Genomic DNA, 72,089 nt, shown 5'->3' on the forward strand with positions numbered 1-72,089 from the left:
GTACCTGAGATATTCTTGGAGCAGGAAAGCTTCATGATCTTGGCAGCTTGAAGTATCTGTGACGAGACTGCGCTGCCGTATCCCTCCTCTAAATTTCTATCTACATAGGTCTGGTTTGGCGCTATCTTCCATCTGCGCATTTTGCCGTGAGCCTGAATCACGCATCGATCATTTTTGACTGTATTGCCGCCGTTTCACCTCTTTGAGAAGAAGGTTGCTGGAGAAGCCCTTGCAGTATCTTGGCCTTAGTTATAGCAGCCCGCTGTTGCTGTCATTTGGCGCCACCGCATTTGGGATCAGCCACAGATCTGTTTGTACCGCTGTTAAAAATTTCTTGCTAGAATCTCATCGACTGCTTTGCTAAGTGCTACAAAATTTTCTTTTCTTTGTATTATTACATTGTTGCTAAATTAAATATATATTTGTATCCCTCTCTTTTCCTTTTTTTCATCCAAACTCTTATCCTTTTCAGTCCATGTCTTTCTTGAGGTAGAATCCATCGGTGTTGCTTTCCTGCGTGCTTTTCTTTTGCCTTTACTGAGTACACCGCTGAGTACTGAGAACGCCGTCTCTTCGCCTCTTCAGTTTTTTCCTGATTTACGACATTATAATGGAGCCACTGTTTCTTTTTTGGTGACGGTGATGGAAGTGGACGCCGTTGGACTTCAGTCCGGTGGGTCAGCCGCTGCCGTCCAGAGGAAACGTCTTGGCCTCCCGAATGACGCAAGCAGCCAGACCACCGTGGTGTACTCGGCCAACATTGATGACTCTTCGGCTTCATCAGAGTCGGAAGCAAGAAGGTCAAACGGAGACTGCGCAAAGGTGAGGACTCGTCGTCGTCGAGTACGCCCACGATCAATGCGGAGCGAGGATCATCGGCACATACTGTCCTATTTCTGCCAGAGACTCCCACCGACAATCTGAAACACATCAATAGGCAAGCCACATCTGCGTTCCTGGAGGCTCGCGTCCCGGGAGCAATTAAATATGTGAGGGTGAATCATTTTAGGACTGTCGTCGCCATTGATGTCATGGACCGGAACGTGCTTGAGAGTTTGAGGCACATCAGAACGCTCGGCGGCATCAGCATTCGTTCCCAGGTCCTTCTAGGCAGCGGCACTACGGCAAGCGTCATTTACGACGTCGACGTAGGCATCCGCGACTTTGATCTGCCCACTTTGATTCAACCAGCTACCGACGGTGAAGCCATACTGCAAGCTCAGCGTCTTGGGAGGACAAAGTGCATCAAGTTGCCCTTCCAAGGGGACTGCATTCCAACGTACGTGAAGGTTGGGCACATTCGGCATGCAGTTAGGCCTTTCGTCCCGAAGCCTCTCCAGTGCCCTAAATGCATGAAAATAGGACACGTGAGTAGTGTGTGCAATTTCCCCATCGTGTGCCCATGGTGTACTCAGCCATACAGCGGCGATTCTTGCCGGCAACAGTCCTTACGTGTGCCAATTGCCGCGGCCCTCATGACGCTGTCTCAAAAAATTGTCCTCGCCCGAAAAGGGAAAGGGTGATACTCAAACAAATGACAAGAGACAATTCCACACAGAGAATCTGCCGCTAAGGTGCGACGACGTCGTAGACCTCGTCATAGACCTTCTAAAAGTGTAGCGAGCATTGGAAAGACTCGTCCAAGAATTTCCGCAACTTGTCCTCCCCCTCCGCATATTACATTAAGGATTGGGAGCCATATGACTGGCGAGGCACTGACGGTTGTCGCAGACAGGCCTTGGCCATCCCTGCCTAAGGTACACACACCCGCAGTGACCAAGCAGGTAATGCGTTCTCAGAGTCCATTGCTAATCAAGCACAAGTCCTAACTCTTGTCCAAAACCGGGACCGGCAAGTGACTTGGCCATTGCTCCCTAAGCACTGCACACCATCAGTGATAGAACAGTCACCACGCACCCAGTGTGTTGAGCCTACTGCTGGTTCAGTAGCAGGTCAGAAACCGGCCCAGGTCGCAGACGAGCACGTGATTGCAATGCTGAAGGCAAACGTGAATGCCATGCGTATGCTGCTTTCTAGCTTGCTTTCCAGACGGCAGCGCTCAAGGTTCAAGAGAAAAGGAGCGCGAAAATGAGACGACGGACGAAGATAGAACACACAGCACGGGCGCTACTGTTCTGTCTTCGTCGTCTAGTTTTCGCGCTCCTTTTCTCATGGATCAATACCGACTCGCACAACTTTCCACCCTTCTCAAGGTTTGCAGGCTACAGCTGCCGCGGCCTGTGACTTACAGTGCGTGTGTCATTGCCTGTCGTGCTTGGCACGGACCGCATTGCTCTACTTCTTATTCTTTTAAGCCCCCCTCATCCCTCTCCCCCAGTGCAGGGTAGCCAACCAGAACATTTTACTGGTTAACCTCCCGGCCTTTCCTCTACCACTTCTCTCTCTCTCTCTACTGAGTACAGGTGAACAGAAACCTCTGCCTCCCGATTCTTGACCGATCCCCCAGTGTGGGTATGTGCCATCCTTTGGAAGGCTAACAACAACAACAACAACAACAACAACAACAACAACAACAACAACAACAACAACAACAACAACAACAACAACAACAACAACAACAACAACAACAACAACAACAACAACAACAACAACAACAACAACAACAACAACAACAACAACAACAACAACAACAACAACAACGTGCCCATCCCTTGAACAGACACTTTGCAAAGTTCGTTGGGTGACCAGCCGACGGACAAGGTCCACAGCGGCTTGGTCACCTCGTCGAAGCGATATACGTACTCAAGGCGTCAAGTTCTGCAGGTGATCTTAAGTAAAAGTAGTGCAGCGCAAATAACAGGGACAGAAGAGGACGACAAAAACAAGACTGGCGCTGACTAACGACTGAAATTTTATTGATAACGACAGAGCTTTAAATAAAAACAGGACATCACATTGCCAAGTACATGATGAATCCGCACAAGATTGCTATAACCAGCATCAAACACACCGAAACGTTTATCACAGAAGGCGTGAACAAACGTACAGCCCGAAAATCACGGGAAGGCTTGTGCGGCTACCCAAAAAGCGGATGACTCTTGAAAAACAACAGAACAAGCAGTCATATCATGGCAAAAGCTGAGTCAAGAAAAAAGGTCATATAACAACAAAGGAACAGAACCCCAGCAACAACAATAACAACAGAGGAAGTCATTAAGTGTGGCGAAAACAGAGTAAAACGAGCAAAAAGCAAAACAACCAAAGAACACCCGAAGAGAACCCCAGCAAAAACAGAAGGAATAAAAAACGTAGCAAAAGCAGTGTCAAAGAAAACGGTAAGAAAAAACAGGGCAACGAGCGAAGGGAGACCTTAAAGCACAGAAAGGGGGCTAGCCAGTGCTACCGTTCAGAAACCCAATTCCTTTCTTGGATAAGGCAATCAATGGTTTGCTTACGCACCAGTCACCTCCCCTGGATATCTGTCCCCTTCTGTCCCTGTTTTTTGCGCTGCACTATTTTTACTTAAGATGTATCACCTACTAGCCCACACCAAGATTTTGGTAGTTTGCAGGTGAGCCCCGCATTTTTGTCCAGTGCATGTAAGGAGGAGGAACAACTTTATTTTAAGAAAAGAACAAAAAGTGCTCAAGGGTGGGTTCCTACTTGTCCAAGAGTCCACGAATACTCAGGGCTTCAGTGAGAGCTCTGTCCACTAGCCATGATTGGCCAGCTGGTTGAGCAGTTCGCAGAGCGGCCTCCCATGAGGAGGGGGATGGGTTCGGTATAGGGAGAAGTAACATTGGTTGGGGTCATTACCCCAGGCACTGTATGAGGTTGGCCTTGGCCGCCCCACATGTTAAAAGAGTGGGAGGGTCAAGGTAGGGTGGTAGTGATGAAGGCGGTAAGGTGAGATGCAGCAGTTTGCTTGCACTTGCCGCCAGACCGCACTGCATTTTGAATTTAGTGTATTGTGATGCGGCTGTTTTTTTAATGAGTGGCGATTGGGTGGTATGTGAGAGGAGCCCAGAGGTTTCCTGCGTGGGCTTGGGTGTCCGATGCTCGGGGGCCAGGAGGGATAGTTCCCGAGTTAGCGCATGAACGCTCTGATTACCGGGGATCGAGGCACGTCCAGGAACCCAACCCACGGGAGGGTTATCTCTTGGGTAATGCTTTGCTGACAGTGACAGTACGCAGCTTTGGAGTCGGTGGACATTTCTTGTGTAGCGTGTATGAGCACCAAGGCGATTGCCGCACCCTCAGCCTCAGTAGGGTTGTTGGCGTGAAAGTTGGCTGCGGCACATAAGGTGCCATCTTCGTAGGGAGCGACAGCGGTATAATAGCCTGGTAGGGTGTGTTGAGCCGCGTCCTCGAAGAGGATGTCGGGTCTGCTTCTGTAGTGTTTGGTGCAATATTCAGCTCGGTACTGGCGTCTGCCCCTGTGTAGCTCGGGGTTCATATTTCTGGGTAGAGGTTTGATGCGCAGTTAGCCCTGGATATCAGGTACGATGATTTGATAGTTAGGGGCAGGTGAACAGTTGTTGGGGATCAAGTGAAGATGACGTTGGAGGTGTTGGCCGGTTTCTGTGCTGGTTAGTCAGTCGAAGTATTTTATTGCTTCGCTGGGCTGCCCACAATGCTGTCCAAAGAGAGCATCACTAGCGCAATTCGTATCATTCAGCGCGAAGCTCAACGGCACCGAGCAGCTACAATTCAATTTATGGTACATCGAGCCGAAAAAATTGGCTATGGTTTAAACTTTGGCTAACCCTGATCGGAAGCAAAAGCTTCCTTTGCATGGCACACTGCCGATGGGGCAGTCCAATAAGCGTTTGCCACCTGCCGCAGTGGGAAGATTGTGATCAAGTCAGTAGGTCGCATGACCTGCCACGGGACACCACGTGACATATGTAACGTGACTGCACTGACGCTGCCCTCTTGAAAACCTAGCGTAGTGAAGCTTTCGCTTCAAAACCCTTCGTGAGCAGGAGTGGTTTGGATCACTTCTGGAATTCCTTGCAGAGCGGTCGTATTCGCTGTTCCTCCCTCATGGTGAAGTATAGCGGTCTTGCCAATGAACAGATAACGGTTTATATTACTGCATAATTACGGAGCACAAAAAGGCTCCTGCATGCATCCTTTATCGTCAGCAGACTGCGCGCTAATAAGTAAGTCATGCCTTTGTTACGTGCAAGAAAAAAATTGCTACTTTTTGAGAATAAAATCAAGGGGGTGCTAAGTAAGGTGGAAGATGGGGCCAGGTTGCAAGAGGCTACGAAACACTGCGTACAAAAAGATAGAACACTAGGAATAGATAGGACGAACAGGAGCGCATTAACAATGGAAGCGCAATTGGAATACACTTTCCACGGTGAGGGATGCCCGCACACTATTGCGCTCATATTTCACTGGGGTTACCAATACGTTTTCAAACTTTTTTTTTTATTGTGGTAGACCTTCAGCAAGGGCTGTGATATATATGTCTCTGAGCATGTGCACTGATAAATCTCACCTCACCGATCTGTCTACGTGTAGAGAAAAGCAATTTTGTACTTTGTGTGTCGGGGCTTGGTTGGTTTTAGGGGGTTTAACGTTCCAAAGCAAATCAGGCTATCAAGGATGCCGTAGAGAAGGGCTAATAAAATTTCGACCACCTGGCACTAACAAAGATTTCCTTGGACAGTCTATATTTGGTCTATAGAAAAAGGCTACAGAACAGTCTATAGGCAATACAAATCATATAGACAGTCTGTAGACAATCTATATATTTATGGCCATACACTTTTAGTAGACTTTTGTCTACAGAATATGCATAGACAAAAAGAAATATTTATAGGAAGGGAATAGAGTCTATAAGAAGTCTCCAGACTCTTTATGGACCATTTTTGTAAGGGGTGTTCTTTAACGTGCGCTGACATCACACAGTATTCGGGCCTGCAGCATTTCGCCTCCATCGAAGTCAAATTGCCGCGGCAGGGATAGAACCTGGGCCTTTCGGGTCAGCAGCCGAGCTCCATAACCGCTGAGCCACCGCGGCAACTCGTTTGCGTGTGTGGCCATGACTTGTATAAAGCAGACCGCGACACGGAGACGCCAAATCCCTTTGGACTAGCTTAGAAGGGGATGGACAAAATTATAGTATCGCTTTTGTGGGCCTTGACATGTATGTCTAGCTTATCTGATCGATATCTTGAGGACAAATTGCAAACGAGAAACTGGATTAAACCACTTCGCGAAAGCTCAAATATGAAGCTCAGGGACTTGGAGCAGCCCACTTACCCGATCATAACTGCACCAGCAACAGAGTTCCTCGATTTCTCGTCGATATTGAGAAACAGAAGAAAGTCCTCTATGTATCTGCGCACATTAACTACTTCCACATCTGCCGAGCTGAATACCTGCTCCAGCCTTCTATCCAATTGCACTAAGTGTATTTCAGAGAGAACTGGTGCTCTGCGGGAGGCTATGCACGTTTCCTGTTTTTGCAAATACAAGTTCTGGCTGATACTGACGACAGCGGATTTCAAGTAACACTTTGGCAGCTTAAGGAAATAACCCGCAGATGCATCATAGACAATCTAGAAACTTCTGCACCCCATGCTCTCTATATGCTCACGTAAAGCAGAAAAGTGTTATTCATATGGGATCCAATAAAACAGTTTGACAGCTCTTCCACTTCCACTGATATCGCGTCGTTCGCTACTGGTATTACTGCCTGCTAGGCGCTGGCACAACAACCCCGAGCTGACGACTTTGTGCGGGTTTTCGGGGGTGGGACCTTTAAGACGATGCTTTAGGCAGCTGCTGACTGCAGAAATTAAAGTACAGAAAAAAAAGGAAGTTGGACCCTCAAGAGAAAAGTATACACCGGCACTCACCTATGGGGCAGAAACGTGGAGGCTAACGAAAAGGGTTCAGCTCAAGTTAAGGGCAACGCAGCAAGCTGTGGAAAAGAAAATGATAGGTGCAACATTAAGAGAGTGGAAGCGGGCCGAGTGGGTGAGGGCACAAACGCGGTTTAATGACATCCTAGTCGAAATCAAGAGGAAGGAATGGGCTTGGGCAACGCAGGTAATGCGAAGGCAAGATGACCGCTGCTCCTTCAGAGTAACGAAGTGAATTCCAAAACAAGGCAAGCGAAGGAGGGGGTTTAGGAGGGGGGAAAGATATTGCAGAGGCCTTTGTCCTGCAGTGGGCCTAGCCAGGCTGATGATGACGATGATGACTAAGTCGGATACAACTGAAGCACAAAGCGATAGATGCCCCCCAAAGGAGACCCCCCGCCCTCATGGTTTATGGTATCGACTGATTTATATGACACCGCGGTTAATCCAATTAAGCCGTGGTTATTTCCCATTCATCTGTCACCTCCTGCGATTTTACAATAGCAATGCCAAGGGGATCGGTGAAGGGAGAATGGGCCAACGCCATTCGCTGGAGGGGCTCCTTTGGTGGGCGTTTGCTGCTACGTTCTTGAGTTGTATCCGAATAGAGCGCTGGCCTACTACTCTGTTTCATAAATATGGTCGAAAGGGGCACAGCTCCTTGGGAATTTTCGCAGAAAAGAACATACGCGAGGCGTGCGCTTTGCAGTGCTTAACTTCATGCGCCAGCTTCTCTGATTGTAACTTCTTCAGCAGGGCAACCGCCCGGGACATTGCCTTGACAGGTTAACGGCTAGTTCTTACAAACAGCTTCAATAGCTTTCGTCTTGGCAGGGTGGTTTTATAGTGCTTTTAGTTTGCAATATTCATAATCTTTACTTAATGCATCTCAGCATCTGGTGTAAAGCTCTGCTCTGTAGGCTTTGCAAATTTTGTTAAATTATTAATGAAGTCCAGATTTCAGTACGCGGCAGATTTCCAGAGCACGTGTTGTGTGTTGCGGTGATGTCAAGCTGATGTCGAGCTTAGTTGGCTAACGAAGCACAGTATATGAAATTTTTATTTAAAAGTCCGCAGCGCCACTAGTGGTTGCCGCGATTGTTTAGAGCTACTGTTTTCAAGAATTGAACGGTGCAAACGGCGTACTGCGCACGCTTAGTCACCTACTGAGTTTGTATTCATGTGCAGCAACGGAAACTTATCGCGGAAACGTCAATGGCGCCAAGCAGCGTCTGGCTGCCACCATACGTACCGATCTCGTTTCGCCGGTGGTTTGCACTGTCCGGCCAAAGTGTGAGCGGCTCGAGAAATGATTTGTTGCTCAATTTCTCTCCTGACGGCGGAAGTGATACTTTCCGCAGTTATTGTTTCTATTACACACACACAACATACGCCGCCAAGCACTCATTGGCCCTTCTCCATGCAAAAATGTGCTGCCTTCAAACGTTGCAGTTTTAATATTCAGTTGTAGATATTGTGGGCACAGTTACCGTATCGGCGGTGGAGGAGTAATCGAACACCCACACGGTAATCGCCAGTCTTCTAGCTCCTGGCATGTATTGACGAAGCGACGCTGTAGATAAAGTGCACAGGGAGCAACTGACCGCCGCTATCGCTAGGCTGCAGAACATGCCGGCCATCACCGGCTCACAATCACAAGATAACGCCAGTACTCTCCTCCGGCGGCAACACAATCGGATCAACTGTGCGCCGCCAGAGAGCAACAGGGTGGCTATCGGTGCAAGCGCTCAAAATAATATCCGGTTGGTTGCAGCAGTCGACCTCCCAGGTTGTTTCTGAATAAGCGCCTCCATAGCACTGGCGAACATTGCGCAATTCTGGCTAGAATTTGTGGGGACCTGCCCTGCAGCCCCCTGAGTTTGCTTTCCCGCGAGGCACCGTGCAGCGGCGGTCTCCCCTCGAGGCTGAGCGGGTTCCCTTGTCAGTTACATTAACTGGCAAGAGAGGGCGCCAGCGTCGCCGCGGGGGAGACTGCTGAAGCCTGCCCGCGGGAGATGGGCTCTCTTCGGCCGGGATAATGAGCCTGGGCGGACGCGTCGCTCGGGGGCTCCGCTCTTCGCCGACGGGGCGGAGAAGCGACGGGGAGACAGGCTCCCGTACTCGTCCCGTCCGGCCTGCGGAGTTTATATCCCTTGCCCTAGCGCGGGCGAACATTCGCTCGGAACCTTGCTGGTGAGTCGGACGCCCTCGATTCATTAGCGTACCTTGTTGCTAGCTGGCGTTATTGTTTCTGTAGCAATAAATGCCTGTTTGTGTCAGCCAATGTGTCGTTCCTTTGTTCCCCCAGAGCAAGGCCCGCCGTGGTCGGCGTGCGCTCGGTAGCGTACGCGATCACGGGGTGGGGTCCGGGCGGCTTTGAACCGTGTCAGCCGCGATTGAGTGGGGAGAAAGTACTTATCTCCCCATATCAACCCCACATCTGGCGCCCAACGTGGGGCCTGCTCTTGGAACATTGGACGACTGTCGGTTCGGTTCGAGGAACGCTCTTTGTCCGGACTTGACAAGTGCTAGGCCTAGAGTGAATTTTGATCGCTAGGACCTGCGGCATGCTTTCTTGAGTGCGAGGTGTATTGCGCTGCAGCATGTTTGAACTTTTCGACATGCTCAGCACATTTTTTTTTCCCTGGAGTTTCTTCGTGAGAATCACTTGGTCCGCATCGAGGGAGCGCGAGGCCTAGCGCCCGCGGAGTCGCCGAGCCCGAAGCGAGTGAGTACGGAAGCCGCGTGGGTGGTCCGAGTTTCTGTATATATTTTCTCTACTATCTCTTTTTCGACTCTGGGAGTCGCGGCTCCGGGAGCCGGGTGGCCTGGGGCCACGGGTGCCGCTACGAGCTCGCTGGTATTGCAGCTCGGCACCGGGCGCTCCGACACCGTCCGATACGGTGGGCGCCGACCGCTCAGAAGCTGCTTTGTGCAGTGAGCGGGGTAGGACCACCCCACAAAGCTGATGTCTCCTCGCGGCTGCGCGCACAAAACCCGTTTCGGGTCTTTGTTGTGGTCGGTCGTTGTCGGAGTGGTCGTTAGGCCTGAGGCTTTTCGGAGCTGCCTGCACCACATTAAAAGAGACATGACCACCGGACCGTGACGCTGAGAGGGGGCGCACTTTGCTGCCCGTCCGTTTTTTTTGCAACCTCGCACGAACTGAGCAGTCTCGTTCAACTCAAGAAAGGGCTTTGTTCACTCGAACTTTGCGTTTGCACAGCCGCCGACACGTTTTGCTAGCAAGTTAGGCATTGTGCCACGAGGCCCTTGCGGATGCCGTTTCCCCTCCCGTGACCTACGTTAAAGGCACGCCGAGAGCGTTTCGACAATTTTGCAGATCCGGTGGAGCCACCCAGGCTTGCTGACCGGTGCACGTCGTCTCGCTGCCACCTGCTGCGACGGAGCGGCCTGTATCCTGTTCGCCGCATCCATCCGGGGCAGCTGTGGCGAGACCAGTCAGCAGTCACCTCCGGCTGCTGCTGCCCTGGTGACTACTGCAGGATCCTGGCCTGCAGTTTTCCCACCGGCCTTCGATTCGCGGGCCTGCGGACACGGTAGTCCGCGGGCCATACGAGTCGTCCCAGCGGAGACCTTCACGCCGCCTTCGGAATACCGCGGAAGTCTGCGTGGACGCTGTCGGCGTGACCTCCGCTGCAAGACGTGCCTCAAAGACATGAAGACCAGGAGACTCCTCCATAGCATGTACTTTCAGGCGCGTGGGTCTATTTAAGGTTGGGGGGATGTGGGGACCTGCCCTGCAGCCCCCTGAGTTTGCTTTCCCGCGAGGCACCGTGCAGCGGCGGTCTCCCCTCGAGGCTGAGCGGGTTCCCTTGTCAGTTACATTAACTGACAAGAGAGGGCGCCAGCGTCGCCGCGGGGGAGACTGCTGAAGCCTGCCCGCGGGAGATGGGCTCTCTTCGGCCGGGATAATGAGCCTGGGCGGACGCGTCGCTCGGGGGCTCCGCTCTTCGCCGACGGGGCGGAGAAGCGACGGGGAGACAGGCTCCCGTACTCGTCCCGTCCGGCCTGCGGAGTTTATATCCCTTGCCCTAGCGCGGGCGAACATTCGCTCGGAACCTTGCTGGTGAGTCGGACGCCCTCGATTCATTAGCGTACCTTGTTGCTAGCTGGCGTTATTGTTTCTGTAGCAATAAATGCCTGTTTGTGTCAGCCAATGTGTCGTTCCTTTGTTCCCCCAGAGCAAGGCCCGCCGTGGTCGGCGTGCGCTCGGTAGCGTACGCGATCACGGGGTGGGGTCCGGGCGGCTTTGAACCGTGTCAGCCGCGATTGAGTGGGGAGAAAGTACTTATCTCCCCATATCAACCCCACATCTGGCGCCCCACTTATCTCCCCATATCAACCCCACATCTGGCGCCCAACGTGGGGCGCCAGATGTGGGGTTGATATGGGGAGATAAGTACTTTCTCCCCACTCAATCGCGGCTGACACGGTTCAAAGCCGCCCGGACCCCACCCCGTGATCGCGTACGCTACCGAGCGCACGCCGACCACGGCGGGCCTTGCTCTGGGGGAACAAAGGAACGACACATTGGCTGACACAAACAGGCATTTATTGCTACAGAAACAATAACGCCAGCTAGCAACAAGGTACGCTAATGAATCGAGGGCGTCCGACTCACCAGCAAGGTTCCGAGCGAATGTTCGCCCGCGCTAGGGCAAGGGATATAAACTCCGCAGGCCGGACGGGACGAGTACGGGAGCCTGTCTCCCCGTCGCTTCTCCGCCCCGTCGGCGAAGAGCGGAGCCCCCGAGCGACGCGTCCGCCCAGGCTCATTATCCCGGCCGAAGAGAGCCCATCTCCCGCGGGCAGGCTTCAGCAGTCTCCCCCGCGGCGACGCTGGCGCCCTCTCTTGCCAGTTAATGTAACTGACAAGGGAACCCGCTCAGCCTCGAGGGGAGACCGCCGCTGCACGGTGCCTCGCGGGAAAGCAAACTCAGGGGGCTGCAGGGCAGGTCCCCACAAATTGCACGTGTCATTACTTTTGCTTCCATAAAGACTACTTACGTCGGAGGGAAAGGATAGCTGAAACCAGCGTGCATTTTGATGTTCATGTGCGTTCTTCATAATAAGAAAAAGTTCCCGAAACTCCTCCTAAAACTGCACTATGCGACACTTCAAAGGCCTGAGCATACGCGGTTTTTCAACTACCCAAATAGCACGGCTAAAGGCGCACGCTTTCTTTTTCTACTCGAAATGGCTTGTTCCCCTGCAACCGACTTCATTTTTTTTCTACGCCGTTTGCAGTATGTATAGTAGCACAAATAAAACGAGACCCAGTGTCCATAAAGAACTTTTCACTGTCTCACGGAATTACCGGTTGTGATATCAGTTGGAGCACTGGCGGCCGTCATGCTATAACTGTGTGTCTAGGCGAAGGAGACTCGTTCTACACCATTGACCGCTTTCCCGTGACACAGCGTTTTTAGGCAGTAGCGCTTTAAGTACATCCAACTTGCAGGTCGTAATCGAAATCGAGTCTCGCAGGAAATTACTCCTCACCCGAGTCACTTTTTTAGTGACCGTGGAAGACAAGCGGGAGTTCATAACTCATGTAGAGTTCACTATATCTTCGCTGGTTGATGTCGAAATTTGAGGCTCATAAAAGACTTGCAATGAATCTGGCAAAGAACTCGTTGTCATTTTGACAAATAAATAGAGTTTCAAAGATATTTCCTGTCACAAACGCCCTAAGGAATTGCATTGTTTACAACTATGATGTAAATTAGGAGCACATATTTTTCAAACTATTTAAAGGAAGCTTAAAAAGTAGGGAAACTGAAAATCGGTGAAGATCTTACTGCTCTTCCTTGAAAGATCAATCAAAGTTAACAGGTGAGGGGAGGGTTACAAATTTAACTTGGGACACTGCTAAAACTTGCGCGGACAAAGAGCCTAGACACTGGGTCTCTCATATTGCCCCAGCAATCTTCTTCATCTCAGTAAATATGGCACATACCCACGCGGGGGGATTGGCCAAGGTGCAATCTGACGAAGGTCTCAGCAATCTCATGAAGCTTTCTCTTCTTTCAATTACGCGCAGCAAAGAGGGAAGCTTCTGCTTCTGCCTAGTATTGACGATGGGGTGCGATACAAAAGGGCGATCGCAATGTTTTTGCAGCAGCCGCCACTTGTGACCACCGATAGGAAGGCTGCTTTTTTCCACCATACCGTACAGGTCACACCCCACGACTACTGCAAGCATGCATGAAAGAAATGTGCGCTCAAATAAATTAAAATGAATCAAGCCCTGTAAATACGTTAAAAATGCTATTTGTATATTATCACTGCTTTTCATTTTACACGGAAAATATTATTCTGTACGTAAGCGGAACCAGCCGGAAGACATAGGACCACCAGAAGCCGCACGCCGCAAATTTTGTGTACATGTTTTTCACACACCCGTCGCTTCCGGAAGGCGCTTTCGGGCGGCCTCTATGAGCTCCTCCACCCGAGTTTCTGATGCTGATGTCACTGTCGCAAGCTGCTCCCGAAGAGACTCCAAATCAGAGAGGATGCGAAAGGCTTCCTCACACCGACTACTATCTCCCTCCATCACTGTTTCCAGGACAAAATCGACGGCCCTGTTGAGCCGACGGCCATTGGCAGCTAGCGCACGTCCAATCCTAGACCAAGCAGGACACGGCGGCTTGCTGACAAGTGTTAGGCCGATGAGCGTGTAATTGCTTTCCATGCCCTGCGCTATGGGCTCCAGCTCCTTGGGACCGGCGTAACGCTCGTTTAGGGACACCCACTGCAAGGTGCGATTTTTCACAAGCATGGCGCCGAAGTGCTCGCACGCCTCGATGCCCATGTCAAAAGTGCCGAAGTCCACCCGGCACACACTGGTGTTCTCAGCAAGTGCGTCGATCAGCGGAATACCGTAGCACGCGTATTCGATCTCGAAGCTCATGCTGATCCACTTCAAAATAGCGGTGCTTCGGAGGTAGTCGGCGAGGGCAGCTATTTCGACGTCGCCAAAGCAGTCAATGCCGTGTATATGCAGACGCGTGATGGTTCGGTTCATAGCAAGCCCCTTGAGCACTTGCAGAAGAGGAGCACTTTCGCGTTCCACCTGCAATGAGAGATCTAACCTCTCTACGCGGCTATGTGGAAGGGTAAGTGCCAGCTCTTCTAAGCCAGCGTTGTTCCAGATGGTCTCGATCCTGTCGCAACTGTCCCTCACGGCTTCGCGGAAGCTGCTGCTTTCTTCATCTTCTTCCAAATCATTGGCGCCGATTCGGAGGATCTTCAGCACAGGATTGGCTACCAGTGCTTGCGCTAGCGATTTCATAGTCTTGTTGGTCATCATACACCATTCGATGTGCAAGCTTTCCAGTGTACTGTTCTCCCGAACAACCGCAACAACGGGTGACCCGGTCTCTCCTTCGTCACGGTCACCGCTGATAAGGTCGACAAGCCCTACTCCAAAGTGCTTCAACGTCTTGTTTTCTTTCAGCGCTGCAAAAACGCACATGATGCTCTGCGGTGACGGTAGAGACAAATTCCACAGGCACAGTGACTCTAGAGTTGTGTTATCACTAAGCACATTAGCCACCTCTTCTCCTAGGCTTTCTGGATCTTCATGCTTGACGGTTAATCCAGCTTTCTTCAAGCTGCGGTTACTCCGCAGTGCTTGCAGGATCGACCTGGCCTCCCTGTGATCGCAGTTGTCCACCGACAAGGTTTGCAGACTTTTGGTCATTAGGAGGAAGTCGTGGAAGAGCTTGAGCCCCTCGTCGTCAAAAGCAACGCACCACAGGTGCAATGATGTCAATTTCATACACTGACACACGGACGTGACAATCTCTCTCCCTCCCTCCAGCTTGTCTGGGCCTATGGTAAGCACTTTCAAACAGTCGGCATTTGCAAGCAGTAAACGGCCAATAGATAGCGTAGCGGCTGCAGTCAGCGACAGGTACATCAAGTGCAGTGACTCCAGTGCTTCCATAGAGGCAGCGCCAGTTAGGACGTTTTCGACATCGACTTGGGAAAAGCGGAAGCTTTCTAATTTCAAACTGTGTAGTGTCCTCGCACACAGAGGAAGGGTGGCCTTGATCACGGCAGAAAGCGGTTGCGTAACCATTCCCATGGGGCCCAGGCTAAGCGAGTTCACTCGGCCGCAACGCAAGAGCCACGAGGCGAGGAGGATGGCGTCCAGGCTGGCATCGCTGTCTGGATTCACGTGCACTTCTTCGAAGGATTCAAATTCTTGCTCCCTGTAAACGAGGCCGTAGCGGCGTGGTTCCAGTTCACGTAGTTCGAGAGCGATGGGGTCGAGTAAGACGTTGCAGGCGTCGTCGAATTCTTCCTGGGAACGGCGACCGCCGGGAACCGCACCGTCTGGAGCGAGGCCTGCATTTCTGAGGACTTCGAGGAGTCTGGACGAGAGTGTGTCCAGCTCATCCGCTTCGAACACCCCATCCAGGTAAGTTAGGTCGATGGATTCCCGGCCTTCACACATAGCGAAGGATGGCCCTGCAAGAAGAGGTGCATCGAAAAATTACTCAGTGTGTCAGCGCAAAAGATAATTTTAGGCAACGAACTCAGGAGGTTATGATGAGAAATCAGGAGGTTCTGATGTCAATGTATAAGCACAAAACTAACAAAGGAAATCAGAGGCATTGCCAGAACCGCTTTATTTAGTTTTTCCGACCCAACCCAAGAGAATATTATATTTTGCCTTTTATAACTGTCTCCTGTTACATCGCAAAAAAAAAGAAACTCCCATGGGGGATGCTTGTTGTTAGTGGGCGCTTTTAGTTAGACAGTTATCTCTACATCTAGTTATCTCTAAAGACGCTGTAAAAATGACCCATTTAAGCGTATAAATGGCCGGTGAACTAATTGCTTGTTTGCTAACGAAAAGGCTTAAGCTTCATTTGAGGACATCGCAGCGAGCTATCGAATGAAAAATTAAAGACGTGACAGCAAAAGACGCAAAGGCTGGCGTTGATTATAGTAACATTTGGAGTAAATAATGCACCTAAATTTAATAGGCGGAATTTCAATCAGCCACCGACTGGATAAGTGCGTTATGATACTGTAATAGCTAATAAAACTGGCTATTAGCTGCTAATGTATAGCAAATAAATTTCTTTGCTAGAAAGATTGACCACCTAGAGAGAGGAAATGCATTTTGAGGTAGGAAGGGCGATTGCAAGATACAATGCTCAACTCAGAAACGGGGTTTGCCGTGTGTGTATCCAGAACCACTAAGTAATCGCTTACAAGCTCAGAAGGAAATCTCCAGATGATGTCACCCTTTTGTAAATGGGGGCACCGCTACACTACGCGATCCGAGATATCTCTTGAAAACAGAATGATAATACTAGAAGCTTGCTGAGCATTGTGAAGCATAGCAATTGACGTCACAGCGTTAAGAAAAAGCGTCAACTCCTGTTTCTACTTGACTAGTTGCGCCCATTAGCTTAGGAGTCGAGATATGCTGATAGCAGGCAGTAATATAAGTGGTATATCGACCTATTTGAAGTATGAACCTAAGCAATATTTTTAATGTGCCTGAACATTAACAGTACACAACAACTGTTTTTAACGCTGTCGCGTTAATGGTTCCGTTCTCCAGAAAATCCGTTGTGGGCGTTTTCAGCGAAGGCGTTGTCGGCACTGTGAGCGAATAATCACGGGTATAGCTCTGACAGGTGGTCCCCACAGAGCAACATACGAGGCAGATGGGCAGGGACGCATCCAAGGGGGGCCTGATGCCCCTCCCCCCCTCCCCCCCCTTCCCGAAAATCACGCTCCTCCCCCCCCTCTTCCAGCAGTGTTCTTGTTAGGCACACCCCCCCCCCCCCCCCCTCCCGTACCGGGCCCCTCCAGAAAAAATTTCTGGCTACGTGCCTGCTGGTGGGCCACCTAGCTAGGTCACGCGACTTTCCTCAAAAACTGCCCACCGTGGCAGGAGGCACTTTATGATTGGTCGCTCGGGAAGAGCAACCTGTGTGGCACAAAGCCCACCGCTGGGAGCACCTGCCATCGCAGGGTAATGGCGCATCGCTTAACCGCTGCACCGCTACACCACTCCGCGGGGAGGGGTATGACGACTCCCAGGTATCCATGAATGTAAAGTAGAGAAATAACTGTTGCATATATGGAAATTAACCCAGTAAGCTATCGCGTCATAGCCTTTTGGCGGAGCTTAACTGTTCCCTCCAATTTTTTCATCCAAAACTTCGCTGCCAATCTTCAAGATCTGCTATGTTTGGCCCTTATGTGATATGTTCACAGTCGCGCAAATATCTTGCCAAAACATTTTCGACTAATCTCACATGGACCTCTTATGCAATATGTTTTTTACTAACCAAGCGAATCCGACTCTCGGTTATCTACATCGGAATTTGCGACTCGTACCATGTTCTTTCAAAACGCTGGCTTATCTAACACTTGTTCGATTTGAGCTAGGATACGCATGTTCCGTCTGGGACTGCTTTAAAATAACCTTCCTAAAACCCTTGACTACGTTCAGATCGCGCCGCGCGGTTAATATACCCCGATTATTTGCACCACACCGTCAATAAACTAAATGCTGCAGCCAGCCTTACTAACTTTAAGAAGAAGGCGTCTCATCTGACTGTGCCTTTTACAAATACTTGATCACGTATCACATCAGGTCTCCGTAATTCTGCCAGTTCACCGGCTTTGAAGCCGCCGAAGTGACCACAAAACCGTGTAACTTACCACCAGAGCAGGCTGCCGGCCATCCGCGTCCATTTTAGGCAATGGCCTCTCTGGCTGGAACTATCTGCCCTCTCACGCTGCGCACCACTACTACACATATTATTTCAAGGCTGCTCTCAATTCTCTCATGGCTTGATGGTTCAGCCCATCCTTAATGCAGTGCCATATACCTGGGGCATCTGGGGAAAGTAAATTAGTATAAGAGGGTTAAACGTCCCAAAGCGACTCAGGCTATGAGAGACGCCGCAGTGAAGGGCTCCGGAAATTTCGACCGCCTGGGGTTCTTTAACGTGCACTGACATCGCACAGTACACGGGACTCAAGAATTTCGCCTCCATCGAAATTCGACCGCCGCGGCAGGGATCGAACCCGCGTCTTTCGGGCCAGCCGCCGAGCGCCATAACCACTCAGCCACCGCGGCGGCTCTCTGGAGAAAGTAAATAAACGATTAATATAACTAATAACTACATACATAAATACCTGTGGCCATTGGTTGTGAAGCGCGATGGCGTTGACACCGAACAATTTTTCGTCCACTTGTGCAATCACTCAGAATTATCGACAATTCAATGCGTTCCACGAGCAGGCGCGCTGTGCTCAAGTATGTCTGTTACTTGGCTGGCCCTGGGGCAGCTGGAGGTCTTTTTTTTTTTAATTCGAAGACTTGCCATGTGGCATAAACAGGGGCTGTCGATAAGCTGAAGTATGTCGTGGAGACTATTCTCCTCCAGAAACCGGAGTTTGCTCCCGCTCTTAGCGTTGTCCGTTAGTCACAAGGGCAGGTGTTCCTCCCTTGTAGCCTTAAGTCCAATTAACTTCCAGTAATTGTCTTCTTCTTGAGTCCTGCGTTCGTGGGCACGTCCATAAAAGGTGGCGAAGATCCACCTCCGGCATGGGACATTTGGGACATGTGCTGGACACTGCATCTTCCTGAGAGCCCCGTCGGGACGTTACCGACGGGGTAAAAGATGCAAAAATTGCCCGAACAGGACCTCGGTGTAAGGGTCGGAGCTCGAGGCCTTGTCCGGGCATTTTTTGCCTCTTTTCCTCATGTAGTCACAGGTGCGCATTTACATCTGTTTTGTTTCGCATCATGTCAGCTATGTCACACAAATGCATGCCTTTTATTTATTAGGAGGTCGAGTTGTCCTCACTGTTTAATTTCTAATCCGCGCCGTCCACGAGGCCTACCCTTCAATACAGCAAACGGCCTTCTGTTCAACAGACAAGGGAATGGAAAGTCGGTGTCGTGCCGGCGGGGAGCTCGGAGGTCGTGGGTTCGGATCCCACTGGCGGCCTGTCGTTATTTTTTCTTCTGCTTTTATTAATCTCCCATTGATGAAAACAACAAATAAAGACATCCCCTATGCTCTTTGGTTTCGGTGACTGCTGCTGAGTTGAGGTTGAGGCGTTGAATGCTACAGGTGGGGTTAGCCTTGCTTTATCTGCCGGCAATTGCTCCACCGCAGCGTCCCTTCGATATTAACAATGCCGCATCTACCCCGCTAAGCGCACAGTCTCTTATAATAGCACACATTCTCTCCCGCAGTCACCATCTATGCACACAATCAATCCACACAGTTCACATCACAGTCCACTCCAGAAGTCACCATCTATGCACATATTCAGTCACAGTAGAACATAGGCCATTGTAGTGCCACAGTCCATACACCCATTCACTCACATTGTAAAGTAGTCCACTCCGGAAGACACCATCTACGCACACATTCAATCGCAGTAGGCCATAGTCCGTTCCTGCTGTCACCATTTAAAAACAAGATCCGTGTTCTGCAGAAATGTTAAAAGAAGGCGTGCAGCCTCCCGTCTGCATGTCTGGTTTCCACTCGGGTAGACAATGTCCGCCACTGTGCTGTGACGGGTTCCTGTCTTCTTGAAGGAAGCGAACATCACATGCCTTTCCGCGTTGTACTCTGGGCAGTACATAATATAATGTTCGATATCCCCGCACACACCACATAAAGAGCAGAGCGGAGACGATGCTATGCCGGTTTTATGCATCCATGCAGCAGTGCGAGCAGAGGCCGTGCGAATTCGATGTAGAAGGGTCGCCTGAGATCTTCTCAGTCCCTTGGTCACACATGGCTTGTGGGACGCACTCCACAGGGTACTGAAATGATCGAGCACCGTTTTCCTGCAGACTTTCTCTATCTTGAGGTACTTTCGTCATGCCTTGTGTTCTGTGATTTAGATATTTTCATCGGCGATTCTCACCATTGCTTACGATACGCGAACGCCGTTACGCGTGTGATAATTAAGAATGACTAACAATGTCCAGAGGACCTGGCAGAGATAATCAGGGCAGTTCTACTGAAGTGCTGAAAATGACGTATACCCACCGCGGTGGCTCAGTGGTTAGGGCGCTCGGATACTGATCCGGAGTTCCCGGGTTCGAACCCGACCGCGGCGGCTGCGTTTTTATGGAGGCAAAACGCTAAGGCGCCCGTGTGCTGTGCGAAGTCGGTGTACTTTAAAGATCCCCAGGTGGTCGAAATTATTCCGTAGCCCTCCACTACGGCACCTCTTTCTTCCTTTCTTCTTTCACTCTCTCCTTTACCCGTTCCCTTACGGCGCGGTTCAGGTGTCCAACGATACATGAGACAGATACTGCGCCATTTCCTTTCCCCAACATCCAATTATTATTATTATGTGGTTTCCATGTGTCTAGTGTGCACCGTCTGCAATACAATCGGGCCAAGACGGGGCTAAACAGTCTGATAGTAACAGGTGCCTGCTAACATTTACTTCTTTGAGGCACGCGATTTCCTGGCTTGTGAACTGCGCATTTATATTCTGAAAAAGAAATGTTTTCTTTATATACATAAACTGTACTTTGTCATGAAGATCTGAAGATTTGGCATTGAATCCTGAACGGTCAGCCTTAACCTTCCAGTTAAACTTGCGACCTTGCATATCACAAGGGCTGCTGTTGCACGACGAGTTCGCTTTCCCTTTCCGCCTCAAAAGAAAAAAAAGAGTTGCTTTTAATTTAAGAATATTGCATGCAGAAACAGAACTGGCAACTGTGGGCACTTTCTGAGCGATGCCTTCTATTCTGAAGGCTTAATGCTTGCCATGGCCTTTTGAAAGAACTCAGTACCCCACTGTGATTCGTCCACACTTTCATACACTTGTTAAGGCGACTTTCCTGAACGTGCGGAAGCCATTTCCTTTCCCCCAAAACCAATTAATATTATTATTATTATTATTAACCTAGAGAGGGCCACGAATTCGAAAGAAACAATCAAATTAATCTATATATGATTAATTCTACGAATTTCCTTATGTGCTGAAGGCAATGCACGTTTGACGCAGAAATTCTCTCGCGCCGTGTTACATTGGCCGAGCAAAACAAGCAAGAGTCACGTCCACAAATGGAGGCGAAGATCCGCCTCAGGCTTGGGACATGTGGGACATGTGCTGGGCACTGCATCTTCCTGAGAGCCCCGTCGGCACGTTACCGAGGGGTAAAAGATGCAAAAATTGCCCGAATCAAATTAATCTATATACGAATTAATCATATATACGGTGGTTATCGGGAAATAGAACGCGGAATAACATATCCCCCTCTCGTTGAACCCTTGACCTTCACTTTGTATGAAGTGATGAAGAAGAGAGTGAAAACAAAAATGAAGAAGTAGCGCTACCTAGTGGAGGTCTGCGTCTAGTGGAGGTCTCCGTATAATTTTGACCATCACTGAGCCCTTATATGAAACAGCGCATGTGCATCTTTTGAAATTCGGGTCCGTTGAAATGCGGTCCAGCGGCCGAGATACGGCTCTCTAGCCTCTTGTTCTGCCAAAGATTTACGGTGCAGGTTATTAGGGAAAACGTAGAAAAGACTACTCACCACGGTGGTTCAGCTGCAGAGGCCTGCTGATGTTGACGAGGAGATCACGGGTTCCAACCCAGACAACCGCACCTTACATGGACGCAGGCTCCTGCGTCGCGCCAAGCGGGCTGGAAATCAGAAACACGCCAGCTTGTATATGCAGGTTTCTTCTGGCATCCTTTACAAACGCATCTCGCCGCTTATTCGTAAGCTATCCGAAAACGGGTCGCCTGCTTTATCTTCTCACAGCATTCGATGCTAATCGGCGTCCCCAAATTTTAGATGACGAAAAACCAGCTTTTGGAAAGCTACTCAGGAGCATGCAATACATAAGTTTGCCTTGTCCTCCTTTCTATCTGTGAAACCCTTGCGGAAGATGCTTTATTTTGTGAGTTCATTTTGACATTTCTCGATTGTATTGTTTTTTTGATTTGCTTCTGCGTTTTCACGTAAAAGCTTCGTTCAACTTCAGTTAGTCGCCTGCACAAGGTCAATTAGCCTGCATTTGGTTTCTTTCTTTTTCTCTTTCGTTCAAACTCTGCACAAAGACCTTTGTTTATATATGAAAATGAAACCACCGCACAGTTATTTTCAAGTGGTTTCTGTTTCGTTTGTAGGTTTCAACTTAAAGTTGAATGGCGCAAGGGAACGAACACAGCAAGACACAGAGACAGAAAGAGCGCCTATATACTTTACGATGAAACAATTAGCCCAACAGCAAGTACTTCTGCAACACTTCGACTGTTTGTACGATTCATTTCACCTGCCAAACTTCTGCGTATTTTTCCTGCGTAGTTTAACTTGTGGGCCTGCTTCTGCATTAATCTTTTAGTGCAGTTTTCAATGAGTGTTATTTAGTTAATAAACCTTGGAACCTGAAGTTGCAGTTCATTCTCTGTTAGATTTTCGTCTGTTAAACCTTACTCCTTTATATTGCTTATCGTCTTTAATTTGCTCTTTCTTATTACATTGTCCTCGGCGCTTATGTGCAACTGCATTGCATGAACCCCGAATATACCACTGTTATTATTACCACTGTATTATTAGCACATCTTTAAGGAGGAAAAGACTATAACGAATATATTTCGTGCACAGAAACTTGGCAGAAAGTTGAACAAAGCAGTGCCGTTCAGTTACACACAAGTCCTTCACTACTGCATACTGCATAGCCGTTTGCCCAACAACCACGATTCGCTAACTTAAAAAGAAAAATGGCTGGCGGTTTAGCATTGCCAAGCAGGAAATAATGAGCGAAAGCACGCATTTTTACAGGAGGACACCACCGTCACGTACCTCAAAACCCGCGACCCAGTTACGCTTGTTACTCAGAGGCCGCACACATAGACACAACGCTTGAACCGCGGGGAATGCGGCTAGTTCTTTCGGACTAAAAAAGTTTTGCAGGAACGAAAGCGTGGGTCCGGAAGAGAAACCAGTCCTCTATGCCTAATTTTCTGCGCGTGCTGCGCGACGATGACTGGGCGTATGACGAGGGCAGGGGAGCCATGGGGTCGGGATGATACGCGCGTGTGACTGCGCAAACACGGCCACTAGCGTCATCACATGGGAGGCAGACACGACAATGTTCAAGAGAACAAGTCGGCTATGAGTGGCTTTTACTGTTGGAGGAGATAAGATACAAAGACAGAAACTGTATCGCTTGTGGGGACCTGCCCTGCAGCCCCCTGAGTTTGCTTTCCCGCGAGGCACCGTGCAGCGGCGGTCTCCCCTCGAGGCTGAGCGGATTCCCTTGTCAGTTACATTAACTGGCAAGAGAGGGCGCCAGCGTCGCTGCACGGGAGACTGCTGAAGCCTGCCCGCGGGAGATGGGCTCTCTTCGGCCGGGATAAGTGAGCCTGGGCGGACGCGTCGCTCGGGGCTCCGCTCTTCGCCGACGGGGCGAAGAAGCGACGGGGAGACAGGCTCCCGTACTCGTCCCGTCCGGCCTGCGGAGTTTATATCCCTTGCCCTAGCGCGGGCGAACATTCGCTCGGAACCTTGCTGGTGAGTCGGACGTCCTTGATTCATTAGCGTACCTTGTTGCTAGCTGGCGTTATTGTTTCTGTAGCAATAAATGCCTGTTTGTGTCAGCCAATGTGTCGTTCCTTTGTTCCCCCAGAGCAAGGCCCGCCGTGGTCGGCGAGCGCTCGGTAGCGTACGCGATCACGGGGTGGGGTCCGGGCGGCTTTGAACCGTGTCAGCCGCGATTGAGTGGGGAGAAGTACTTATCTCCCCAAATCAACCCCACATCTGGCAGCCCAACGTGGGGCCTGCTCTTGGAACATTGGACGACTGTCGGTTCGGTTCGAGGAACGCTCTTTGTCCGGACTTGACAAGTGCTAGGCCTAGAGTGAATTTTGATCGCTAGGACCTGCGGCATGCTTTCTTGAGTGCGAGGTGTATTGCGCTGCAGCATGTTTGAACTTTTCGACATGCTCAGCACATTTTTTTTCCCTGGAGTTTCTTCGTGAGAATCACTTGGTCCGCATCGAGGGAGTTCGAGGCCTAGCGCCCGCGGAGTCGCCGAGCCCGAAGCGAGTGAGTACGGAAGCCGCGTGGGTGGTCCGAGTTTCTGTATATATTTTCTCTACTATCTCTTTTTCGACTCTGGGAGTCGCGGCTCCGGGAGCCGGGTGGCCTGGGGCCACGGGTGCCGCTACGAGCTCGCTGGTATTGCAGCTCGGCACCGGGCGCTCCGACACCGTCCGATACGGTGGGCGCCGACCGCTCAGAAGCTGCTTTGTGCAGTGAGCGGGGTAGGACCACCCCACAAAGCTGATGTCTCCTCGCGGCTGCGCGCACAAAACCCGTTTCGGGTCTTTGGTGTGGTCACGGTCGTTGTAGGAGTGGTCGTTAGGCCTGAGGCTTTTCGGAGCTGCCTGCACCACATTAAAAGAGACATGACCACCGGACCGTGACGTTGAGAGGGGGCGCACTTTGCTGCCCGTCCGTTTTTTTGCAACCTCGCACGATCTGAGCAGTCTCGTTCAACTCAAGAAAGGGCTTTGTTCACTCGAACTTTGCGTTTGCACAGCCGCCGACACGTTTTGCTAGCAAGTTAGGCATTGTGCCACGAGGCCCTTGCGGATGCCGTTTCCCCTCCCGTGACCTACGTTAAAGGCACGCCGAGAGCGTTTCGACAATTTTGCAGATCCGGTGGAGCCACCCAGGCTTGCTGACCGGTGCACATCGTCTCGCTGCCACCTGCTGCGACGGAGCGGCCTGTATCCTGTTCGCCGCATCCATCCGGGGCAGCTGTGGCGAGACCAGTCAGCAGTCACCTCCGGCTGCTGCTGCCCTGGCGACTACTGCAGGATCCTGGCCTGCAGTTTTCCCACCGGCCTTCGATTCGCGGGCCTGCGGACACGGTAGTCCGCGGGCCATACGAGTCGTCCCAGCGGAGACCTTCACGCCGCCTTCGGAATACCGCGGAAGTCTGCGTGGACGCTGTCGGCGTGACCTCCGCTGCAAGACGTGCCTCAAAGACATGGAGACCAGGAGACTCCTCCATAGCATGTACTTTCAGGCGCGTGGGTCTATTTAAGGTTGGGGGGATGTGGGGACCTGCCCTGCAGCCCCCTGAGTTTGCTTTCCCGCGAGGCACCGTGCAGCGGCGGTCTCCCCTCGAGGCTGAGCGGATTCCCTTGTCAGTTACATTAACTGGCAAGAGAGGGCGCCAGCGTCGCTGCGCGGGAGACTGCTGAAGCCTGCCCGCGGGAGATGGGCTCTCTTCGGCCGGGATAAGTGAGCCTGGGCGGACGCGTCGCTCGGGGCTCCGCTCTTCGCCGACGGGGCGAAGAAGCGACGGGGAGACAGGCTCCCGTACTCGTCCCGTCCGGCCTGCGGAGTTTATATCCCTTGCCCTAGCGCGGGCGAACATTCGCTCGGAACCTTGCTGGTGAGTCGGACGTCCTTGATTCATTAGCGTACCTTGTTGCTAGCTGGCGTTATTGTTTCTGTAGCAATAAATGCCTGTTTGTGTCAGCCAATGTGTCGTTCCTTTGTTCCCCCAGAGCAAGGCCCGCCGTGGTCGGCGAGCGCTCGGTAGCGTACGCGATCACGGGGTGGGGTCCGGGCGGCTTTGAACCGTGTCAGCCGCGATTGAGTGGGGAGAAGTACTTATCTCCCCAAATCAACCCCACACGCTGTGAGTCCTCGAACCGGAACGCTACCTACTGTTTCACGAAGACTAGTACAGCTGGAGCCCTATTTTAAGTGGCCAGCGAATTACGTTGCACACGTGTGCCTGTATTCGCGGTAATAAACAACGAAAGAGGCCTTCGCCAGGCGCACTTCTTGCAAGGAGCCCACAAACTTCGCCCCATTACAAAAAGAATAACATGTAACCGCCTTCTCTTCAAGGCAAACAAGCGACAATTTTCATGTCTCCCGAGCAAGTGCGTGCCCTGCTTTCTTAGCATCATGAACTGGAATCATCTGTTGGCAGACCAGTAGTGAACACTGCGTAACTCAACGCGATATTTTAAACTCGAAATTTCCAGAAAACTTGGATGTCTTAAACGATGTTGCACCAACATGGAGATCATCATGGCCTAATCTTCCTTATCGCTCCAAGTATATTGAAGAAAATGCTTCCGAGCTCGCACCAACTATTTTGACGGCGATAACAAAATCAATGGGACGCACCGAAGATTCAAAATTCCCGCCGTTATATTGAGCGTTCAGTGCCGCTCGGCATCTGGTGGCAGCCGCGCAAACTAGGAGCGTCCTCGAGATTTCCTGGGCTCGTTTCCCGGCTTCATTTCCACGTGCGCGAAACAAAATTTGACTGGCGAGAAGGAAAGGAAAGAAGTCAGACCCAAAAGTGTCGCAACTTGTTTTTCACATGCCGAGCGTACGGGCACTTGCAACACGCGCAACACGCGAACGCTGCTTGGATTGTACGACAGACTAGGGCGGTTTAGCGCGGGCCGCTCAGAAGGCAGCTTCGTTCTGCTAACACACGAGGCCGCTTACCGGTTCGCTGAAAGGCTCCAGGCGCAGTCGACGCTTCGGTCCTTGTTTCTACACGGCGATGCTAGCGAGTCTGCTGGCCACTCGTCTTTTATCCGAGCGACGGCTGTGTTGGCGCGCTCACACTAGCGGGAAGCTTCCCGCGCCGGCACAGCGTCAACGTCGACGCTGCCTCCCAGCTCCTCAGAATGACGCTCACACTGCGCTCGAGCGCCCCCCTTGGAGACGCCCACCACGTGCTCTCTCTCAGTCGCCCCCTCGACGGAGAGCGACGCGCCAGGTGACGCGGTGCGGGATGCGAAGGCGCGTGGTTTGAATGGGGCGGGGGATAAGCCCTAGTAGTAGATATTAGTGCTTCGTCGCATGCCTCAAGCTAAACCCGTTATTCGTTTCCTTGTCTAGACGTGCTAAAGTGTGATCGTGGGCACCACCATTATCACCAGTCAGATTTCGTCCACTGAAAGACAACGGCCACTCTCACGGATATCTAAATAGCCCTCCCATGCGTAGAAATTATTCCTGAGTCCTCCACTTTGGCACCTCTTCCCTTTTTAACTCACAACTTCATCCCTTCTCTCAAGGCGCTGTTGAGGTGTCCACCCAGAAGTGAGACAGTCACTACGCCATTTCCTTTCCTAAAAAAAGAAGCACGATTTTTTTCTGTGACCGCAAATGTCTTGACACAAGATATCCAAGCCCCTCTTTGAGATCATCTGCCCTATCAGTCCACTCAATTAAAAATAACAGACATACGTTATAAGCTCTCAGCAGCACACCCACGTCTCAAATCCATTTCCTTTTCTTGATTTCACTTTGTACTAGAGTAACTCGTCTTCGCTATCGTGCTGCGTAGAACGCAGCTCTTTGTTTAGTTTCTTAGAGTTATTCATATCGTTAACCCCTACTCTCCGGAGTTCGCTACTTTGTCTTCCATTTTATCTTTTTTTTTCAGCATGAAAGTTCCAGCCCCGTAGGTGATTACTGGCAGGATGAAACTATCACATTTTCCTTTTAACGAAAACTCGTAAGCTGCTAAAGATAACCAGGATGCGCCTCTCAAATGCACTCCTCGTTATTATTGCTCGTCTGGTTATTTCTCTCGCGTGGTACTCTTTTAGGGTCACTAGTCAGGCTAGATAGACGCATTCTTTCGCATCTTGCTGGTGCACTCTACATATCGCATTCGTTTATCCACTACCGAGACGGCTGACCGTTAGTTTAGCTTTCTTCATATTCATTTCTGGGCTTCCTGATGTATTAGCGCATCTAGCTCCTCAATAATGCACTGCGATCTCTCCCTGATTTACTTAGTACGCAAGTGTAGTCAGCGAGTCGAAGGTTGTTTAATTCAGTAATGCTCATGACTACATCTTCTGAACGCAGCCCGGTGAGTACGTCTTCTAAACATAAAGCGATTAAACGTGGAGATATGCGCCCTTTCCTGAGAGCCTCCCTGTTTGACATTCTATCAGTTCTGTGTAGGACTGTGACCTTACGCGCATTTTTTCCACACCCTGGTTGTGCATTGCCGCATGGCTACAATCTGAGCCGATTTTTTTTAGTGCAATCCACAAGATCTACAATAGGGAGCATTTATAATATCGGCATTACGCCATAACCTCATTGACAGGGTGAGCAGAATTTAACGTCAATAACCTTTGCGAAAGCCGTCCTGTCAACTTCGGTCGATTGAAGTATACCGTTCCCTGACTCCATTGGCCATTGACATAGTAAGCACTTTGTTAGACACAAAGCTACACGGTCGAGCGGTCCTCAAGCTTTTAACTTTGCCTATCTTATGTATTTACTTTAGCTTGGACACTCTGAGATCTCTGAGTAAAACAAACGGCACCGCCCTTTTCCCCAAAGTACGTAAGTATTTCTCTTCAAGCAATAAAATTTTTGTTAATTGGCTTTGGTAGAAATAAAATGAATAAGGTGCAAGAAAACTGAAATTTCCAGTGAACCTCAACCAACTATAAAAATTCGTAAGAATTTATAATTTATAATTTATTCAGAAGGTTTTCATATACAGATACAAAGTAGACTAAGGTACACTGAATTTCTTTGTCTTTGACCATATAGTTGACCAAAGTTTTTTTCCCCTTACAGATCCCTATTCCAGGCTGTCACAAAAGGGTGGTATCACAGATATAATGCATGGTTTACTCTAAAATATCTTCTCTTATTTCTTGAGAACTCCCTTATTAGCAGCTGATGATCGCTACTTGGTGGGCAAGGTTGTTGCAGTGAGATGCTCAGGAAAAAAATGAGGCTGAGGAATTAGCAACCCGTGGTAACCAGTGCCTGGAATGCGAACCTTCTGATTTGAGCAGCTCTCTGGGTAGGAACGCGATAAAAGGGAAACCAACCAGCTCTTTAATCAGTCTTTCAGGGTATAGATGGTATCAAAAAGCATCGCAGCATGTCAGCGTCGCATCTTAGTCACGAAGATGTGCTTTCTTGCCCGCCTGTTCTTTGCGGGCAGATATTGAGGCAGGGCGTGTGTCCTCGTAATCGGAACAGCGCAGCAGACAACGCTCTCTCTTCGTGCGTGTGCGCGAACTCTCGCCGTGTTGCACGCTTATCGCCATTGTAAGGCTCTGATCAGCAGTTTGGTGGATGCTGGCGCTATATTATTAAAATTCAGGACGGCTGCACACAGCTATTTTCTCATGTCCAAACCTTTCTCCCAGAATTTAAACTGTATCAAAAGGCAGCGAAATTGGGGTGCACCCAGAAATGCCATCACTTCCACAAGCTTCCTGCTGTTCACCAATAAGAAATGAATTCACAGGTAATGTATGCAGAGAAAGCAGAACATACTGAAAACTACAGGTGGCGATATCACTCACTGACACATAGATAATCACCTACACTTCCTTTTTAATTCATACCATGGGCTACAAAACATATAGTGGCACCAGAGACCACTTCGATAGTGTTACCTGGGGCTGCATCAAACCGTAGCCACTCTAGAAATCAGACCACTGGGAAGGCATATTTTCAGAGCAAAAATGCAAATTCGTAGATGATGGAATGGAAAACCAGCAAACAAGAGCAGAATTGCAGGTGAGGGAATAAGACATGTTTAAACAATGAAACAAATTAAAATATGGAGAACTAAACGCACGAGAATGGAGGGAAGGATTTGTTAAATTGCATTTTATTTCCTCGCCTTTTACAAGTTTGCATTTCATACACGTGTTTTTCTTTTTCTTGGCACGACCCTCAAAGTAGTCCGGCATCCGCAATGCCTAAAGTTTGACCCTGCAGCTGGGAACAATATTCTGGATTTTTCTGTTTTCTTAGTAGTATTTTGTTTGGTTGGTCACAGCGTGAATTTTTTCCTGAGAAGCCAGTGCGCTTGCTGTGATGTGTTGACGATCATGTGAGCATATGCCAGCGATTAAGTAGCTGTAATTTGGGACATGTTTTGTTTTTCTGCATATATTTTCTGATTTTGGTTCTCTATAATAAGCAGTTGGAAGCCTGCACTTGTGGCTCCCTTTATTCCTGACTTTTGTGCAGTTTACATTTTTAGACATGAACTAACCAAGCCCATGGCCAAGTCTTACTAAGCTTTGTAGTTAAAAAAATTATTACATGTTTCCTTCTCTGTGCACGTCAGATACGTGGTACACACTGCCCCCACCTGTATGGAGAAGACTGCCAGGACCATTGCTGTAATATGGTGTAGCATGTGGCAAAATAAACACGACGGTATATTTCTTTCTCTGATTGTATGATTAATCTTTTGCGTGCATTCTGCAGCATTACCTGCACGTGAACACAAGATGGCCCAGCCCATCTCACATGAAAGATTTGTCTCAACATTTCAACACTGCCTGCACTTCCAGAAAAACTACGGCTCACACCAGAAGGGTCGACTTAAGTCCGGCATTCAGTGGGCAGGTTTACGCTACAGAAGGGTAATAGTACTTTTGTGTTCACAGTATATATATACCACCAGATAGTGCATAGATACCCCTTGCAATACGGAATTACCTTGTACCCCTAGAAGGGTAACATTATCCACCATGTGAGGGTATACACTTGTACCACAGGGGTGCAAACTTTGCTCTTTTTATGTCGGTGTAAGTTTAGTCTTTGACAAAGTAACTTTGAATTTCTAGACGTAGCATAAATTTACCTGCTAAAGGTGCAAACTTGCACCTTTCATGCTAGGATATGTTTATGCTGTCCTCAGACTAATACTTGCCCCGCTTAGAAAGGCGTAATGTTATACCTAGCTGGCTTAAAGGGACTATGGAATAAATTGAGATTACGTAAATCAGACGAGAGATAGGCATTCGATCACTCGTCACCCCACTGCAAGAATTTTTTAGCTAGCATCAATAACAGCGAAGATATAGACGATAAAAGATTACGCTCCTCCTCTCCCCCTCAAATCGTACACGAGGAGCACCAGAAAAAAAAAATTAAGAAAACAGCTCTGGGACTGGGCTCCGCCCATGAATACGTCATCTGCTGACGTTTATTTTGCAACTCCCGGTTGTCGCCTACAGCCCCCCGCAGCAGCGTGGGCGGCATCTCTCCGCTCTCTTCGCCTTCCTGGATTGCGGCGCGCGTCGGGTTTGTTTGCTTGTCATCTGCGGTAATTAGCAGTAATAAACCCGGACCTCGAGGTGCGACTGATCGCTTTTACGGCCGCGATGGACATCGAGCCCTATGCGCGCGCACGAAGAGCGTGTGAGTGGCTCCGGAATTCCCGACAGAAGGAGGCGGCAGAGGAAAATTGAAACCATATGCGCGAAGGCAATGCCCTGGCTCGCGCTTGCCCGAGAGGGTCGCGCGGCGGCACGAGCAGACTATTTTCACGGCTACCGGAAGTGTGCCCGTGACGTCGTGGCTGCCGTGGCTCCAGCGAATGAGAGCGTGTGGTGGCCTGGTGGCGTCATGGGTAGTGTGACGTCTTTGTTTCACGATTTTAGTTCCAAAATCGGTCACTACGTGCACACCAATCGGCCTGCGAATTTTAAAAAACACGGTCTTTAAAAGTTCGCAATAAATTGCCCGCTCACTTCTGAAGACTCATACTTCGTGTGAATGCTTCTTAGCATCATTTCTAAGCATTGAAAACATTTACAAGTGACTTTTATTCGTTGCATAGTCCCTTTAAAGTTACTCTCCTTATTGCAGAGCAAGTATAGGCTATTAGAAGCGTAACATTACAGTATTGTAACAGTTGTTACACTGAAAAGGAACTGCAGCGGCTGAACGAGGGCACCAGAGAAACGGACCTACACTTCAGCGTCGTCTACTTCTAGAGGCTGCGATCTCTTTCTTCTTCTACTTCCAATCCTCGTGTCACTGCCCCCTCTTCAGGAGCATCGCCCCGACGCGGTGTTACCGTCGGACCGAATAGGGGGGAGAAAAAGTGTTCAAGAGGTACACCACGAGTCTGACATCAGCCGGAAAGTCACTCGGGGGGTCGCTCGTAGTACGGCTTCATTCGCACCACATGCACAACGTCGCTGCGCTTGCCGTTGTGCGATGAACGAGCTGGCGAGGCTGGTGCAACTTCGTACGTTACGTCGCTGAGGCGGCGGACAACAAGGTAAGGGCCGAAGTAGCGGCGCAGTAACTTTTCGGACAGCCCGCGACGACGAACGGGCGTCCAAACCCACACATAGTCGCCTGGGTGGTAGGTAACGTAGCGGCGTCCAAGGTTGTAGCGGTCAGCATCGATCTGCTGCTGACGGTGAATGCGGTGTCTGGCCAGTTGCTGTGCTTCTTCCGCGCGCTGAACATAGGTGGCGACGTCGACAAGTTCACTCTCACTGTAAGGGGGGTCCACGGGTAGCATAGCATCGAGGGGGGTGGTAACCTGTCGACCGAAGACTAATTCGAACGGAGTGAACTGCGTCGTCTCTTGCTGCGCGGTATTATACGCGAATGTTGCGTATGGGAGAATTTCGTCCCATGTCTTGTGCTCGATATCAATATACATGGAAAGCATGTCGGTCAAGGTCCTGTTGAGGCGTTCTACCAAGCCATTTGTCTGCGGGTGGTAGGCTGTTGTACGTCTATGGCTGGTGTGCGTGAGCTTGAGTACAGCCTGAGTGAAGCGGGCCGTAAATGCAGCTCCACGGTCAGTAATGATAGCTGCAGGAGCGCCATGACGCAGGACGATGTTGTGGACGAAGAAGTCGGCGACTTCAGCAGCAGTACCGTTTGCAAGTGACGTGGTCTCAGCGTATCGGGTCAAATAATCTGTCGCGACAGCAATCCACCGGTTTCCTCTGGTCGACTTCGGAAAAGGGCCGAGGAGGTCTATGCCAATTTGCTGAAAAGGGGTCTTTGGTGGTGCTATGGGCTGTAGAAAGCCGGCTGGCTTCAGAGGAGGAGATTTGCGCCGTTGGCAATCCCGGCATGTTGTTACGTATCTACGCACGGATGGGAGTAAATTGGGCCAGTAATACTTAAGCCGAATCTTTGCCAGTGTGCGACTAACCCCCAAGTGGCCGGCGGATGGTTCATCATGACAAGCGCTTAAGATTTCGGAGCGTAACTCGGATGGCACAACAAGCAGAAACGTCTCTTTGTTGCTGTCAAAGTTGCGCTTGTAGAGGACTCCACGCCGCAGAATGAAGGTCTGTAGTCCACGGTGAAACACACGAGGTACATGAGAATTCAAACCCTCCAGATACTTAACGAGTGGCGCCAACTCAGAATCTGCTCGTTGAAGCTGCGCCATACGGGAGATGCTAATGGCACAAAGAACAGGGCAATCTTCAGGGATGTCTTGCGTAGCCGGTTCCACGGGCGCTCGTGATAAACAGTCCGCGTCCTGGTGCTGCCGACCCTATTTATAGACGACCGTAACGTTGTACTCCTGTAAACGGAGGCTCCATCTGACCAACCGGCCAGAAGGGTCTTGAATGCTGGCCAGCCAGCATAGCGAGTGATGATCGCTGACAACACGAAACGGTCGGCCGTAGATGTAAGGTCGAAACTTACTCAGAGCCCAGATGACGGCAAGGCACTCTTTTTCGGTCGTCGAATAGTTCCGTTCCGATCGAGAAAGTGTGCGGCTCGCGTAGGCGATTACTCGCTCTGCGCCGTCCTGCCACTGTACGAGGATCGCTCCGAGGCCGACATTGCTGGCGTCAGTGTGGACATCAGTCTCTGCATTCTCGTCAAAACGAGCTAGTATTGGTGGACTTTGAAGGCGGCAGCGGAGTTCCTCGAAGGCTGCGTCTTGGGCACTTCCCCATACGAAGGGTGTGTCATCTCGAGTCAAGGCAGTCAATGGCTCAGCTAGGCGAGAAAAATCTTTAACAAAGCGGCGGTAATACGAGCAGAGGCCCAAAAAACGTCGGAGGGCCTTCTTGTCGGTTGGGCGTGGGAAACTGGAGACGGCGGAAGTCTTGGCGGGGTCTGGAAGAACACCTTGTGCGCCGACAACATGTACTAAGAAACGGAGCTCCTCGAAGGCGAAATGGCATTTCTCTGGCTTGATCGTTAGTTGTGCAGACTGAAGAGCTTGAAGGACAATGCGCAATCGCTGCAAGTGTTGTTCGAAGCTAGACGAAAAGATGACCACGTCGTCCAGGTACACAAGGCACGTCTGACACTTCAAACCAGCTAAAACAGTGTCCATCATGCGTTGAAATGTGGCCGGAGCGGAGCAAAGTCCAAACGGGAGCACCTTAAATTCGTACAGACCGTCGGGTGTCACGAAAGCCGTTTTTTCGCGGTCTCGCTCGTCCACCTCGATCTGCCAATATCCGCTTTTCAGGGAGTCGGTCAAGGGCATCATCGATCCTCGGGAGTGGGTATACGTCCTTTTTGGTAACATTATTCAGTTTCCTGTAATCAACACAGAATCGCAACGTGTTGTCTTTCTTTTTCACCAGGACCACCGGCGACGCCCACGGACTTGTTGACGGCTGTATAACGTCGTCTGCAAGCATTTCATCGACTTGCGTCCTAATAGCTTCGCGCTCTTTAGGCGAAACGCGGTATGGACGCTGACAAACTGGTGGCGTGGCCGAATCGGTGACAATGCGATGCTTGGCTACCGGCGTACGTCCGACCTTGGAGCTCGCCGCGAAGCAATCTTTAAAATCAAGTAGCAGCGACGACAGAAGGTTCTTCTGATGAGGTGCCAACTTCGGGTTGATTTTAACCTTCTGAAGGGCGTTACTTGGTGCGGCATCGTCGTGAAGATTCACCTGTACGGGGCACAGATTCGGCAACCTATCCACGTCGTCGAGGAAGGCGACGGCCGTTCCCTTGGCGAGGTGCTGAATTTCGTTCGTGAAATTCGTCAGAAAAGCTGTCACACAGCCGTCATTCAGTTCAACAAGACCGCGCGCGATAGCCACACCCTTCTCGAGCAACAGCGAAGGGTGACTGTCCGCAATACCTTCGTAGTCGTGAAACGAGTCGTTCCTCACTAAGACCAGCACACTGGACCGTGGTGGCAGCATTACGTCGTCTTCGACTATACGCAGAGCGTTGACTCCTGGGCCTTCTGTGTTACTGTGCGCCACGGCTTGCTTCGTCGAAAATGTGACTCGCGCCTCGTGTATATCGATCACAGCACCGTTTGCCTGTAGAAAGTTGAGGCCCAGGATCAAATCTCTCGAACACTCGCTCAACACGACGAATTCACCCACGTAGACGAAACCGCGGATGCCGACTCGGGCTGTGCACCTTCCGGCCGGGCTAATGAGGTGACCTCCAGCCGTGCGAATGCTAGGGCCCAACCATGGTGTCAAAACTTTGCTCAATTCCTGGGCGAGGGTGTGGCTCATCACGGAATAGTCAGCCCCAGTATCAAGTAAAGCAATGGTGTCAGTTCCGTCAATCGTCACACGCAAATCAGAAGTAGCGCGTCGGATGCTGTCGCTACCCTGCCCCGGTGAGGAATCAGCGTATCGGTATATCGGCGGCGGAGGATCTTCAGTTTTCCCGACAGCAGCGGCCTTGCCTCCGGAGATCGCTGGAATTTGTTTTCCCGGCGTGGACTGGGAGAACGCCACTCAGGGTAGCCGGCGTCTCGGCGAGGGCTTGGGGAACGGTAACGCAGCGGAGATGACGACCTAGGATCGTAGCGACCGTATGTCCCAGGCCTCTGACGGGCCGACAGATGAGCTTCAATTTCGAATGGTCGTTCGCCATTCCGGGGGCAAGGGTCGTCGGGCGCGAAACCACGCAGACCCACTCGGCGGTACGGGCAGGCCCTGTAAAGGTGTCCCGCCTTACCACAGTGGTAGCAAAGGGGCCGCCGGTCCCGTGCACGCCACACTTCACACTTCCGTGGCCGCTGATAAGCTGGTCGAGCAGGCACACGGGAAAGACCAGACTGCTGCGCTGCGTGAGTCGCGGTATTCACGTCGTAGCCTGGCGTTGGGGCCCGGCAGAGGACAGATGCATAGGTTGGTCTGACCTCAGTCTGTCTTGGGATCTCAGGCAGTTGTTGCTGCTGTGCTGCTAGGCGCATCTCGTCCCGGACGACTTCAGACAGCGATGTAACAGACGGTGCGCTGGGAGGCAGCTGGAGGGCTTGTAATTCCTCCCTGACGATCGACCTGATTAGGTCCCGTAAAACGGCCGCATCACTCCATAGCGGCATCGAAGAAACAGCGGGCCCAAGCGTGCTTACATCCCGATTGTATTTCCGGGCTCGTTGCAGGAGCGTCGTCTCCATGGTAGTCGCTTCCGTGAGGAATTCGGCAACAGTACGCGGTGGACTGCGCACAAGACCGGCGAAAAGTTCCTGCTTGACCCCGCGCATGAGGTGGCGAACCTTCGTCTCCTCCGCCATGGATGGGTCAGCACGCTTGAAGAGGCGCGTCATGTCCTCTACATACATGCGGACGCTTTCGTTAGTCCGCTGGTTACGGGAGCGAAGCGCAGCTTCAGCTTTCTCCCGGCGGTCTGCGTTGGGGAATGTAGCTATGAGATTTTGGCGAAATGTCTCCCAGGTGGACAGGTTGCTCTCGTGGGTCTCGTACCATGTCCTAGCGGAGTCCTCGAGCGCAAAATACACTTTATGGAGCTTACGGTCGTCGCTCCAACCGTTGTAGCGGGCGACCCGCTCGAAGGTGTCCAGCCAGTCTTCCGCATCTTCGTACACGTCGCCATGAAAAGATGGCGGTGTTCGCGGCGTGTGGTAGAGGATGGGCGCCGGGAACCTACTGTCTGTGGCCATTTCCGGAGGGACCGTCGGTCGAGGCTGCGTCTTCCTCGTCGGGTTGTCAAGAGGCCCGAACTCAGGTGTCTCACCGCGGGGGCGGCGGCTTGGGCGCTGATGGACCGGTGTGAGTGCCGTCTTTATCTCGTAGGCGTACGCAGGTCGGGAAGCGTACCCAGCACTGCTCCACCAGATGTGTAACAGTTGTTACACTGAAAAGGAACTGCAGCGGCTGAACGAGGGCACCAGAGAAACGGACCTACACTTCAGCGTCGTCTACTTCTAGAGGCTGCGATCTCTTTCTTCTTCTACTTCCAATCCTCGTGTCAATATGTGCAAGGGTATAAATACTTCGTCTCCAAGAAGCAGGCACCGCAGCGGTGGCCAAGTGGTTGATCATCCGCCTCGCATGTGGGAAGTGCGGGGTTCGATCCCCAGTGCCGCCGGGTATACCACCGGTCATACAATGGGTACAAGCTTTTCCCTGGTCTGGTGCTCGGCTTCTTTAAGGTGAAATGCTTTGGAAATGGGTCTTTGACCCCACCTTGAGAAATGAAAAATACCTTGTGCCATGGCGCTGTTTGACCGTAGATGCCCTTGCGCCATAAAAAATCATCATCATCAGCCAAGAAACAGTGTAATATTACACCAAAAACGTGTCAGCTTTGCGGAAAGTGACTTACCCCCCACGCCCCCCCCCCTCCCCCCGAAAAGACTAAGATCACAGCCAATTTTTAAGAGTGTACGCCATAAGTTGCAGCTATGACATAAGGTGCAGCTTCAAGAACCTGACACTGAATTATCCATAACTGCATTCTAGAACATTTAGAAATAGGGAACGCGTCAGTATTAAACGAAAGAGTAAGAGACCTGCATTCGGGAGCTCTTTGGGACAGCATGTTTCTCAGCTGGTGCTCGAGACAACAATGGCTATGGTGATATGGAAGTCAGCGCCGACACATGCATTGTCTCTCGCAGTGCGCGGAGCAATCTGGGATCGTCAGACGGAAGGCAAGCTGTATCGGAAGGGTTGTGCCTTCAGCAGCTTGAGAAGCCGACTGCAACATGTTTTATTTTAGGGCCCAAGACCGCAGTGATGTCGCTAAATCGCCAGACTCGGCGCCTGGCTTTGGGTTGGGGCAGTCAGCGGGGTGCTCAGAAGCTGTGTCGCAGCTTGAAGCCGATGAACAAGGGGAGACTGAAGAAACGTCCTGCACCACTTTTGAGAGATCTAGTGTTGTTGATATGCCGCTCACGGAAGTGACGCGTTCATTTTGACGCGTCAAAGAATGTGTCTGACAGTCTAGTGGCACTGTCACTGCAAGCGGCTGACGACACAGTAGAAACGGCAAGCGCGGGTACCGTCCTTTGAAGACTATATCGTCCAAAGTACTCGAAAACCACCTTTGTTTCGCTCCAGGCTTTTGTTCTGACAGAATGCCTCTCCTCGATTTTGATTTTAGGCTATCCTCCCTTCCTGTCCCCTCATCTTTCATTTCATTTCTCCATTCTGCCAGCTGTCCTTTCTTTCCGCTGCCCCAGCTCAGGTGCTTCAGTATCGATGGCAGATGCCGGGGCTAGCAAAAATCTTTCCCTTCCTTTTTACTGTTATTTTTAATAAAACCACTACCACCAGGCATTCCGGAACGCACGTTTGAGACGTTAAGCTACGTCAATCGAAAAGCAGGACGAACTGGGCGAGCTCGATTCAAGTTCGCTGAACGATATCGCTGAACCACACTCGAGCGCACAGGCTATCCCTGGGTCTGTGTACGGCGCAGTGGTGGGGTGGCTAGCGGTGGTACATGCAGTCGCTGCAATGCGCTACCAGTATAATACTGCCTAGAGTGTACTGGCTAGTCTGACGAGGGCACGCGTCACCCCGGTGATGCCTTCCCGCCTTCCCGGTGGTGCCTTCTTCAAGGCGACGCTGCCATCCACTAAGGAGGGCACAAGGACAGAGAAAGAGCATTAAACGGCAGGCAAAAAATGCTGACGGTGATAACTTGAATAATTAAATTGAAAAGAAGTCGAGTGTAGAACTATATCGATATTGGAAAAAAGGCAGATCAGGAAGAGATCGTTCCATAACTCAAGAGGCTGTGCTCTACTCTATCAAGCTAGATCAGGCTGTCTTATAACGCGCAGCTACGAAAAAAATTAAATAATAAGATGACATGTGTAATGTGTATGATAAATCTGTAGAAACACCTCATACTCGCATGTGATGGCACCCATCCTGATGTCGATACAGGCAGTCACTCTCCCTGAGGCCCCAGGGATTAGAGATAGCAATAGTAATGTAAATAAATCTGCGGTGGAAGTTAGCAAAAAGCGATTGGAAGATTGGTGGCTCAAAAGCAGAGTCATGAGGATAGAAGTGCAGGAGTAAAAACTTATTCAAGGAAAAATAGCGAATTTTAAGACAAATTGTAACACAGTTAAATCAAAATAAAGAAAACAAGCCCAGCATGGTGGCAATAACTGCCACCACCCCGTTTCAAAGCGGACGCTCCTATCATCCTTCAATACATTTATCCGTCCGTCCGTACATGCCACTGCAGCGCGTTCTCGGACTAAGACCGGCTAGTCTGGCGTTCGTAACTATCGGCAACTAAACGTGTGCTGTGCATTTCACTTCGAAGCCTGTCTTTCTCCTTGCTTTGGGAGAACTTCCCTGGATTGAGACAAACTTGGCGGCCCAGCACTGTTAGTAGAAAATCTTCAACTTAAATGGCGCCAAAAGTACAAAGTAGCGTTTACTACGTACTACTAGATCCGGTCTGCTAATTTTTAATAGGTTCTGCATTGTGTTGAACCGCTGAAGAAGTTAAACAGAAGCGTAAAATCGAATGCTTAATATACAGTGAGAAATCCGGCTTACGAACTTGAAACAAGCAGCAAAGGTTGACACATGGGCCGTGATAACCTATTATGAATGAACGATCGAGTTCGATTAGGATCAGTTTTACTGCTACATGAAAATTTTCGATCGAGATTTCACTCGGTCTGGATCCAGTTGATTGCGATCCGCGCATCGCGATCTTAGGTTCCCATAACGGTACGCTGAGTTGCCGCGGAAAGGACCCATGGCGATCATGAATAAGTGCCCGTTTGACACTGGTATTGAAAAATAGCATGCATATCTTTTCCAAAGGCCCTTACACCAGCTTTGAATTCTTCTCGCTTTGTTGTTATGGCACACGGGTTCTCAGTGCTGCAGTATAATGTTGCAGGTGTTGATACAGGCCCGTACGTTCGGATAGGTTGACGTTTCTGCAGTTCAACTGCCCCGACTGCAGGGTTGGTATATGTCAGTCAACGTTTAATAGCTTCACATAAATGGAAAAGAAAAGCAGGGAAAATTGTACTCTTTCCCAACACGGCATCTCTCTCCAGCGATCGCATGTCATGATGAACACAAGCAGTCTGAATTGGACTCACTATTCATGCGTTTTACTTAGTCACGCCCCGATTCATACAAAAATATTTTTATGCAGGTGTCTGTGAGCTTTCGTTCTTTACTGTAAGAAGAGTAAAGGCAAGAACAAAAAGAAGATAATGATTATATCAATGATTATGATCTACAAAGTGTACAATACAGCACAAACTGCAGAGAAAGCCACAGCAATAGTGAACAAGTGAACGCTCTGGCAAGCTCGATGACGATGCCGCCCACCGTAACTTTGACGTACTCTGGACATAATTGTGCTCAAAATGCTTCTCGCAGACAACACTTGTTGGAGTCAGTTGCATCCTCCCATTTCACCAGCCGTTTTCAATCCACTTGCCGCGCAGAACATAAAAACCTTGTCCGGGTTCGAACTGTAGCCGCTCCGACACACCGAAAGCAACCGTGTTTTCTCTCTGCTCTGATTATTCACGTTAGGCATGATTAGTCGGAGCTACTTTCATTTCCATGAACTCAGAGAACCGCGCAGACAAGAGCAGAGAACAGTGCGGACGCGTTAGAAACGCGAAAAACGCTTTGAAAACACAAGGCACGGCCGATACAACTGCAAGCAGGGTTACCGCTGGGCAGATTTTTCTTACCATTGGGCAGTTACACCTAGCGCTGAATTTGTAGCCAAGTAGAACCGACGCGATATTATGAATACAGTTTTTATAAAAAACCATAAAAACCAGCATTTTGAATGACCACAATAAAGAGAATAAATATCACAACAATTTGGCCTTTGTGCTTGACCTTTAAGCCACAAAACCGTTGCAAATAAATAAGTAAATAATAATTAGTTCAGTACGCGTCAACATGGCTTAATCAATAGATATTGTTCTTGATCCAATGTTCAGGGGATCTCCAAGGTGGAGTAGATTTATGGTAAGGAAGTAATTATTCATTGACATTAACCCGAACACAGCCAACGCCTATATTAGCACCCATCCAAGTTTCTTGCCCTTTCGCCGCTCTTCTCGTAACGTACGCATTACACCTGCGGGCCTTCCCTTGGCAAACAGCGGTCTTGGCACACTGAAGGCATATAAAACAGAAGCTGTGTCACCTTGAGCTACACAAATGTATTTTTTCTCGTAATGTGCTTTCCATGGTCTAGCCTTACGCACTCCACATGGGTGCATCTTCGGGCATGGCTTCGGGTGCCTTGATGCACACCATTCTCGCCGGCAGGGAGGACGCAGGCCCGCATCGGGAACCATGGCAGCAGAGCTTGAAAATAATGGGTCCTCTTTATGCTTGCTTTCTATTCTATAAGCAAGTATTAAAAAAGTGTATAGTGAATGCACAAAAATAAATGTTCAAAGTAGCCACAAAGTAGCCAGAGAGCCAATCTGAAATTTTCATCGCCAACTGGGGTCGTAAGGTAGCCAATTTGGCGCAATGTAGCCACCAACGGCAACCCTGCCAGCAAGTCAGGCCCACTGGCGGCACCTGGATGGATGGATGGATGGAAGGTGGGAGCGTTCCCTTTGACATGGGGTGATGGCAGTTGCCACCGTGCTGAGCTTTTTTTTTCGTTTATTTTTGTTTAACTGTGTTGTAAGTTATTGAAATTCGCGATTTTCTTCAAATACGTCTACCTACACTTTTAACCTTATGTAACCTCCCTGCTTTTGATCCACCAATCTTCCAATCTCTTTTTGCTAATTTCCACCGCAGATTTATTTACATGACTATTGTTATCTCTAAACCCTAGGGCCCAAGGAAGAGTGACTGTGCCTGCATCGACATGGGGATGAATACCATCATATTTTAGTATGAGATGTTCTATTGTTTCTACAGATTTACCACACACAGCACAAGTGTCATCTTCTTCGTTAAATTTGTTTTTATAGTTGCGCGTTCTAAGACATCATGATCTAGCTTCAATGAGTAGGGCACTGCACTTGAGTTATCATAAAACTCTTCCTTCCTGATCTGCCTTTTCCTGTACGATATAGTTCTACACTATGCTTCTTTTCGATTGAATCTATCAAATTTTTGCCTTCGCCGTTTCTAACCTGTCGTTTAATGCTCTGTCTTTCTCCTTCCTCGTGTCTGGCAAACTTACTGGTCAGCTTTCTAGTTCGCTTCCGCAGCTCTGATTCGACGATCTTTCTGTATAGGTATTTAAGTACCTTAGCTGCCCACCTGTTATCGTCCAATTTCCTCAGGCGTTCATCGTATATTACTTTACTCTGTCCGTGCTTCGAACGTTGCCCAGTCCATATCCCCCTGTACTGCCTCGTTTGTGGTTTTCCCGTGGGCACCAAATGCTAATCTTCCAATAGCTCTCTCATTTTCTTCTAATCTCGACTGAATTTCTGCCCTTAATCACAGAACCGCATTCCCGAAAGTAAGCCCCGGCACCAATATTCCTTTCCAAATACCTCTCAGTACTTCATACTTGTTGTACCCCCCCCCCCCCCCCCCCCCCCCCCCAGTGCCCTATGTTTCATTATCCCGGCATCTCTTCGCCCTTTTGCTTTGAGAGACTACTGTTCGTGCTTTTCCGTGTACATCTGCCCTTCGTTTACCTATACCCTGAAATATTTGTATTCGGCCACTTGGGGTATTTCATGGGCTTGCATTTTAAGCTCCAGATCAGTTCTATAGTTGAAAATCATCACACCGGACTTAGCTGCGCTAAAACTGAAACCTAGACTGTCTCCTTCGTCTCCGCAGCAATTAACCAGAGTTTTAAAATGTTCCTGGCTATCTGCTAACGATACAATATCGTGCACATACATTAAACTCGGTTGTCATTGCTCAACAACCTTTCCGCCTAATGTGTACGATAGATTATAACCTACATTGCTTCCTTGTAGCCTTCTTTCCATATTAATCACATAAAGCATGAACAGCAGCGGTGATAGAGGACAACTTTTCCTTCATACCTGTCCTGGCTGACATGGCTGACCATCTTGGACGGTGGTCAGTACAGGTAGGGACGAAATTTCGACGTAGCCCAGTTGATGGCAAGGCACTCCTCTTCAGTTGTAGAATAGCTAGCCTCGGCCCTGGACAGGGAACGGCTACCGTATGGATTAATTTTTTGAGTCCATCAGTTTGCTGAACGAGGATGATGCCTTGGCGCACGCTACTTGCGTCGCTATGAATTTCAGTCTCGGCGTTTTCATCAGAATGCGCGAGGATTGGTGGGAACTTTAAACAGTGCTGAAGTTCGTTGAAGGCTTCTGCATGCGGCGCTTCCCATTTAAATGGGACACCTGCCTTTGGGAGTTGTGTCAGAGGCTCCGCGATGCGCCAAAAGTTTATGACAAATCGTCGTTAGTACGCGCACAGTCCGAGGAATCTGCGCTCAGCTTTCTTATCGAGCGGCGTTGGAAACAGTGCGATAGCAGCTTTTTTCTGCGGGTCTGGGCGTCCTCCCTCGTTTCGAACGATGTGGCCTAGAAACAGCTCTTCATAGGCAGAGTGGCAATTTTCTGCTGTCAAGGCTAGGCTGGACGACTTGACTGCGTCTAGTAATGTTCAAAGCCTTTTGAGGTGCTCTGAAAAGTTCGAGGCGAAGACAACGACGTCATCTAAACATACCAAGCGCAAATTTGCCACTTCAGGCCTGCCAGTACTGTATCCATTATTCGCTGAAACGTCGCTGGTGCGGAAAAGAGACCAAATGGCATTACCTTGAACTCGCATACGCCATCCGTAGTGATTAATTCGCTCTTCTCGCGATCTCTTTCATCGACCTCAATTTGCTAGTAGCCGCTCTTCAGGTCCATCGATGAGAAATACTTGGCGTTGCAGAGCTGGTTCAGTGTGTCGTCGAGGCGGGGGAGGGGGTATACGCCTTTCTTTTTTATGTTGTTCAAGCTGCGATAATCAACGCAGAATCGAAGTGCGCCGTCTTTATTCCAGTCTAGTACGACCGGTGCCGCCTAGGGGCTCTAAAAACTGGATGACGTCGTCGCGAAGCATTTCTTCCACTTGGTCCCGGATGGCTTGTCGTTCTCGCGGCGACACACGGTAGGGGCTTTGGCGGAGAGGTCTGTCGTGCTGGTCGATTATAATGCGATGCTTGGCAATCAGCTTTTGTCTGACCTTCGGGCATTTGGCGGTGTAGCAACAGCGTGCTCGCCTGTCGTCAAATTTTCGAGATACGGCGTGCAATGCTACTACAACCGTCTGGAACAACCTATAATAGGCTCGGTCAGGGTGCGAACAATCGAGATAAATCTGGTCGCGTCTTGCATCGCAAATCAATGAAGCAGTTTGCCGGTAGCTTTGAAGAATGAACAAACACTACAAAGATTCGCGGCAATATGAACCGAATTCTTCGAAAGTATACCACAATTCTAGCAAATGGGCAGTCATTTAAACATATTTGCCGCACACGTCAAGCTTACGTGACACAATCTAATGCTTAAAATGACGTTTTGGGGAGCAGTCCGAACTCTTTTTTTCTGTTGTCCTTTCGTTTATCGTAACTTCTAGCAGGAAGACAGCCACCACTTCATTACATTAGTGTGAGGAACCTGAGAACCTGCCGTCGGGCAGGCACGTCTTCGGCACCTCGGAGCCCGAACATGCCTGCAAAAAGGATCCTGTCTCCTAAGGTCGAACGGCTCCCATCAACGCTCATGTATTTGCTGGTTGACAGCTCGATTTCTGCCTGATGCCTGACGCAAGTTATGGTCAGCAGTTCGGTTGTAGATCTCCCCCATATTGGTACGTGACCAGTCCCACACTTCTGTGGCAATTTGGGGGCCCACATCTTTGCGCCAGAAACGCCTCACTGGGCAAGATAATGTGGAGTCTATCAGGGGATATATATTGTTACATGACGGCAAGCTGATGAATGAGAGGAGATGAGAGATGGCTATATTATGATTTTAATGGCGGACTGCCTGGCACGAGCACTCCTGCCCGTGCCACTGCACAGTTCGTCTTCTTCGTCACACTACCAGGGGCCGCCGAGGGACCGTACCGATCACGAACGAGAAAATCGGCAGTGAAGACTAAATGCTGTAGATGACAATGGGCTTGACAAATTGTTGAATAGAGTGAAGGAGGTGAAGGGCTTGCCGCCACTTGTGGTTTTACTTTATGTGCCAGTCTTGTGGGCGTAGTCAAGAAGTGTTAAGTTGTTTATGTAGATAACAGATATATTAAGCCAAGATGATCTATACCTTTTCTCACGGCTCTTTGCTGAAAGATTAACCGCGTTTTGGTGCGAATATTCGCGGCGTCTGCGCAGTAGCGTAGGTTGCATGCCATTAAACATAGAAAAGATTAGCTCCGTAAAAACCGGGATTACTTTACATCTCACAATTAGCGAATTAAAATTAGGACTTCGCAGAGAGACTCACGTGCACACCAGGAAAAATCATGAAAATAATACTTGGCATGTGCAGCCAATTTAACAGATTATACGCAGAAACTCTTTGAAATGGGTACTGTTTTTCTCGTGTTCTGTAATATCGGAGATTTTTCCCGGATGAGTTTATGCATCACAGCCTTTGTGCTCTTGTGCTCTTGTGCTCTTGTGCTCTTGTTGTCGTGCAGCCGGGGAGAGTATGCAGACATCTACTCTCGATTCGGAGAAATAATACTGATATTCCGTTGTGCTAGAAAGGTCGAGGAGATTTTCTACTTCTCGCGCGAAAGTCGACTGCTGAAAATCGGCATGTTATCCACTCCCTGAAGCCACCACGTTTCTTTGGCAACGTCCTGCGTCGCATCCTTAGTGTATCAAAATCAGGCCTCGATTCCTCTGTGATCCTGGGAACAGAGTCGAGGACCAGTGAGAATACTGTAGTCAGCTTTCACCCACACTTCACTCATGACTGTAGTACGAACAACGTGTCTATCCCCAGAAAACGAATTGGTGCTGTGGGTGCAGTAATTGGCCATGGTATCCTAGGTGAAGAAGCTAACTGGTCACAAGTCATTGAAGCCGCATACGCCGCCCCTGGAAGCTAAACATGGCAACAGCTTGCCTAGCATGCAATTCAAGCAGCCATAAGACATTAAACGAAATATCAAAGAGCTTACCACTTTCAGGAAATATCTGTGACATACGCAGTGGACAGGTCGTGCGTTATTACGCTTCAGCTAAGACGCGACGACCCGGTGTAGGATTGCTGATCAATAAGACAACGGCTTGCAACATCCGAAATATTTTTCAGCCTGAACGAGATGGTGTCGCTGTTGTAAATATGCTTAGCAAGAGATGATAGTTCAAGGCTGTGCTGGTTTAAGCGCACACACCCGTCAAGATGGCAACAATGTCGCAAGGTTATAAAATGATGGAGAATAACCAGCAAGAAAATTAAGAACGCAGCGCACTGTACCTACTGATGGGCTCGTTCAAAGCTAAGATAGGCAAGATGCATGCATAGGGAGAGTGGGGTTTTGGCACAGGTTCTTAAAAAGCTCTGGAGAGCGAGTCAGTACCGAGATTTTAAGAATGAAATAGCTTACTAATAATGAATCCATGCTTCCGGAAATGGCACAACCGGAACTGAGTCTTGGAGGGGCAGAAGGTATAGGATAAAACTGAAATGGGCGGCATAATACGCGCCAGACTGGCGATAATGTAAGATGAACAGGTTCTACGCAAGGAGAGATACAATCCCTATAGAGTGGTGAGCTCTATATCCCTATAATACACTAACATGGATAGGTGACACCTATGAAACGTTTCAACAGGGAAAACTTGGTAGTTAAAAGTTTCTCTTAAGGCGCTTGTTAGACATGGGCTGCTAAATCATCTCGTAGCTACGCTAACGCTAAGCTCACACGCTCAAATAAAATTTTGTCTAGAATGGTTTATGGGGGTTTAACGTCCCAAAGGGACTCAGGATATGAGAGAGGCCGTAGTGGAGGACTCAGGAATAATTTCGACCACCTGGGGTTCTTTAACGTGCACTGACATCACACAGGACATGGGCCTCTAGAATTTCGCCTCCATCGAAATTCGACCGCCGCGGCCGGGATCGAGCCCGTGTCTTTCGGGCCAGCAGCCGAACGCCGTAACCACTCAGCCACCACGGCGGCTTTTTTCCTAGAATGTTCTAGGAATTCATGTATACATTTGAGTATTAGTTGCTTATACTTCTTTGCTGATATATTAAAGAACACTAGTGCTCTTATAGAATATTTTATTGGGCAGAAATATTACGTTTACTTTTCAATGTGCAAGATACCAAAAGAGTGGAGAAGGCTGCGCCGTGCTGCGTGCGATAGAGAGTTCGCTTTCTTTCTTGTTGTTTTATTTGATTTTATGCACAAGACAAAATAAACAATTAATCAGCAATGAACATTAGTTTTAATTAAAATGCAGTAATAATAAACTTACTGGAATGTAAACGGTGCTTCGAGTTGCGTGGTGGCGCGCACAAATCAAAGATTATTGGAAAAATGTCTTGACTGGAGGAGAGTAATCGATAAATTAGGCGAAGGCAATGAAGCAGTCAGTATCATCTGAATGGGCTTGCCATTCATCACAGGCAGACATGGCTGGGGCATCGCAAGAGGCAACAGGCACGCAAAAACAGTTTCTTTGGAGTCTAAAAATTTGCGGAAAAAATCGGACAGAATAAAAGTAAGGAGTGAAAAATTTCCGGAAAAACTCATTTGTGTAACAAGAAGTTGTCCTTAAAAGCAATGTTTTGAGATATCGTAACAGTACATCTTAACTATCAATGTCTCTGCAGATCTTGTACAAAAGGCGGCTGTTTTCTCTTGTTTATTGTCATAAACGCATGACATCGTATTTTTATGCCAGTCTTAACTACTGGGTGCTACCACAGAGGACATTTTAAAATTAAGAATTTCTGTGCAGCAGTAGTTTACACCTTTTTCATGAATATCTCCATAACAGTACTTTGCGATATTTCTTAGTTGCCTCAGAATTAAAGATGGTCTCCAATAAATATGGAAATGGAGTAAGGACGAAATAATTTAGATTCTATATTTTTTTCTTGAGAAGGGGCCGTGGGAAAGTCTTATGTATAGGCGGAATTACGCTAGGCCTGCTGAATACTCCTTATTCAATTTCTTACTCGTCTTTCTTTGGTTTTGGCTTCGACAGTCGAGCTTTAGCTGTGAAGTCACAGATGAGTTTAATGAACGTTCACTTCACGTAGACATGCCATAACTATAATAGTGCCACGGACGACGAGAAGGAAGTGCCCGGTGTGTGCGCACTAACCGCTCGGTGTTCGCTGTGATCTGCGCCCTGGGCTCCAGTCGTCTTTGTGCCTGCCTAGGCTTCGGGCCACGTAACATCTTTGGTGGAAGGGCGGGGTGGACGATCTCCGCGCCACGCAGCTCCGAAGCGGTCGTCGCTGCAGGTCGGGTCTACTACCATCATGGCTCAACCCGGCGCGTCACGAACCACTCCTGCCGCTCCCTTCGTAGTCATGGCTTCTCCCCGTGGCCCCGGTACCTTTTCTGGAAACGACGCACCAGTCGACGACTGGCTCAACCTATATGAACGAGTGGGCACCTGTAGCAGGTGGTATCCCGCTGTCATGCTAGCGAATACTATCTTATATCTCAGCGGCACGGCCCGGGTGTCGTACGAAACTCACGAAGACGAACTGACGAGCTGGGACACATTTAAGCAAAAGCTTCGAACTTTGTTTGAAAGACCCGATGACCGGAAGCTCTCCACGAGAAAGCAGCTCGCGTCGCGCGCCCAGTCGTTAACAGAAAGCTATGGCGCATATATTCAAGGCGTCTTTTTAAATACTGTACTACCGTGGACACCATCATAAAAGAATGCCGTCGCTTCGAGCAGGTTAAAAGCCGCCGAATACAGCAGCAGTTATCTCGGCTCCCTAATACGGCCGCCACCTCTTCCTGCGAGGAGAAACGATTACCGTCCCAGGCGTCCTTCGATAATGTCCCCGTCGCCGACACTACAACAATTCTGGTTTTGTGCGAGCGGTCCTTGCAGGCCGACCCTATCGTGCCCAGAACTTTAGAGATGCCTCACGTGGCGTAATAGACCTGAGTGAAATAAGTTCCATCGGACAATTCCAGATGTCCCACGTGTGGATGACAACGTCTAAGACAGCGTTGGCGCAAGCTAAGCTCGTGCGCTCCAGAGAGATACAGGTGAAGAGCCATCGTTGTCTGGTCAGACCCAGAACCGAATGCTGCCAAGCTCAAGCTTCTTTGGCTACCAGAACATCTGGAGGATTTCTACATTTGTGACGCCCTTTCAGCTTGCCGAAAGGTTACTTCCAATGCAGAGGAGCACTGGAGAGTTTCAGACATAGAGGGGATGCGCACTTTCAATAGAGACGCTGCCTTTACCGTACAGGGCCTAGCGAAATCGCCGTTAAGAACCCTGGTATTTTATCAGCTATAAATGAAAGCGCAGGCTTAATTGATGCTGCATCGCCTTTAACCGTCACACATATTTGGGGAGCCGCACATTCTCGCCTCGATTGGATTTAAAGCTTCCAAAGGTCTCTTGAAAGGCACATTTTGTGTGATCGCATGCCTGTCTCTTTGTCCTATCATGCCATGGTCATTGAGCAGATTGGAGACTGTGGCCGTCCCAGGTTTCGGCCGCAGTGAGCACTACGAAGCCTTAATACTTCGTTGCTAAACGAATGAACACTTCATGCAGCGAGTGGGGGCAGCTTTGGATTCTTGCTTCAACATGAGAGTCCAATTATTTCCGGCTTGAGAGATGTTTTAGCAAGAATTCCTTGGCTTAGCTATTTATAGAGGCTTCATTACGTCTTATTTTAAGCGTGGCGAGGAGAAACGGTTGCTTCAAAGCATTTATAATTGGCACGGACTTAATTGAACGCACGGCTCAAGGCTTATACACTGAGGAAATTGCAACTGTTCAGTGTCAGCTTCAAAAGTTTGATGCAAAAACGCTTTCGGGCGGCGAGAGTACGATCGCGCAGCAGTCATTCTTTGCTTTCTGAGGAGGGAACTAGACAGGCTTTTCTTGATGAGCGTCGCCACGTGGCTGCCAAGCGAGTATTTTAGCTCTACTGTATTGGTGTCCTGGTGACAAGTACAGACGCAATAGTTAATGAAGTCGCAAATCACTACGCCTCTATTTTCGCTGCCACTTCAAACAAGTTTCATGACGTTCATGCTGCGTGCTGCTTGTCTATGATTACTCCGCTTTCTGAAGATGAGTGCACGGCAGTAAGTGGTCTTTTAACACTGGGTGAATTGGAAGATGCAACTGACCGATTGCCACTTTCGAAAACCCCAGGGCCTGACGACCTCTCAAAGTATTTTTACAAGATATTTTAATTATCCCCTGTCCTCCTGAACACATTTGAGACCAGTATTGATGTGAGGTTTTTGCCGTCATCATTTACCAAAAGCCATACTGTCTTAATCGAAAAAAGTGATGATAAAGAAAAACTACGGATTGTAGTCGGCTCAAAAGCTATAACGCTTTTTAATTTTGGTTATAAGATTTACGCTAAGGTACTCTCAGATCGACTACAGGTTGCAATGTCTACTTTGATTGGACATCATCAAACATGTGGCTTGAGGGGACGTTGCGCTCACGGCGCTGCTGTATTGCAGCGACACTAATCAACAACAAGCACTGCTGCAAATTGACCTGGCAAATGCGTTCGATCGAGTGTGCCATTCATTTCTTTTTTCTCTTTTAACTCACGTCAATATTGGTTCAGTTCTTTATTCTGGGATACGCCTTTCTTACAAAAACTATTCCCCCTGCTTGATTGTAAATTGCTCTCTCTTACAACCAGTCTGCACTCAGTCACGTGTGAAACAAGGTTGCCCACTGTCCCCGCTCCTGTACGCACTATACTTGCATCCACTTTGCATAAGTGTTATAAACAGTAGAGCCATCAGTGGTTTCTGTATTATGGCTCACGAATGTGAAGGGATTATTACCATATGGTGATGATCTCACGTTTTTCTGCGATGATAAGCCAAGCATTGATGAGGTTATTCGTTTAACGAAGGGATCTGGTCTCAGGGCTTGTCGGGAGCTCAGATTAATCGTGCTAAAAGTAGCGGTCTCTGGTTTGGAATGTGGCCATTGACACCTGCTGAACATGCTGGAATGCAATGAACACGTAGGCCACCCAAGTATCTTGGCGTCACTTTGAGTGCTAATAAGCATAGTGCACATAACTGGAATGACCGCGTGCCAGCTCTTTATCGCTACACTCAAACTTTTGTCCCCCATTGAGTCTCAATTCTTTGGAGAGCGACCGCATATAATCTGATTCTCGCAACCAAAATGTATTATCTACTCCAAATTATTCGTTTCACAACATTCTATATCCAGCTTTTCACAGGGTTTTCGTCTTTTTAATCCATTAGGCGTGATAACATTTTCCGGCCTGTAAATGTTGGCGGCCTTGGTTTAGTGCACTTGTACGTCTGGCAAATAGTTTCGCGTTTCATGTTTTTCTTCGACGCTATACACCTAATCGTGCGGAATTTTTTGCAAGCTCACTTAGTTCATGTTTTACCAAACCTCATTGTGTCTTCTACTGCTTCTAATAGACCGTGCTTGTGAGGGCTTCATGCATGAGATGTATTTGGCTATTCGTTCCCTGCTTGTTCGTTTATCCCATGAGTTCCTCTTTTCAGTGTCGAGGAAACGATTGTCAAGAATTTAATCTCTATGCTCTCGCGTCCACCCCGTGCTATTTAGTACGGTTTACAGGGACACGACGTACTCAAAAGAGCGCGTAAAATGCACCTCCCGCCGTGCACTAAGATATTTTTCTATAATCTACATAGCGAGACACTGCCCGTTAGAACATGGTGAGGAAAAAGGGGCATTTTCGAGACCACGATTAACTGCCGCTTTTTTAAGCTCCAGAAACGATTCAGCATTGCTTCATCAATTCCAAAGATGCAGTACACCTTTGGGATATCTTCCAGCGGTCATTGAAAAAACACTAAACTTGACACCGCACTCTCTGCGGTATCTGATTGCACTGCCATTTGTTCGTGAACATTGAGGCATTTTCTTTCTGATTAGACTACACAGCCTCTGGAAAACCCGCATGATGGAACGAAATTGTGAACCCGTTGTTTCTACAAGAGACTACTTTAGCAGAATGATTGTTCAGCTAAAGGAGTTGTATGTCCAGGCTGAATTTGAGCCAGAGTGGCAACCACTCCTGGCGTTATGTTGTTAATTGGCTTGTTTCTTATGCGTCGTTGCTTTGGTTAGTTGTGTTATGATAGAATAGTGATGTGCCCTGTGTCACATCTTTTCTCCTGCTTTGTTATTCAGATGTGTCGTAAAATGCAATGTGTTGATTAGCGATTGTTTGCTTCATAGGTTTTACATAGTTAATGTATATAGAACATTTCTTCACTGTAATACATACCACGTTAAAAAAAGCGGCGATAGCAAAGTGCCCTCGTGCAGTCGTCAGCGAATCTAATCCGTTCCCACCGCAATGGGTTTGAATCCCAGTCGCGGATATATTTGTATTATTGTTTTATTCAAGCCCAAGTCTTCAGGCATGACCTGCTTTTGCACTTTTATTCGTGAAGTAGAGCCTCCCATCTAGAAACGCAGGAAACTTACTATGAGAAAAAGAACTCTACCGATGGAGTAATGTGAAGTGGGCAGAACGATGGCAATAAGAAAAAACGACTAAGGATTACAGTAAAGGAAATAGTTAGGAAAAAGAAATCTGCGGTGGGCTTCAGCCATAAATTGTTGCGAGAGAATTCATTTATCGAAAACGTTTATTTATTTGGTAGACTGATCGCATATTACAAAATTTCTCTGAAGTTGTGCTGCTGGAAAGAATGATTGAGAGAGAGAGTGAGAAAAAATTTCCGAAGGATAGTGGTACCTTAGTCCAGGGATCCATTGGTGTGGGTCGCGCAGCGTCGGCTAGTGGCCAGCGATAAAAAAAGAAACGGCAGTAGTTCAAGATTTTACGCTGAAAATGCCTGCCAGGTGCATTTGTGGAAAATGCGAACGCCATGTTTTGCAGTAATAACAACTGTTTCACAAGTTTCTGCACGATATGAGCCGCCGCCCGTCCAAGTAAAATGCAGCACTGCAGTGGACAAAAGTCACTGAGGAAACGTATTTTTCACAAGACACCTGTTGTCGCTTTTTCGTGGCAAACACGCAAAATGCAAACCATGGCAGCAAATCTTCTGATAGTTTTTTTTGCATGCTCGTAGAACGTAAACAGTCCTTGGTAGGAATCGATTTTTTTCCTCGCGTAAATAAAAAGTTCAGGCCTATTGTTATACCGCCTGAGTGCTAGGTCGTGATTTGGCTGCGGGATGGGAACTGGCGTCAGAAGTAATTCACCGTGAGAGATCCATAAAAGATAAAAAGAAGGTGCAGAATCGAATTGACAAGGTAAGAAGAGACAAAGTTTAATTTCTAATGTGTACACAACCTATGGTTAGAAAATAGCACTTCCAGTACATAGGTTTTCGTGCAGAAGGTGTTTTGACCTATGTGAAATGCTATTTTTCCTCAGAAGTTACCTCGACACTTCACACGTTGTTTTCGATAGATATCATCATTTAGTGGAAGAAGAAAAGATCGAAAGCTGCCCTATTTTGAAGCTATTTTTACATTTTACATGGAAGTGTTAATGTAACAGAATAATACACATCTAAGCGGAATATACTTGCAAATATTCATTTTATGGAAATTAAAATATCTCTTTTTGCAAAAAATAACAATTTTTCTTATGTCTCTGCCAAACAATTAATTATTCTCACTTCGTAAAAAGACATGTATAGGATGCATAAAATAGAACAAACGAGACTGAGCTACGCAGTGCAGATAGAATAATGCTCAACTGGAAATGAAGTCTTAAAAATTTGTACGGGTTTAGCGGAGTAAAACCGAGAAGACACTCGAAAGCAGGTATCCATTCTTCAATAGCAGATGCCCTTAAGCTCCCCATTAAGGGTATGACGTGTAATCTGCAGTAGGCTAATGGCGATATACGCAGAATCAGTCATTACCTACTTAACATTCACAGAAAACGGCGAGCCCTCATACTACTACCAGTGCAGCGGCGCAGCGCTTGAGAGAAGCGCCACTGCACCGGGAGGTGGCTGTTTCTATTACCGCCACCTGTAGTAATATTGCGACCCACATGTCGCTCTGCCCGAGGAGCCTTTCGTGCTGCTGGGGCGACTCTCCTCCGAGCTTACCCGAGCTTACCAGAGCTTACCCGAATCACCTTCCGAGCTTAACCGAGTGACCTTCCAAGCTTGCCAGAGTAGCTTACCAGAGCTTACCCGAATCACCTTCCGAGCTTAACCGAGTGACCTTCCAAGCTTGCCAGAGTAACTCGCGCAATAAATCTGCCTGATAGGCAACGGCGCAAGATTGTCCGCGCGTGCGAACGTGCACTGACATCGCACAGAATACGGGTACCTTCGCGTTTCGCCTCCATCGAAATGATGCCATCACGTCAGCGTTTCGTTGGAGGCGATAGCGTCCGTGTGCAAAGGCGTCCGTGTACTGTGCGATGTCGGTGCACCTTAAGATCCCCAGGTGGTCAGAATTATTCCGGAGCCCTCCAATACATCACCTCTGTCTTCCTCTTTTCTATCAGTCCCACCTTTATCTCTTCCCTTACGGCGCGGTTCATGTCTCCGCCGAGATGCGAGACAGATGCTGCCTCATTTCCTTTTCCCAAAAAATCCACTACTTTTTTAAGCGAAAGGTTTACTGGGCGCAAACTTGGAATTTAGCCGTGGCGGTGCTCCGACGAGGCACATCACGTCCCAACGTGAGCCTCGCCGCGGATGCTAAAGTGAAAGCGTTACTGGCCCCGAACTTGAGATTTCGCTGTGGCGGTGCTCCGAGGAGGCACATGATGTCACAACGCGCGCCTCGCCATTGACATTTCTCTCTCTCTTCCTCCCTAGTCACTACTGCGCATGCGCCACTAGTACCACTGGGGCACAGGTGTTCCCCCGCTGCACAGCGCCGCGCCTTTCCTCAAAATCCAACTTTCAATATTCAGTTTTCACTTCTTTCCTGCCCACCGCGGTGGCTCGTGGTCTGGGCACTCGGCTACTGATAAAAATAGTGCACGTCATAGATCCCCAGGTGGTTGAAATTATCCCGGAGACCTCCAATACGCCACCTCTTCCTTCCTTTCTGCTTTCACTCCCTCCTTCATTCCTTGTCTTACGGCGCGGTTCAGGTGTTCAACGATATATGAGGCAGATATTGCGCCATTTCCTTTAGCCCGAAACCATTTATAATTATTTCTTCTTTCCCTCTCTCCTTTGCCCTTTCCATTACGGAGCGGATCAGGTGTCCGCCGAGATATGGAGACGGTTACTGCGCCACTTCCTTTCCTCAAAATCTAAACAAAACAAGTGAGCCGACGGCGTTAATAGAGTTCATTGGCGTTGACAACTTTGGAAAGGCCGTTCATTTTCACAAAAGTAAAGGCTCACAACCGGCTCCTTGGGGCAGTTTTGACCGGATTTTTCTCTCTTCGGCGCCTAATTCTGTGCTGAACGGATACGCAAAGTTACACGCTACACTGTGATATAAGACCTTTTTCAGTGAGTGGACTGTACTCTATTTTACGGCCTTTCTAGTCTTGACTACGCCACCCACCGTGCTCGTGGGCCGCGTCGGCTCCCCGGCCGTCCGACACTTTTGTCATGATGGAATACGCTGTGGAAGGCGAAGATATTTCTCCGGAAGACGTTTCGGAGGATGTTGGCTGGAAAATTAACACTCAGAGGAATTCTACGACCAAGGCAAGGCTGTCATACGGCGGCAACGCTGTTAGCGCTAACGGTGGGCCGGGACCCAAGAACGGCAAAGTGAGTACAAACTCGCCTTCTAGCGTCTAGAAGGGTATCATCCGGCGAGGTAAAATGCCTCCGCTGCCGAAAAATGATACCAAGATTATCGTCAGGATTAGGGGAGGTCTGAATATTGCTAAAATTGGTGCGGCCACGGTGGCTGATGCAATCACGGCTGCTGCTTGCATAGACGAGGTGATGCGAGAAGCGGACACGATCTGCCCCAACTATCAGCAGAATATTGTGGTGGTCAGCACGCCGGAAGAATAAAATGCTACGAAGTACGTGAGGATCAAGGAGTTATGCATTGCTGGGGACACGCATGCAGCTGCGGCATATCGTGCGGCGCCGCATGAAACGTGCAAGGGAATCATAAGAAACGTTCCTCTCAGCGAGGGACCCGAAGCGCTCAATCGCAAGATTGTTAACCTGCGTAATCTCCTGGCCCTGGCGGCAAAAAGCATCAAGGAGTCGGGTACGGTCATCATTGCTTTCGACGGGTACAAGGTGCCCAACTACGTTCGGTATGGTAACGCGCTGGTTAGGTGCACGCTTTACCGCAAGCAGATTGACGTTTGTTATGCTAGTGGAAAGCTTGGGCATTGCGCTAACGTCTGCCCCTCGCCGGAAGAAGTGGTTTGCAGGGGCTGCGGTTCAACGAATCCCGATGAGGCCCACCGGTGTACGCCCAAGTGTGTGCTGTGTGGGGGAGAGCATATCATGGCTGCCAAGGAGTGTCAGCAGCGGTTCCGTACCCCATACGTGGTCCGGCGCCGCAGTTTTGATTGGGCTATGGCGGATATCAAGACGAAGGATGAAGAGAAGGGAGGCTTCAGATACGCCGAAAGCCAGTTCCCAACGTTGGGGAAGACGCTGGAGGCTGGGCAAGGACAGAATTGTGGGTGTCGACGCTCAAGATCAAGATCAAGGAGACCAGGAAGAGCATCTCGCAGCCGCTCCGGTGGCCGGTTTGGGAGCAGATCAGCGTCTAAGGTGCGCTTCGGAATGGACGGACAGCTGAGAACTGAGACTGCGCGTGGCCCCAATGGGACTGAGAGACAGGGCGTGCGCAAGAGTGGCGTGTTGCAGGGTCTACAAGGCAAGGGCCCCGGTGAAGAGGCCAGTGGTGCTACCTGGGCGGAGCGCGCAAGTGCTCGAGTGGAGATGCCTAGATTGGTAAGGACAGAGTATAGCAAGAATGAGGCGAGATTCAAGGGGCTAGAGCAGGAAAACGCAGAGTTGAGAGAACTGGTGAGGTCGCTTAAGGCAGAAATCTCGGCACATAAGGGTGTGGTAGACCCTGCACCGGCGGAGAGGGCAATGCTTGAGCCCATAGAGAACATGGATTTTGCTGATGTAAGTGAGTCTAGTGGGCAGCGCCCCTCAAAGAGGAAGGCTTTGACACATGAGGCGGAGCCCGCGTCGAGGAAGCTGAAATCTGAGGTGACGGAGATGTTGTCGAGTGTTATGGATTGTGTCAAGCAGGTCAACGATGGTCTGGCGCAGCTGAATGCGCGTCTCACAAAGTCGCTCGGCTTGATCGATGGGAGGTTCAAGGAGCTGCAATGTAGAATAGAGGTGTTCGAAAACAAGTCCGGTCTGAGTGCCTCTCCCCTTCTTAGGTCGGGATCTCAGTCGGCTGGTTCCTCGGCGGGGCAGTCTCAGGTTCAGCAAGATGCCTCGCAGCAACTGCTTCAACATGGCGCGACAAAATGAGACTTTTTGTGTGTGGCAATTGAACTGTAGGGGGTATGCTCGTAAACGGGCGCCTCTACAGCAGTATATTCGCTCGTGTAAGTGTAGGCCGCAGGCTATCCTACTGCAGGAGACAATAATGGCAGAAGTTTCTCTGACGGGCTACCGAACCGTCTTCGGGGTATTTAAAGCTCGGTGTACCTGCATTCTATTGGATAGCAAACTGACGCACTTGGTCCATGATATTAAGATACATTTCAGTTCCCTGGAATATGTCATGATTGAGGTGATTCCTAACCGGGTGAATAAGAAAAGCGTGTTTATTCTGAACGTGTATAGTGCCCCGAGGGACAGGGTGCAGAAATTCAAGCTGCTTCTGCAGAAGGCTTCTAAGCTTGCCGGGGACCATCCGCTGATCGTGGGCGGGGACTTTAATGCTCCGTTTCACGTGTGGGGGACAAGCCTCCCACAGTTAAAGAAAGAGACCTCTGGCTGAACGTTGCGGAGTTTGACCTTACGCTGGTCACTGACCCTGCCTTTCCGACACGTATAGGGACGTCGACGGGTAGGAATACTACCCCTGACCTCTCCTTTGTAAAGAACGCTGCCACGCCTAGTTGGTGCAATCTTGCCGAAGACCTAGATAGTGATCATCATATTAACCAAGTCGTTTTTGAGGTGGAGTGTAGGCACCCTAGGGCGTTAACGTTTATAGACTGGGATAAGTTTCGGATGATCTGGGAGGAGAGAGGAGAAAACGGGGGTAGGAATTCGAAGGCCCGTACCGGCCGTCCCTGGATGATTGGGTCACCCAGGTGAGGGAGGATGTAAAGGAGGCTACGAAGGAGTACACTACGGATTTGGAGGTGGATAGTTTTGATAGCAGGCTGGCCCATCTGATTGAAGCCAAGCGGTCTGTGCTGGCTAGGTGGAAGGCGCAGCGGCTTGATCGCAGGCTGCGTAAAAAGATTTCCGAACAGAATAAGCTGATTGAGGAGCACTGTAAGCTTTTGTCTAGACAACAGTGGGATCAGGTATGCAACTCGGTGGATGAGCAGGTACGCAACGGGAGGTCGTGGGGCTTGCTTAAACATTTGCTGAACGACTCCAATACGAGAGTTAGTCAGGGGCACGTTCTTGCTAGAGCTGTACACGAAGCAATGGGGTCTGCCTCGGAGGAGGAGCTGGTTTAGAGGCTGGCCAAAAAATACCTTCCTGTTGCGGACCCGGATGCTCTTCTGACAGAACATGCCTACACGGGAGAGGACAACTTTTCCCTAGATGAGGCCTTTTCTGTGGAAGAGCTACGCACGGTTTTGCATAACCTTAACAGCAAGTCGGCTCCCGGACCGGACGGCATTTTGAACAAGCTTTTCAAAAACCTGGATGATAGGTCGATCAAGTACCTTACCGGGGAGGTTAACGGTATGTGGAGAGATGGGGTGGTTCCTGAGCAGTGGAAGACAGCTCTCACGGTGCTCATTCCCAAGGCTGGCAAAGCCCCGAGCATTGATAACTTAAGGCCTATTTCGCTCACTTCCTGTGTGGGCAAGGTGGCCGAGCATGCGGTGCTTAATCGGCTTACAAGGTACCTTGAGGAGAATGAGGTCTACCCACACACTATGATTGGTTTTCGGGCCGGGCTGTCGACTCAAGACGCAATGAAGCTCATCAAGCATCAGGTCATTGACGGAGATGGAAGGGGCGTTAAGGCCATCCTAGGCCTGGACCTGGAGAAGGCCTTTGACAGCGTTCGGCATTCTTATATTTTAAAGTCCATTTCGGATCTTGGCCTCGGAGCACACTTTCATGACTACGTCAGGTCCTTCCTGTCATGCAGGAAGGCCACCTTGAGGGTTGCGGAGCTGGAGTCAAAGACGTTAAACCTTGGAGACAGGGGCACTCCTCAGGGGGCCGTCATCTCGCCCACATTGTTCGATCTGGCCATGGTCGGGTTGGCCAAGAAGCTCTTGGAGATTGAGGGGATTAAGCACACCATGTATGCCGATGACGTGACCATATGGTGTCCCGGGGGTAGTGAGGGCTATATCGAGTGTGTTCTGCAGGAGGCAGTAGATGTAATCGAGACTTATTTGGACCCGACGGGATTAAGGTGCTCCCCCTCCAAGTCGGAGCTGTTGCTGTACAGTCCCACTAGAAGGGAACCCAAGCCAAGGGGATGTATCCCCATGGACAAGCTGAGCATTCAGCTTCGCACAAGAAATGGTGATCTCATCCCTAGGGTAGATAAGATCAGGGTTTTGGGAATGCTGATTGAGTCGAACGGCGCCAACACGCTGACGATCCAGAAGATCATTGCCAAGACAGAAAATGCGGTACGCCTAGTGAAGAGGATGGCCAACAGGCAGACAGGGTTGAAGGAGGATAGTCTGATTAGGCTTATGCACGCATTTGTATTGTGACACTTATGTGGCGGCCATGCACAAGTGGAAACCATCAGAGAAGGAGAAGCTTGGCACGCAGATTACGAAGATCACCGAGAAAGTGTTGGGAGTGCCGATGTGCACCAGCAACGACCGACTTCTCCAGCTGGGAAGTCATAATACCTTGGATAAGATAGCGGAGGCTCAGGAGAGGACGCAGATGGTGCGTCTCTCTACTACTAGCGCCGGTCGGCAGATTCTGAGAGAGTTAGGTGTTCCTCAGGAGAAGATTTCGCTGCTTCACGTCGGTATTCCCTTGAAGGTCCGTCAGCGGTATCATGTCAAGCCTCTTCCCAGGAACATGCATCCGGAGCGAAATGTGGATAGAAGAAAGGCCAGGGGGGTTTGTTTGCTGAGACTCATTCGTGATGAGAATCGGAAGGTTGGCTTCGTCGATGCTTCATTTAACGAGGAGACGAAGTTGTTTACCGTAGTTGTCGTGGACAATGAGGGCAGTGTCGTTAACGCTGCTACCGTTCGGACTGATAGGCCAGAGGTCGCGGAGCAAGCGGCTATTGCTCTCGCCCTGGTTGACAGGCGCAGGCCTTTTGTATTCAGTGATTCAAAGTCGGCCGTTAGAGCCTTTGAGAAGGGTTCGGTGGCCAAGGTTGCTTTTAAGATTATGCAGATCTGTGAGATCTTTCAACACTACTTATGTTGGTTTCCTGCTCACCTTGAGATGATTGAGGGAGCCCCTCCAAATCTAAATGAGTCCGCTCATGAGGCAGCGCGAGATCTTACCCTCCGCTCTGCCCCGCGCCTCGGCGTGGCGGTACTCCCCGAGAACAGAGACTCCCCTTCCACATACAATGAGATCACGAAGTATTACCTTCTTAATCGCAGGGTTTATGGTTTGCCGCATCCTAAACTAAACAGGGCTCAGGCGCTTACATTACGCTTACTACGGACTGGTACTTATCCTGGCCCACGGAGGTTGAACATGTTTTATCCTGAGACGTATACGGAGCCTTATTGCCAGGATTGTGGTGATTTAGCCACGCTCGAACACATGCTCTGGTCTTGCGCAAGAGTTGAAGACTCGGCGATCAAGGACGCGTCCAAGTGGGAGGCTGCATTTTGCAGCCCGGAACTGGATGAACAATTATGAGCTGTCCAGCAGGCTCACGACGTGGCCGTGAGGCTTGGTCTTCCGGTCCCGACGTGGGAGCGGCCCGCTTAGTGGTCACTTATCACTACTTGCAGGACCCAATAAAGTTTTCCATCCATCCAACCGGCTCCTTGTGTCAGTGGAGACCTCAATCTCGCTTCCATGTAAGTGGCGTTAGTGTTCAACTGCAAAAGCCTGCTTTGATTTCCTTTACGAACACTGGATACGCAGCGCATCCTCCATGCCTCCCTTAGAGGCGGCATGCATTTAATGCTTGATTGCGAGAGTTTTATTACCAAATGGACGCTGCAGCCTAAGCTATTGCTGCAGTGCCGCATGTCAGGTAGAACGCTTTCAGCGCTATTGACTTCAGGCTACATCTCTCTAACCACCTTTCCTTCCTCACCCTTCCTTTCCTCAAGGCCATCGCCGTCTAGGATATTCTCAACGCCAACGCCAATGAACACAGTGAACGCCGACATCTTTCGCTTTGTATATCCTGGATTAGCCGAGCTAATCCACATAAATATTTTTCGTATGGTGACAATATTCTAGGTCGATTTTGGTGAGCATATGAGCACTTTGGTTGGTTGCGATCCACATTTATTGAAGCAGGCGCGGTAGCCGCGGCTGGAGAGCCGGCGGAGCGGGCTGTAGACGCTGCTGGCCAAGGCGGTTGCCGAAACTTTTCTGTTCTGCGCGAGGTAGGTCGCTCCTCAAGCATCATCTTCGTCATCAGCGCCACTGGCAATACCAGCGTGGCTACAGGTGCCCCCGTGTCCGTGATCAGGTAAATAGGCTCTCTGAAGGCGTTGCTGTTGTAGTTGAGAGCGGTGTTGCAACCCATGAAATAAAACTCCAAACAAATTATGAAGCCTTAGTACTCACCGTCCTTAGTTTTAAAACAATTACCGCATGCTCTATATATCTCCCACATCTCACTGTAGGACTACAAGATCTAGAGGAATTTTTTTGTCAGCTACCAGAGCCTTATCTGGTAGTCGGGGATTTTAGTTCGCACTCCTCGTTTTGGGGGAGTGAACAGACAGACACTAGAGGTCGGTTTTAGAAGATTTTATTGTGTGCAACAACGTCTGCTTGCTCAGTACAGGCAAATCCACATATTGCTCTTCATCCTCAGGTGAGATGAGTTGCATATTCTTGTCTTTTTGCTCTTCATCCGTTTTTACCAATTTTAAGTGGGATATTGTTGATAACCTGTACTGAAGTGATCACTTTCCGGTGGTAATTATCTTTTATCACCATCACCAGTCGTCCCAACTAAACCACGCCGCTGGAAGCTTCACTTAGCAGAGTGGCCAATATTTCAAGAAAAGGCCTGTCTGGAGAAAATATTTTCTGATAATCTTAGCGTTGGCGAACTAAATGAAATTTTAGAACATGTGTTTTAGCGGCTGCAGGTCTAGCCATTCCTCAATTGTCAGGAGTTGTACAGCAAAATAACAAGCTCTGCTGCACACAAGAGTGCAGAGAAGCAAAAAAGAAAACACAAAGCCTAGGAAACTTTCCGAAGAGATCCCACACATGACCACCTCATAAATTTTAGAAAGGCCAGAGCAAAAGCACGGTACATACGTTGCAATGCTGATAAAACTTCCTGGAAAAACTTTGCGTCGTCTATAAATAGTTCAGTTGCATAAAAACAAATGTTGGAACAAGTCCGCAAACTTAATGGCAGCTTTACTCCATTCACAATTCCTTTCCTAACAGTTCCGGATACACAGAAAAGCATTAGCGAACAGACCGATAAACTAGGGGAACACTTCACCACAGTTTCTAGTTCCTTGCACTATACACATTCATTTATAAAGTACAAGAACACAACAGAAAAACAACGGCTGCCAACGAGTGGCAGTGCAAATGAACATTACAAAAAATTAATACACTAAAATAAATCCGTACAGTACAGTCAGCTGGCAAACAGACAGCGCCAGGCCCAGATGAAATCCATTACGAAATGCTTGCTCACCTCTCTGAAGACGCTGCACAAGCTCTTCTCAAATTCTTAAATAAAATATGGTGCTCGCGAAAAGTGACAGAGGCGTGGAAAAAGGCCGTGGGTTTGCCATTCTTGAAATCTGGAAAATCGCCAACTTCGGCTGGCAGTTACAGGCCAACAGCACTTACGAGTTGTCTTGCTAAATGTTTTGAAAGCGTGCTAAATATACGTTAATGTTCATCCTTGATTCGCGCAAACTTCTTGACATCCACCAGCGTGGATTAAAAAAAAAACCTTTCTGTACAAATGAACACCTCGTCCGTCTTGAAAACACAGTCCGTGAAGCATTCATATACAAACAGCGCTGTCCGGCAGTATATTTTTACCTGGAAAAAGCTTATGATACCACCTGGAAGTTTGGAATTCTTCGTGACCGCGGGTCTAGGTATCCGTGGCATGGTGCGGAACTGTTCAAAAAAGTTTCTTTCTGACCGCTCATTCCGTGTACGTCTAGGTTGCACGTTTTCGAAAAACTTTATCCAAGAAAATGGCGTACCACAGGGGTGCAATCTTAGTACCACACTCTATTTTGTAAAAATGAACTCAATATCGCAAATAATTCCAATGTCCATTATGCATTCTGTATATGTTGACTGCCTTCAAACTTCATGGACATATTCCTTCTTATCAACATGCGAAAGAGAGATACAGCTTCCACTGAACAAACTAACGACTTGGGGAGACCAAAATGGACTTAAGTTCTGTCCACAAAAAAAAAAAACAGTTGCCGTCCTTTTCTCACTGAAAAGAGGCGTGCAGACTGATCCCACCCTGCACTTGAATGAAATTGTTCTACAAGTTAAACAAGAGCATAAATTCCTAGGCATAACTTTTGACAGAAAGCTCGCATTCTTACCCCACATAAACACCCTCGAAGAGAAAGCTTCCCGATCTCTAAATATGCTGAAGGTACTCCTAAGAAAACACTTGGGTCCGATAGGTTATGTCTTTTACAGATCTACCTCCGTAGTACGGTCCATTTTCGACTAAGGATGCATTGTGTATGGGTCTACAAGACCATCATACCTAAAAAAACTAGATCCCGTACAAAACCTGGTTCTTTGTCTATCAACTGGTGCATACAGAACATCCCTCTAAACAGACTGTATGTAGAAACAAATGAAGCATCGCTAGCAAACAGAAGAGCAATGTTAAGCTGTCCATATGTACTGAAAATAAGACCCTTACCAAAACCCCTTTGTTACCCCATAGTTACAAAGTAAACATCTAGAAGGCTATTCAACAATAAACCGCGTATAATCAGACCTTTGTTATTACACTTTGAAGATACATGTCATGAACTCGGAATACAAGATGCTGTACCTAAAATTGCCCGGAGGCACGATCCATTGCCGCCGTAGTACTGCCTTCCCGCTGTGTGTGACTTGACGCTAACACAGTCTCATAAAAAACACACACCATATGAACACTTACTACAAGAATGCTTGGTTTTGAAATAGAAATATTCGAGCTACATAAAGTTTTACACACATGGCTCGAAAACAGCGATGTACGTTGGAAGTGCCGAGGTACAGGGGAAATGGGAAACAATAGTAAGATTGCCAAGTTATTGATCAATTTTTAATGCCCAATGTTATGCAGTGTGTATGACTGTGGACAAAATTGTACATGAGAACATCCAAAACAGTATAATGTACACTGATTCCCTGAGCCTACTCACAGCACTGCAGTCCAGAAATGAATTTTAACCTTTAGTAGGCAGCATCATACAGAACATAGAAAATTTCACAACACGACGACATACGACAAGGTTCTGCTGGGTCGCGAGCCACGTCGGTATAGAGGATAACGAGAGAGCAGACTCAGCAGTAGTACGAGCTGAAAATGTTGAAATCTAAAACGTGGACATACCTTTTAAAGACTGCATGAAGTTGATACTTAACAAATTAAAGAACAAATGGCAGAAAGAGCGGGATAATGAATTTAAGAACAAACTACACTTCATGAAATACACGAAATCATGCAGACACCGAGAACGTTACACTGAAGTAATCTTATGTCGCCTTCACTTAGGACACACACCTGACACACAAATATTTACAAAGGACGACAAACCTGTTTGTGAAAGATGTGAAGACGAGCTTACACTCAACCATACCTTTCTTTGCATGTTCACACCTAGAAAAACTATGAAAGAAGTGGTTTAGTGAATTTTATAATCAATGCATTCTATTTGACCCAGCGCTACTCTTGAGTGATAATGCAATTGTTGACATTTCTGATGTTTCCAGCCTTTTACGAGATGCAGGTTGTCGAAATAAACTGTGAACGCCTCACTTTTCACAGACATAGCTCAGCCACTTTCTCACTCCTGAGAAGATGGCTGATGTGTCCATTTCATTGGCTGGGGGCCTCGACATCCTTGCCATGAAAAGGATGGCTGCTGAGGTTACCTGACCTTCTTTAAAGGTTTTACCATTTACCATTTTAAAACTGTTTCTGCCTTTTACCTTCACTAGGTGATATGAAACAACATTTTCGGTCCTTTACACCACCGTTTTGTTTTCTTTTTTCTATAAAATCCAGCACAAGACAATTTTCTATAACTTGCGTTTGGCGCATGATGGCCTTAGCCGATTACTTGCCATAAAACTCAACACAACACATATGACTGTTTGCAAGAGATCGACGCTTGCACGCGTCGCACTTGCCGAACAATGAATGCGGGCTCATTCGGTGCCGGCGATGGCGGATAGACCGGTGCGGGGAGGGGCTCCTATATAGACCTGCCGGAGGGAAAGCCAAAGCAGCTCGCTTAGGGAATTCGGCGACGGGTGGTGAGTCGAGTGGCGGCGAATATTCTGAGTCCGGAACAGAAGTGCAGGAAGGCGGCGGGAGATCAAAATCAAAGTACGCGATCAGGGCCTTGTTGAATTGGACGTAAATGTTTGGGCCAGGAGACGGTAACTGAAGTTTTTCTAGGAGAGTGGGTGGGAGTTCACGGCTGGCGTGCTTATGACGCAGAAACTGGGTGGACAAGTGGTTGACTTGAAAGTGCGAGTTCACCAGCGCTAGCCACACAACGGGGTCCCTGGCATAAAACGTAGGCAAGCCGAGCAGCCGAGGAATAAAGGAGCGATGACACGGCTGGAGGAGTTCATCGGATACCATAGGAGGCGCTTTCATGGCGGCGAGAAGAAGCGACCGAAAGCCTGTCGCACACAGCGGACGTGAAGCGGCAAGGCCAAGCGGAGGTATAGGACGGGCGGGAGCGTAGAGCCGGTGGGTCGGCGTTGCGTGCATTCGAAGCTGTCGTGCAGAGCCGCCGAATGTGAAAGGCGATCCACATTTATTGAAGGATGCCCGGAGCCGCGGCTGGTGAGCCGACGGAGCGGCCTGTCGACGCTGATGGCCAGACCAGTTGCCGAGATTGTTCTGTTCTGCATGAGCGAGGTCGCCCTTCAATCTACATATTCGTCGTCAGCGCACCTCGCGATACCAGCGCCGCTATACTTTCGCACTAAAACGGCGCACAAGAACACCACAAGAAAAACTACACAGGGAAAAGAGAGCATGGCAACAAAACAGCACGCGTCAAAACAGAACAGCTGAAAAAGAGCCAGACGACAGAAGAGCATCCGTCCAATGGAGGATAGAGAGTGCAAGCAAACGCGCAAAAATAAAGGAAGGCGAATGCCCGGGGCAATTTTATCTTGAAGTTGCCCATATTCTGCTTACCTCATACAACAAAAATATGAAGCCAAGCAAGGGAGGGCTACATCACCACAAGCTCCACAATAAGCACCATTCATCCAACGCTGTTCCTTAAAGATTGAACCTACCTTGCTCCCAAACGAATCGACGAAAGAAGCAGTCATTAACTCTCAAAGCATCGTTGGCGTATGCGTTGTTATTTATTCTGTGCTCTAATGGCTATGGTAGTTCACTCCTCACGCAGCACTGCACTGTACTGCACTGCACTGTTTTGTCATCTTGCTGTTTTCTCCCTCTTCTGTAGAGCTGTTGTTCGCTGCGCTGTTTTGTCGCTCCGCTGTTTTGTCCGCCGTGCTGTTTTGTCGCCGGGATGTTTTCCCTCCGCTATTTTGTCGCTGTGCTGCTCTTTGTGGGCTGTTTTGACACATGCTGTTTTGTTGTGTGTATTCTTTCGTGTCCCCGTCTGTCTGAAGCACAATCACTGGCAGTGCCTCTGAGACGCATGCTGCTCATCCCGAGCATCCCCTCGCGGCCAATCAATTTAACTGCAACTTAAACGAAGCGGCGTTTGCTCACAATCCGGTAGGCATTCTATGATTACGTCAAACGCTCACGTGACCAAGGTTGCTCCTTTGCAGATTTTTCGCTCAAGCCAACGAGGAGGAGGCAGACGATCAACAAGCTATAACTTTGAGGGTAATTCTCACACAGAGAAACACTCTCTACAAGAGCTTACATATCGACCCACGGATTAAAGCCTAGGTACTTAAATTGTAGAAGTACGTCACGAGAACTGAGTCCTCACCTAGGCTTCTGTCTAATGTCCTTGCGGTAATTTTCGTAAGCTTTACGAACAAAAAGTTAAGGCGGTCATATCTCGATGCCCGCCATAAACTTCGATGAATAAGGAACATAGCCACAGCCCCTAAAGATTGGGCACAACTTCAAGCCCAGGCGTACTCACGCTGCAAGAGCCCTTCAATATCCTCACCCTACCAAGCTATGTGCCCATCGTCCCCTTTTCCCCTACACCCTCTCGAGTTGCATTTCTTGTAAGCCGTGCGCTATAATATCTCCCACCCCCTGGACGTCCCCGAAATAGATCCTCTCCTCATCGAACTCGTGCCCGCAGCCCACTCGGGATACTAGTTTCTTCATCCTCAACGTATACAGCCACCCGAAGTGCCTGCGGCACGACTTCGACCGACTATTCACGTTTGCCAAGCGAGCCGCACACAACTGCCCCCTCCTGATAGTAGGCGACTTCAACGCCCCGCACACGGCCTGGGGCTACACAGCCGACAGCTTCAAGGGGCGCAGGGCATGGCTCGCATGTCAGCAGGCCGGCCTTTATCTTCTCACAGACCACACCACCCCTACTCGCACCGGGGACAGCGTCTGCGCAGACACTGCTCCTGACTTCACCTTCACCCACCGCCTCCCTCACGCTGCGTGGGGTAACACCCATGAGAATTTGGTAGTGATGACTATATTATCGGGGTTCTCCTACAAGAAGGCCCAGCACCAAGACCCTCTCGTGATGCTGCCGTCAGGAAGTGGGACTCGTTCAGCACGTACCGAGCAGCCCGCACTGTAGACACCATCTCACACATAGCTACTTGATGCGACGAAATCCTGCGTGACGTCCGTGCCGTGACTCGCGAACTCCCTGAGCACTGCCCTGCAGACGCCATAGATTCCCATCTCCTGCACCTATGGGAGGCCAAGGCGCATCTCGAACGGAGGTGGTGTCAACGCTGGAATAGAACACTCTGAAGTCAGCTGGCACGGCTCAACAAGGAGACTGAGACGCATGCTGCAGCTCTGTCTCGCAAAAAATGGGAATCCCGCTTTAACAGGTTGGATGGCAACATGAGCCTGCGCTAGACTGGAACCTATTCCACCATCTCATTCATTCGACTCAGTACAAGACACACCAGAAGCACAACCTCATTATTCTCATACGCACATCCGAGGCCTCCCCACAGGAACTCCTTGAGGAGCTTCGTTGTCTTACTTCCCCACATATTCCTCCGCAGACCACCCTGACTACACAGGCTCCCCGAACGACCTTCTCGACTAAGCGATCCCCGAGACGGAAGTGAAGGCAGAACTTCAGCGCCTCGACGCACCCTCAGTTCCTGGCCCCTATGGAGTGCACAGCAAGGCACTCCGCAACCTCGATTCCCCCTCCGTCAAAGCTCTAATCGATTACTTCAAGAATGCTGGCTGCGTGGCGCCCTCCCACCTCTCTGGCAAGACGCCAAAGTAGTCTTTATTCCCAATCCGGCAAATCACTTCTCCCCGCTAACCTCTGTCCCATCTCTATTAAGTCGTTTGTGGGCAAGGTCATGAAGCACGTTCTCCAGACCCGGCTCAGCTGATATTTGGAGAACAACAAACTTATGCCTTCGTGCATGTTTGGTTTCCGCCTGGGCTTATCCCCCAAAGAAGTCTTTCTACAACTCAAGCACCAAATCCTTGACTCCCACGCTGGCGACACCAAGACTATCCTCGGCGTCGACCTAACAAAAGCCTTCGATAACGTTACCCACGCAACCATCCCAGAAGGCCTCCACGCCCTAGGCGTAGGCCCGCGGATGTACAATTACGTCCGCGATTTCCTCACCGAACCGACAGCGACACTCACCACGGGCGACCACCGGCTGTCCGGTGTCTCACGTGGAGCGCGAGGAACTCCTCAGGGTGCTGTACTGTCCCCTATCCTATATAGTCCTTCTCAGAGTTCCCCACCAAACTGTCCAAATACCCGACATACATTTCAGCCTCCATGCTGACGACATAACTTTCTGGGATAATCGAGGCAGTGATGCCGACATGAAACTCAACCTACAGTCGGCCCTCAACATCATCTACTCACGCTCGCGCGAGTGGCCTAGCCTGCTACCCTTCTAAATCAGAACTCTTCTATCGCCCCAGGCCGCACGACCCCGCCAACCCTCCCATCTCACTCACTCTAGGAAACCACCCCATTTCCCTGGTCTCCAGGATTCGCATCCTCGGCCTCGTCCTTCACTCCTACGGCGCGCATGGCAACGCCATCTAAACTCTCCAGATCCATGCCCAGCAAGCCACCCGTCTCATTCGGCTTGTGACGAACCAGGGCGCGGGTCTGCGAGAGCGGAACACTCTCCGCCTCACCCAAGCCTACATCACGAGCCGCACGGCGTACCCATTCCGTTACCTCTCCCTCATGCAGAAGGAGTGGGACTTCATCCACGCGCTCCTCAGGAGCGGAACGAAGGTCGCCGTACGCCTACCCTCTGCACCTCTACTACCCGACTTCTCAACCTCGGTACCCACAATACATTTGAGGAGGTGGCAGAAGCGACACTAGCAGCGCAGCTGACTTCCCTTTCAAGTACAGGGGCAGGCCGCGCTATACTTTGTTATCTAGGCATCACACCGATCAGCCATCCTACTGAGGGGGTTCCCCTACCTCCAGACCTACGCTCCCATCTCCTCATCCTTCCAATCCCTAAGAACATGTACCCCGAGCACGACGGAGAAGGCAGGTCCGCCCGCGCCAAAGCCTTGTACATGTTTTATGGTAACAGTTCTGAGGTAGCCTACGTGAACGCGGCAGCGTGCTCCTCGGGCTCCCGCATGGTTCTCGCCATCGCTAGTAATCAGGCACGAATAATCGCATCAGGATCCGTCACCACCGACTCATCGTAAATTGCAGAGCAAGCGGCCATTGCACTCTCTCTCATCTCCACCTTTGCCACCAAAATTCTCTCCGACTCAAAATACGCCCTATCCACTTTCGCCAAGGGCCCGATATCCCGCACCGCGGCTTGGCTTCTACGCTTCTGGCATCCCACCCAATCCGTAACCCTTATATGGACCCCCGCACACGCACTCCTCCCGGGTAACTAGGAGGCCCTCCCTTGCCCGAGGTCTTACTTTCCGGGTTGGAGTTGAACCTCCTCCACAATCGCAGGAGCGCCTGCTTACCTTCAAGGATATTCTTAGTTACTACTGAGATATCCGGCGCGTTTACGCATCACCGGCTTCCTCCCCGACCTTAACCCAGGCCTCCCACTGGCGCCGATTCCAGACATGAACTGCTTCCTACCCTATTCTCCCTCATGCCCGCTACCCCGATCAATTCCTCTCTTCCTGTAAGCTCTGCGGGAGACCGGGATACTTTCTTCCCGTCCTCTTCACATCTCCTACCTTCCCACACCTTCCATCCGCAGCCACGGCGGAGTCATAATGGGAGACTCTCCTGGCCAGCTCCGCTGCAGCTGATCAGCGCCGGATAATTACCAGCGCCATGAAGCGGATAGCTCTCCAAGGCCTGTGCTTTTCCCTGTAAGGGCAGCCCCCTCGTTCCATGTGAGGGTGTTTCCCCCCGGTGTAGTTGGCAATAAATGTTTAAACTACGACCACCACCACCCTAGCAGCGTTCCAACTCCTGGTCCTACAACCAAGGAGAGAACATCTCAGAATATGCCTAAAAACCGAGTTTACAATAAATGCGATGTGACTGCATGTTAAAGATCCCCAGGTTGTTGGAATTATTCCGGAGCCCTCCAGTACGGTACCTTTCTTTCACCACGCCCTCCTTTATCTGTTACGGAAGTGTGGTTCAGGTGTCAGCCGATATGCGAGACAGGTACTGCGCCATTTCCTTTCCCCAAAACCAAATTTCATTTTCAATAAACTTTTCTCCTCCTCCTCCTCGACCTCATGGTGGACACTTAAACCACGCGAAAGCGTGTGTTTTGAAGCATGTGTTTTAAGAAAAGGAAACATTTTTGACGAAAGGAAAGGGCGCAGGAGCTTTGAGATCTCGACATCTAATGCCCCGCCGCGGTGGCTCAGTGGTTAGGGCGCTCGACTACTGATCCGGAGTTCCCGGGTTCGAACCCGACCGCGGCGGCTGCGTTTTTATGGAGGAAAAACGCTAAGGCGCCCGTGTGCTGTGCGATGTCAGTGTACGTTAAAGATCCCCAGGTGGTCGAAATTATTCCGGAGCCCTCCACTACGGCACCTATTCTTCCTTTCTTCTTTCACTCCCTCCTTTATCCATTTCCTTACGGCGCGGTTCAGGTGTCCAAAGATATGCGACAGATACTACGCCATTTCCTTTCCCCAAAAAAACAATTATTATTATTATCTATTACGTTTTGCCATAGCGCGCAGTCGCTCCGAGGTCTTATATCTATTACATTTTTCTTTTGAATTAATAAAATTTGCTGTCAATATTGAAACAAATTTGATCTTATCTTACTAGGAAACTTTCTCTTATAAATGGAACCCTATGTTTTCAGTGTCCGGCTCCTAACCCAGCTTATCTTCGCGCGTTTTCCAGAAGGTCATGTTGGTGTCTGAACCTC

At 49.4% G+C, this 72,089-nt stretch overlaps 1 protein-coding gene across 2 annotated transcripts; it reads right to left on the bottom strand.

Annotated features, from left to right (window-relative positions):
- Positions 1-11,833: 11,833 nt before the first annotated feature.
- On the bottom strand, positions 11,834-26,581 carry LOC144132465 (uncharacterized). 2 transcript variants are annotated; one of them, XM_077664892.1, is made up of 4 exons: positions 26,389-26,581; positions 21,430-21,539; positions 19,246-19,689; positions 11,834-15,341 (listed from the first exon to the last, which is right to left on the bottom strand). In XM_077664892.1, exon 4 carries the CDS (start codon positions 15,325-15,327, stop codon positions 13,258-13,260), a length of 2,070 nt encoding a protein of 689 aa, XP_077521018.1. In that variant the 5' UTR covers positions 15,328-15,341; positions 19,246-19,689; positions 21,430-21,539; positions 26,389-26,581; the 3' UTR covers positions 11,834-13,257. The 2 variants fall into 2 exon arrangements, with proteins under 2 accessions (XP_077521018.1, XP_077521017.1); XM_077664891.1 differs by lacking the exon at positions 19,246-19,689.
- Between the last annotated feature and the right edge of the window lie 45,508 nt (positions 26,582-72,089).

This window comes from Amblyomma americanum, chromosome 5, assembly GCF_052857255.1.
Source record: "Amblyomma americanum isolate KBUSLIRL-KWMA chromosome 5, ASM5285725v1, whole genome shotgun sequence".
Classification (NCBI taxonomy): Eukaryota; Metazoa; Arthropoda; class Arachnida; order Ixodida; family Ixodidae; genus Amblyomma; species Amblyomma americanum.

What these genes read in the sequence shown, in the direction of transcription:
- LOC144132465 (XM_077664891.1), bottom strand. Translation starts at nt 15,327, where the DNA reads ATGTGTGAAGGCCGGGAATCCATCGACCTAACTTACCTGGATGGGGTG.